Raw genomic sequence first — 72,089 nt, forward strand, 5'->3', positions numbered from 1 at the left:
GTGTTAGGTCTCGTTCTACAAAAATGCAATGGTAAATATAAATTATAAATAAAATAAAAATATACAATTATTAATAATACATACATACAAAGTTTAAGTAATTAATGATTAATTCTACTATCAATAGAATAAAATTATTATCAGTTATTAAAATTGATAAAAATTATCGGCTCATTAATCTGTGTTCAAAACGAACGTTTTTGGTATAGATCAGTCTTAGATCTTCTAAGACCGTGGTATAGATCATGATTTAAGATAATATTTATTATCATGGTACAGATCCAAAAACGTTTGTTTTGAACACAGATATCTGATCACACTCCATACACTCTGTCCAGACACTACACTGGTTAGTGTAAATTTTTTTGTTAAAACTAACAAATTTAATATCACATTCAATTTATTTTTTATGATGTTGTCATAGATGTATACAATAATATTGTATAAATATGTGGACGTAATAATCTGACATTTATGATGATATCAAGAACGCAATGAAAATATGAAACGCATCGGTACAAAACGGTGATAATTATTATCTATTATAGTCGCGACTGCATGATAATTGCTATTTTACCACGAGCATGGTAAGTGTTGGACTATAGCATACCGACCCGGTGGTTTGGTGCTGCCAACTTAAGCATTACCCGGTCCACAACTGCACCACGCGTCTTTACCGTGGAAACCTACTGCTAACTGCTGTACTACGATTACGTAAACGTGTCTAATGAACGAGAAGACTTTCGGTGTAAAATCGTACGACTTCATTGAAGTCGTATAGGGCTGCGACGAACTTACGTGTGGCGTATCGGTTTTCGTTACATAAGGAAAAAATTAAATTAACGAAAAGGACAGAAAAACGATGAAAAAAATGTTAATGATGACGGTGTTAGATTTCGGTTTGATGGGGGGAAAAAAAAGTTGTTCTCAGACGGATCCAGTGTGTCGTTGGCAACATTGGTCCGATTTTGGAAGGGATAAGGGGAGAATAAATGCGCCGATCGGTTGTTTTCTCGTTTGTCACCGCGAATGTTTTCGTATTATAAATCTTCCGTGTCTACCGATCAAAACTAAAAGAAGCGCGAAGTTGAGTTCTTACGCACGCCGACCGCAACGTTTTAAGTTCGCTTGACGATCATCCGTCCACTTTGGCCGCCGACAGCTGTACCGTTTATTTACTTCGTTCAGTGCACACGGTTTCCGACATGTCGGCGTGAATTAATAATCATTATCAGGCGGTATTAAAAATAAGAATAAATAATAATTCTTTCAAAACACGTTTTATTCGATCGGTTTTTTGTTGTTGGTTTGTACATCAATGTACATCTACGTACAATAAAACAAAGTAAATAATAAGTCTATTAAAAAATTTTTTATAAAATTATTTTATCTATAAAATATACAGAACGACCTAAAAGTAAGTCGGGGTGGTTTAATGACACTAATTTACGTACAGTATTTTGCCCCTATGCAATTTTTCAATAGTTATTTTATCCCTAAGTTATTATCAAATGCCTAACCTTTGTGTCTATCGCTTGTACATTGTACATGATGTTCTTGTTCGTTTCCTCCCTGCTGTGAAACTAATACAGCCGTTAGATGTTTGATTTTGTTTGCTTTTTATCATTGTTATTATTTTGCATGTTGCCAATTCAAATATTTTCTTTATTATTTGGTGCATAATATGCTACAGTTCCTAATACTAACTATTACATACAACTAATTCATGTGTAATCTTGGCTATAAATTGCACTAGTTCAAAATTATATAATTGCATTGATATTGGTGAATTAATTATACATATAATTTTATTAATTGGGTTCAACTAATTTTATTTTTAATACTTACTTTCATTAATGAAACTTGCTATTTAATATATTTAATAGATATTGTATTTAAAACCATTATCCTAGATTTTTTTAATAATATTTAAATATTCATTTCATATTAATACATAGTTTACAGGTATTATTTTTTATCGTTTAAATCATTATCAAACAGTCAAAATATGGATACTTAAACGTATTAATGTTTTTTAATTTAATTAGGTATTAGTTATTAACTTATTGTTATAATTTTTTGGTGTTTCTTAAAAATATTTTGTTTAGTCTTAATTTTAATTACTTATTAATTAAGTATTAGTTATCCACTATTGAAACTATTTTGTATTAATATAACTTTAATAATCCTACTTTAAAGAAAATTTTCTTTTTATCCATCAAAATTCTTAATTCTGAAAATTATTATATCCAATATTAATATTCACCACAAAATATAATGTTTAGTCTAATCTTTCAAAGAAATAATAAGAGATACATTTTAATTTTTTATACATATCTTGTTTTTAAACATTTAATTTAGAAAAAAAAAATTCCAAGCCATTATTAAATTCTCAAATAAAACAGCTATTTTAAATTTTATTTGATTAATTTGTTATGTATTAAACTACTGTAATGTTCTTACGATATGTTTTTAATACTTCTAAAGCTTTGTAGAATAAAACAAAAATTCTAGAACTTATTTTATCAGCATAACAGATTTCAGATTTAATGCAATTTAAAAAATATTAATTAATTCATTAAAGATTACATATTTGAATTATATTAAAAAATCTATTTATATATGTCTTTTTTTTTGTTTCATGGCTCTATGTTTTGTGCTTTGTATTTTTATGAATTATGTTTATGAACTGATTTAATTTATCTACTTTCATATTTTTGGAAGTGTATGGTTATTTAAATGAACATTTGATGAAAATCTCAATATAAATTAAAATTAAATTGAAATTTTATTACTTAATATTTTTATATATTTTTTTTTCTTTATATTGGTTTAGATATTACACTACTGTTAATTATTCTTTTCAATTAGTTGTTCCTTTTGATATTTTCTTGAGCTTAATATTATACCATCCTCCTGCAGATTGAATAAAAATAAAAGTTTGTCTCTATTATCCCGACTGGTCGTTCAGCTAATGTTACTGAAATAAACGCATGAATCCGCAATCTGGTACATGGCCACAAAAATCGATGAGAACCCGATTAAACGGTACAAACCTTCCAGTCCGACACCTCACTTGAGATAGTAAGTTGTAAATAACCTAAATTTATTGTTAAAATTTTACTAAGTCGTTAGGTACAGTAGGTATACTTTTGGTTTTGGGCTTGTATGCTTAATAAAAATATGTACTGGATTGGTATAACATGCCTGTATCTAGTATTTTTTGATTGTATTTTATACCAAAAATAATATATCATTTGTTTCTTGTTGCATTTTTTTTTCACCAATAATTATTCTAAACATTTAAATGTTTTAATAATACTTTTTTATCGATATAGGTATATTTAAAAAAATATATCTGATTAATTTTTTTAATTTTATTTATAACCATCTATTTTAATATTTAATAGGATTCTGTTTTTGAATACATTTTTAATTAATTTCATTTACCTTTTGTGTTTTTCTGCAGCCAAGAGAACGGAAATAGTTTAATAATGGATTCAGATATGGAAGTTTCAATTGAAAACAATTTTACAAGTGAAAAAATTGTCATTTTGGATGCAGGTGCTCAGTATGGCAAGGTTATTGACCGTAAAATTAGAGAATTAAATGTTGAAAGTGATATGTTGCCATTAAATACTTCAGCAATAACAATAAAAGAAAAAGGATACAAGTGAGTTTAGTTTGTAACATTTAATGTATTATTAAAAATTGTTTAATAAAACCTTATTTTAGGGCTATTATAATTTCTGGAGGTCCTAATTCAGTTAATGCTGTAGATGCACCAATTTATGACTCTGACATATTTAGAATAGGATTACCAATTTTAGGTAAGACATGGAGTTTTATTTTGATATATTTTTTTTAAATTAATGTTTTTGTTTTATTTTAGGAATTTGTTATGGCATGCAAATGATGAATAAAGAATTTGGTGGTCAAGTTGCTGCTACTGTTGGTCGTGAGGACGGTATTTATAATATTGATATAGACTCCCAATGTTTACTATTTAAGTGAGTTCATTATAACAACTAAATGTTTAATAGTGTTATTCTATTTATTTTTATTCATCTTTAAAATTTAGATCATTAAGTAAGACACAAAGTGTTCTTCTTACACATGGAGATCACATTGTCAAAGTTGCTGATACTTTTAAAACAATAGCTTCATCTAATAATATGATTGCTGCTATTGGTAATGACACTAAAAAAATGTATGGTCTTCAGTTTCATCCTGAGGTTAGTACTTATGGAAATATATTAAAAAAGTCTTATTTTCACAATAAAACTGAAAGAATTGTTTTTATGTTAGGTGAATTTAACTGAAAATGGTACTCAAATGCTTAAATCATTTCTTTATGATGTTGCTGGTTTAGCAGGAACTTATACAGTTAAAAGTCGTGAACTAGAATGTATTAAATATATTAGAAATCACGTTGGTCAAAGTAAAGTTTTAGTATTGTTAAGTGGTGGGGTTGATTCTACTGTTTGTGCAGCACTTTTACATCGGGCATTAGATCGAGAACAACTGATTGCTGTACATATTGATAATGGTTTCATGCGTTTGGGTGAAAGTGAACAAGTAATGCAATCGTTAAATGCTCTTGGGTTAGATGTTAAAGGTATGTTAAAAAAAAATAATTTAAATTATGAGATTGATATTTGATTTTAAATTTGTTCTATTAGCTGTAAATGCCACATTTGATTTTAAATATGGTACAACTATTTTGCCTGATTTACATGTGTCTAATCGAACTAGAATTTCTTCTCCTTTGTGTCAAACTAGTATTCCAGAAGAAAAAAGAAAAATAATTGGAGATGTTTTTGTCAAGGTAGTCCCTTTATATATATGTAATTATTTAAATTAATATTGATTTATTGATAGACTGCTGATAAGTTCCTGAAATTATTAAATTTATCATCTGAAGAAGTGTTCTTGGCTCAAGGAACTTTAAGACCAGATTTAATTGAATCTGCTTCAAGATTAGCTAGTAGTAATGCAGATACTATAAAAACCCATCATAATGATAGCAAGCTTATACGTGAATTACGAGATAAAGGACGTGTCATTGAACCTTTAAAAGAATTTCATAAAGATGAAGTATGAAATTACGCTAAATTTTATTTAGTTTAGATTAATACATTTATATTAATGTATTTTATAGGTTAGAAGGTTAGGAATGGATTTGGGACTGAGTGAAAGTATTGTGTACAGACATCCATTTCCTGGTCCAGGTTTAGCAATTCGAATATTATGTGGAGATGAACCTTTTATTGATAAAGACTTTTCTGAAACTCAAGTTGTAGTTAAAATTGTTGTTGAATACAATGATATGGTTTTAAAGGTAAGTTAATTTTATACATTATCCATTTAATAATATCCTTATAATCATTTATGTTATTTTAGAGCCATGCACTTTTAAATAGAATAGAAAATGCAACATCTGAAAAGGAACGAAAGTTGTTACGAGAAATATCATCTAAACAGAAAATGTCTGCTACACTATTACCAATAAAGAGTGTTGGAGTTCAAGTATATATTACTTATATATTGTACATATATTTATGTATTATAATACAGTTTGTATAGAAAGTAACTTTTTTTTTAGGGTGATAAACGATCTTATAGTTATGTAGTAGGAATTTCTTGTACCGAACCTGAACCTATATGGGAAGACTTATTTTATATGGCCAGAATAATACCTAGAGTTTGCCATAATGTTAATAGGGTATGTTATATTGCTGGTCCACCAGTTGTATACCAAGTTTTAGATATAACGCAAACATATCTAAATGTTCAAGTGATAGATTTGCTAAAACAAGCCGATTATGTTATTAATAAGGTAAGAAATTATGTTCTAAAACATTTTTTGTTATTAAAAGTCTTTATGGTTGGTTTTAGGTTTTAACAGAATGTCCTGTTAGTATGCGCAAAGTAAGTCAGATGCCAGTAATTCTCATACCTGTTCATTTTGATCGAGATGTAGCATATCGTTATCCATCTTGTCAACGGTCAGTTGTTATTAGGCCATTTATTACAGAAGATTTTATGACTGGTATCCCTGCATTGCCTGGAAAGCATATACCTGCTGCTGTTAGTAGATAAAATTTTAGTTGTTATTTAATATTGTATGATTCATCATGTAATACTATTTTTAGCTTGTACAAAAAATGATGGCTGCTGCTCAAGAAATACCTGGTATATCTAGAGTATTATATGATCTTACACCAAAACCTCCTGGTACTACAGAATGGGAATAGAATATATTACAATTCTGTTTTAATATTTTGAAAATATACTTAAGGAATGAAGTTTTGCTATCCTATTGAGTAAATAAGAATATTAAAAACAATTGCTCATTGGTGATCATCAGCAGTTAAAACCAAAAGAACCCTGTTATTTTTACTAATTTTTTTTCTAAAATAGTTTTCAATTGATTATTGTTTTTTAACTATATTTATATATAACTCCTTTGAGCTATGTTTATTTTTTGACAAGGCAGTGAGTCTTGATTGTTGTTTATGTACTGAGTGATTATCAACATAAAATAAATCCTTTAAATATTATTTTTATTGCCAACGATAACTTTATCGTACTGTTCATTAATATGAAAATAGCAAGAGCCTTTTGTACAAAATTAAATTCTCAGTTCTAATAATATTTTACTGTTGTACCAACATCTGATTAGTTAATGTATGTTGTGCTAATTACATTAAAAAATATATAATATAATTATTGTATTTATATATATATATTTTTATTTACTATTACCAATACAATGAAGGATTTTAATCAGTTCTATCTTTTTTTTTTTTGTTAATGTTTTAAAATTGTAATTATAATTAAAAAATTCTTTTAAAAAATATTTGCTTTAATTTTTTACCATTCTGTTTCTTTAAATATTTTGTTTTGCTTTATAATTAAGTCAATTATATTACACGTATGTACTTAGCAAGATATGAAAACTCGAAAGTGAGTCTTACTAAAATTTACATTTAATATAATGTAGATTAACATGTTATGTCATATGTTATTATGCTATATATAAATTTATAGTTTCTGTTTCATTTATAATTTAAAGAACCTATTATGTTATTGTTGTAACAAAAATATTTATAAAAGTAAATACCTAAGACATTTAATTTCATAAAAAAATATTAGTGGGAGATTAATATAAATAAATGTTCACTCTAAAAATATTAAAAGTTTAATTATTGAAATTTCTTGCATAGATTCAAAAATAAATTCCATGTAAATTTATACATTTTATAGACTTTTTATAAATTTGAAATTTCATGCTTAGTTTTGCATTTATTTTAATTATTTTCTTGTTAAAATAATTTATCTAAATAAACATTAGAAAACTTTCTAAAGTAATGTTGATTTTGATAGCAATTTATTAAAATGTGCTTTCTACTTTCATTTTTGCATTATACAAATTTAACATAATTTCTTGAACATTTTTCAAAATATCAAAGTAACTTTGTTTCCAAGCCAAATGATTCTTAGTTTTTATTAATCTGGAAAATATAAATTATAAATTATTTATTAAATAAATGATAGTTTATTTTATAATTTACTGGTAAAGTTTTCTTATGATTTCATAAGCATCTTCTGTTTTGGTATCTTTTACTAAATTGCACAAGTACTTTGAAACCATTATATTATCACACATCTTAGGTTCATTTTCAGTAATCACCCATTCTTCAATAAATTCTTTCATTTTATCAACATGAACATGTTGATATAACTTAGAACTTTCTTCAGTCATTGTCAACTCCATTGATTCACTTTCATTTTCTAATGTTACAGAGTTATAAAATTCATTATTTTTCAATTCATTTTCAATTTCTTTTCGCAGATCTGCAGGTAAAGCTTCTAGAAATGATGGATCTACTTGTGACATTTTAATATTAACAATTGATGGATGTGGGATATTTGATGAAGATTGTAAAGTAGTTGATTGTTGGGTATAACATGAATTTCCTTCTTTGGGTTTAAAATAATTTAAAACAGTTTTTGATTTATTACTATTTTCAACAGATATTATTTCTGCATTTACCGAAGAAGAATTCTTGATTTTAGATTCTCTTACTTTTGTTAATATAATTTTATTATCATTAGTATTTTTATTAAAAGATACTTGATTATTTTTTAGTTCGTATTTTGATTTCATATTTAATATAAAATTTTCAATATATCCAGCATTTCCTTTAACAGAACGATTTTCTAATTTATTTATTTGTATTCCTATACCACGTAATTCAGTTGGATCAATATCTAATTGAGTTATTATTTTATTGACAACTCTAAACAAAAATTAGTTAATAAGACAATAATTGTTATCTGTGTTATATGAAATTCTTACTGGAAAATTATTTTGGAACTTGATGTTGACTTAGTTAAAGAACTAGATTTGGTAATATGATCACAAAATCCATGACCTAAAAATTTTGCTGATTCTTTTGGTGCTTCTGAATTTCGAATCTTTATAAAAAATTATATTTGTAAATATATTAAAAATGAATTTTTAATTTGTCATTTTATAAATACCATTAATTTTAATGTAATGGTCTTGCCAATCATTTCAACATCATTTAATCGTTTTTCAACTTCGTCACATAATTGCTTAATAAAATTTTCTGATTCTTCTTTGTTCTCAAACCTAATGCCATAATTTACCTCTGCAGAAATTGACTTTGGTCTATAGTCAAAGTTTAGCTTTCGGTCATCCTCTCCACGACAATGTCTAAAATAAAAATGTTCATAAAAATTTTTTTTTTAAATCAAGTACATTGAGACTACTAAAAAAATATTATATTAGTTATACCATTGATTTTAAAATCAATGGTTATACCCAAAATTAATTAGTTATTATGAAAAAAAAAAAAAAAATTAGGTTTACTATATTCTTCAATTTATTTTTTATTTATTATTTGATTATTACTAAATCATTATATATATATATATATACATATATAAGTATAGAAATTTATTTTGGATTTTCAACTTATAAAAATCAGAGTAAACTTAGATACAATTTGATATCAGGCATAATTATTTTTTTAATAATCTAAACCCAATCATAATGTACAAATTTCAAGGTAATGTTTTTCTATATAATTTTTAGGTATGCTTTTGTTTTAAGTATTTTTAAGTTAATTTTCAATTTTTAGAAACTTACTTGAACAATGAAAGTCCGGTTTTGTTTCCAAATTCACTTTGTAGTGTTTGCAGAGAAAGCGTACTTAACTCCCCGCAAGTGCTAACACCAAGTGTTGACAGTTTATGCCCCAAGGTTTTTCCAATACCTTAATTTAAGTTACATATTTGTTCAGGTAAATGTAGAATAATTAATTGATAGCAAATATATTTTATTTTAAATTACCGGGAACATCAGAAACATTGATTTGTTTTATAAAGTCCATAGTAATACCAGGTTCCAAATAAAACTGACCATCCGGTTTAGCTTTTTTAGTAGCTAACCTGGCAAGCAAACAATTAGAACCAATACCAGTAGAACATGGGCATTGTGTTCTTTCCTTTACAACAATAATAATAGGATTTATATTTTTCTGTCATAAAAAATAAATATTCCATACCTTTATTTCTTTCCGTAGAAAAGTTGCTAATTCAAGTGGTGATGCTTTAGTAGTTTCCAGTATCTGCGTACAATCTAAGTATAATTCATCACAACTAACTGCTTCTACGTCTAATGTATAGCTACACAATTTAAAACAATATTAATTAATATTAAACACCTATTTAATTAGTGTAGTAAAAATACAATTTTAATATTGCATTTTTATAACAAATTCTTTAGTTCAAATCAAAAGTAAGTTATAAAGAAGTAAATATTTTAATAATAATTGGTTTTATCATTCTAAAAAATGTATAAAATAGATTCATAAACAGTAATGTAATAGTTGATACATTTGGAAAATAAAAATATTTTAAGAAAATTATTAAATATTCTAATAAAAACCACCTATGAACAATTTATATTATAAGCTTTTCAAACTTTTCAATTTAAAAAACTTATCAACTACTTTTTTTAAAATTTAAAATTTATATTTTCAAATCCATTTTAATTAATAATTTATATTACATAAATATTTTTTAAGCTTACAGCAATAGAAATTAGATTTTTAGAATATACTTTTGATTAGAGTCCAGATTTATATTCAAATTCATATTTTTACATATTTGAACAAAAATATACAACGATTGCATACTTCTAGATATTTATTATATATATATATATATATTCTTTAAAATAGTTCAAATTTATTCAAATTGAATTTAATTCATGATAGTTATTTGATAAATAGGCCATGCAATTTAGTAGTGGTAATAAAAAACTTTTTTTTTTGTTTATAGAAATACAAAATATGAAATATGAAAATTGGATTTTAAAGTACTTCAGAGCTCAGTTTTATCACACTCTTAGTATTATATGGAAATTATAAGATAACTAGAGAAATCAAATGTTATACTAAGATATATCATAAATTAATTATACAGATATATTAAAAATAATTAAATGATAGAAAGCTGAAGAATACATTATACTAGTTCTAAACTTATGAGTGAGCTGTCAAAAAATAGTGAATATTTTAAATTATTAAATAATTAAATAATTAATTAAATATTATTATAATAGTGATATAAATAAACACAACAAAAATAATGAATTGTTTGTTACAGTTTTTTTTTGTATATAAACTGGCCCTACATACGATATATAATTTCAATATAAGTGTTATAAATAAATGTAGCTGGTTAGTTTTAATTTTATAAGTTATTACTTACTCATTTAATATGTGTGTATATAAGATATTAGCAACGTTTTTATACTGCTCAAAGTTATATGGTATTAATTTCAAACCAGGACACATCTTTAATGCTTGGCCTACCAACATACCATTTTTAATACCAACTCTTCTAGCTTCATAACTACAACAAGCAATCTCAGCCATTGAATCTGTTTCATTAATTCCATCTCTTTTTGTTGATTTAGGTTGAACTTCTCGTACCATTTCTTTTTTTTCATTGTCATCATCATCACCTTTCCAGCGTTTAACATACAAACCAAATTCGGCTTCTCGATCTACACCTTTTCTTTTTAAATGTGAGTTACCTTTGGCATGTGTAACAGCTACAGGAAATCCTCGAAGTTCAGGTCTTTCAACTAAACTAACAGATACAAAAAAACAATCCATATCTATATGCATAACTATTTTTTCAGAATCAAGTTCCAAATCTTGAGATAACAAGTTTTTAGCTTTATTTTGTTGAATCCATTGCTTTAATCGTTGTCGTCCTGGATAATCAGTTTTAGTACACTTTCGGGTATTATTGACCAAATGTTTAAATGTTGTTGCCATAGTAGATATTAAGTGCAATCTAGAATTGTTGTAGAATTCTGATAAAAATGTAGGTTCTGATGCATTTTTTGCACGGACTGGAAAATCTATTTTTGGCTGATCAGGTTGATCAATAAAAAGTAAATAATCTCTGAAATTTAATAGTCTTCCTTCTTTTATACTATCAGATATCCATTCAGGTTTTACAACTTTGTATTGTTTTAATAGCTTTAATTTAGCAGTAGGTAAATTACTTGATATCACATGAGTAGTAATATTGGGTCTATGATAATGATGATAAACGCCTCCATTCTCCATCATAATAACTTTTAGATCATCAGCAGAAGGCACTAAAATGCAAATATATTTAAATAAGAGTATAATATAATTTTTTGTCAAATATTCATTATGGGAGAAAAATATTAATATTTATTACCAATGAATTCATAAAAATAATACATATGGCTATTGGTAGAGCAAAGATAATCAATTTTTGTAATTTGTTAAATTCATATAAGTTCAAGAATACCATTTGTTTTTAGTTTAAAATTGGTCATTAAAAATTAAAAATTGAATTATTATCATTTTTTGAGTTGTAACGAGGATAATAATCCATTAATCTTATCTTTAAATATTCATAAGTAATTAATTGCAAGTTGGATATTTAAATTGTGTATAATATTTTATGAAAATCTGCTCAAGCATAGAATATATAAATTTAGTGTTCACATTAAAGAAAACCATTAAAGAGAGACATTAAAAGAAAAATAATTTTATAAATTTTTAACAAGACAAAAATTATGTTTCTGAAGTATTAGTAAATTTACATAAGTACAACCACAAGTAAACTGTTTATATTTTCCATTTTTGGTACTTTAAAAGTTCTTTTAAAAATTAACTATGTATCAATCATAACATTGATTAATTCTTTGGTATTAATAAAAACATTAACTATTTGAAAAATTGATTAATTAGTTAATCAGAAAATAATATTATACTACAATAGTTGTTAATTTATTATAAGCATTCAGTTATTGCATTGTAATATTTGTTTTAAATTAATTTCTTCTGTGTCTCTACTTGTGGGTTATTAGATTCAATGTGAGATATTGCATTGGTAAATGTTTATGTTTATTTATTATTATACATACAAGTATATCCATTGACAAAGATTGAAATGCCTTTAAAAATTTGACTTTTAACACGATTTTCACTATCAGCCGCTTTGTCCATAAATTGCTGTTCAAGTTTTGATTTTTTGGCTTCCATGTAACCACCCTGAAAATAGTAATTTTTCAAATTACAGTTCTGAGCCGAGTACGTTGTTTTTTTGTGTTACGAACCCATTCTTCAAATCCATTTTCATTTCGATTTCGTTTCATAATTTAATGGCGCCACCCGAAGTTATGAGACGACGATTATACCAATAATAAATATTACTAAATACAAATCTTTGGAAAACAGACAAAGTATTATACGATGAAGTTTATAAATTATTTAATTTAGAGACTGAGGCTTCATGTTTGTTTGAAATCCGTACTATATTAGTTCCGTACCCATGTGCCGCAAGCTTAGATAATATGAGTTATATTATCTATAAACTTTACATGAGCCGTGCGCTCGATTATCATTTTATCACAGAATAGATGAAATTTCATCTATTTTTTGATTTTATTATCATCTGATTTGTTATCAATATTTTAACTTTTCAAGTCGGAGCATGTCGTAGTTTAAAAATAATGAACTGAATTAATTTATTTTTGTTTGAACATTTATAACTGTCGTCAAACAATGTTTGCTAAGTACCATTCGTTAAAAATTGGCGTATGTAAACAATGGGAAATTGCTTCAGGTAAATGTAATTTATTTTTCAACTTGCTAAATTTGAATAATGATTACCTATGAGTAAAAAGTAACTGTTGGACTGTATTAAATAACCGAATTATGGTGTTATTGAATTAATGCACGTTGTTTGCGTAATCCTTTGCGTTTAGAACATGATATAACCATAAGTTTTTTAGCACTCCTAACCATTAAGTACTCTGTTGTCTGAATTAAATTATGTTTATTATCTTTATGTTCTATTTTGAATTCGAAATTGGTCTTTTTAAATTTATATGGCTAATATCAAGTTCTCAGTGTAAACCATTGTTACATTTATTACTTCCAAATTTTTTTATTTTAATTAAAAAATAATGTATAAATAAATACTTATTTTTAAATTTATTATAAATATTTTTCATCACAGATATTATGCATATATTTATTTATTTAATTTATTTATTTCAGCAAAATCAATTATAAATAAATAAATAATTATGTGATAGAAAATTAATTAATATTTGATTTTTTTATTTCCCACGATTTCCTATTAAATTATTTGAAAAGTATTAATTTGTGTACATAACTTATAAGGTGTTGTATGAATGAACTACAGAATAATGTATTGGAAAATTTTCTATATATGTATTTAAAAATATTAGATTTCACTATTTTTACATATTTTAAACCAACTATTTGTTATTGTTGCTGTTCCAGTTTACAAATCACTATATTATGCATGTTGAACTGCTACATATTTTAAAAAGGTACAATAGTGCTAATTATTTTGTAGGTATAATTTTTATGTTGTTGGTACAATAAGCTCTTGTACATTCTTTACCCTAATTAAGCTAATGTGTTTTGTGATATGTAAATATTTTTTATTATTTTTTAATATTAAATTTTAACCCCTGAAAATAACATTTATTAATGTATAGAATAAAATATTTTATTAATATACCTAAATATGATCACGAAGCACTTTCTTGTTAAAACTTGTATGATTTAAAATGATTAGATTAATGATTTATTCAGCGTCCAGAATGGTTTTAAATTTTTTTAGTGATTTGAGTATTTAGTGATGTGCTGGTAGATTCATTTTTCATGAATTATTGATCTTAGTGTTAATACATACAGTATTAACTTAGGTGCAGGTATATTTTGATTATCATGTCACTATGCACCTGACTTAAGTTAATTTACATTATTATGTGATTGCTTTTATTTTCCCTCATTACAATTTATGAATTTGTTTTATCCTATCTATAATTGGTCTCATATCATAATCAATATTGTAAAAGGGGTAGTCCCGTTAAATTATACATAAATAAATAAATATCTTTTACATTTTAAATCATGGCATGCTTAGATTTTTATGTTATTGAAATTGAGTATAATTTATTTTGAGTTGTTCTGCATAGGTACATAGTATTAAAACAATTTCAATTCAATTACAGAAAGAGAAAATTTTAAATTTGAGAAATATTGACTTATTATTTATTTTTAGTGAAATGAAGATACGTCCTAAATTGCTTAGTTTTCCATAACCTTTCAAATTGAATCTGTATAGCTATAATGCATTAACATATAGCAATTAGTAATAACATTAATAACATAATTGTAACATTATATATTTTTTTCCACTAATAAAATTAGTTAATAATAAAAGTGAATGATCTGATGAATAATTGTTTAATATTCTGTGATTTCAGATAAAAAGAATAACAATTTCGGAAAAAAAGTAGTATCTTTTATCTTGTATTACAGTAAAACTTCATTACTATAGGTTTGAGTGAATATATGTGTATATATTTCACGTGTAAAAAAAATGTCAACCGAAAAAATGTATACACAGGGTGAAGAATTTTGTAAATCGTTTACACTGAAAACTGGATGGGAACTACCAAATCATAATGATATGTTTACAAAACCTCAATGGAAATTAGAGGATTATCAAAATTTAAAAACTGTCTTAAATAGTACCAAACAAAAACTGAATTTTTTTGATTTAGATCAATGGCATTCACATACGACTAAAATGAATCCAGCAGGCCTAGTCATAAAGCATATTAGACATCACATACGTCCTGATTTTTTGACTCAGGCGTGGTGTAAATTTTATGAAATCGCCTATGGTTCGAATTTGATTCCACACAATATAAACGATAGAAATATCGTTTCTACCGTGCATCTGTGCGAAGCTCCTGGAGCTTTTGTGTCTTCGTTGAACCATTACATGGCAATAAATCATGAATGTTTGCGGTTAGAATGGTTAGCGATGACGTTGAATCCCTATCATGAGTCCAACGGACATCCCGACATTGTCAGTGACGACCGATTAATACTGAATACGTTGGAAAATTGGGAGTTCGGGCCGGACTACACGGGCGATATATTCCAATCGGGATATTCTGAACATTTGTTCTGCACGGTGCTGAAGAAATTCGATAGAAACGCATGTTTGGTGACTGCGGACGGAAGCATAGACTGCTCGGACGATCCTGGTGAACAGGAGAACGTGGTGATGCGCCTACACAACTACGAGACTATGGTAGCGCTCAATGTCTTGCGGGAGGGCGGTTCACTGGTGCTGAAAATGTTTACTGTGTTCGAGTGCAACACAATATGTAGAATGTATTTGCTATGTTGCTTGTTTAAATCGGTTGTTGTTAAGAAACCGATAACTAGCAAGCCTGGTAACTCAGAAGTTTATGTGGTGTGCACGGGATATTTGGGCAGAACGTTAGCTTTACCGTTCATACGGATGTTCTTCTCGAATGTTCAGCAGAAAAACGCTATGTTCATTCTGTCCCAAATCCCATGCGAATTCCAAGTAGGTTTGCTCGAATGTTCTACATATTTTTCAAATTTGCAAATTCAAGCCATCGAAAGCAATATCGACGCCTTGTTGTTCAAGGAAGAACGTTATTGCGAAATGGAATCTTTGCAGTGGTACGTGTGTAGAGAGTTTATTATCCGGTATGGATTACGGCCAATCCGGTATAATCAAGAGCTAATGACGAGGTGTTTTAAGTCCAAAGTCCGGATCAATGGTATAAGACGTGGTATATCGTATGCTGAAAAAATACGTCTCCGTCACTTGGACTTGGAACAGGAAGCAGATGCGTTGTATCGAGATATTGTGAAATGTGATGAATGGAAAATGCCGTGTTTCCGTGGGGGCAATAGTAAACAATATATAATCTGGGGCAATAGTAAACAACTGAGCGTGCGTGCTTCGGACATATATTTTCGCCTAGGAAAACCGGTAACTGTCGTTAAGGGATCTAAATTTTGCAGCGAGTCACTGTTACATTATAGATTACGTGTTCTATCAAAATTTCCTCAAGTCGAGAACACGATCGATATGGATTCTCGGAGTTTTTATTACAGGTTTAAGCTCGAGCGTCCTGACCTGACCGTTTGCGATTTGACTGAAATATGTGCCCAATATCGAATGGACAACGTCGATCAACAATATTATTGTTTGAAAGCAATGCTTTTGGCGTTGCAGCAGGTTAAAAAAGACTTCCTGCTAATCGGTTTTCCATTGTACACTCAAATGTCCGTCGCTTGTTTCTTTGCGGTGGCTAGTATGTTTGAAACATATGGTCTGCTGAAACCTGACCATCAGTATGGTCACGCCTTTGTGTTTCTAAAGTATAAAAAGCACGAAGGTTGGTTCAATGCGTTAAGCAAAGCAAATGATTTCTTGTTACCTGCAGCTAATAAAGATTTAGCCTTAGTTTCGTGGGTACCAATTAGGGTACTATTAGAACAAAAAATTTATGCAGATATAGTGACCATCAATAACTTGTGTATTATACATGAGATTGAACCTATTTTATCTTCATTTTTAAATTCTGTTTCCTAGTACTATATGTTTATTTGTAATGAAGCTATATTTATAACATCAAAAATGTTATTTATTTATATGTTCTGAAAATTATTTTGTACAAAAATATAAATATTTCTGTAATTTATTATTGTTATATTAATGTTAATTTTTTTTGTCTAATATTTAAAATTTTTGTGTTCCAATGCTAATGCATTCAGAATATGTTATAAATTCTACCATAACTTATGAGTAGGACAGTAGATTTATTGAAGTTTAATTATTTATTTATTTATTTTGTATGTAGCCCGGGTTTTTATTATTAAATAACCCAAAACTCTTTATAAAATATATGTCTTACAGTTAAAATTATTTTACATATAAGTTAAACTATGTAAATAGTTAGAATATATATCTAAGATTCAGGAAAATATTAGTTGAATATGAAAGGAATAGCAAATTTAGAGTTTTTAAACTTATCAACTTTTTTAAACTTTTTTAATGAACTATTAAGACTGTTTTATAAATATATACTAGGTATCAAAATTATTATTAATTCATTTTGGTTATAAAAATTATTTTTTACTAGATTTAAATTTGTAGTTCTATAAAATAAAGAAATGTTAAATTTTTCTGTAACACCAATTCATATTAAAGTACGCAAAATAAATGTTGGTTTGAATCTATTCAATATATGAAATATATTTTTATACTGGTTTTATTTTTGGTTCATTCATGCAGCTGCAGTTTCTGTTGTTTCTGAGCCCTATTTATAGTGGTTTAATTTATAATGGGTATTTTGCTTTATTTCAAATATTTTTTTATGAATCAATCATAGTTTAACAAAAATATTATTATATTATTGTTATGTCTAATAAATAGAGGGAGCTAAACATTATGCAATAGATAATGATGATAATTAATAGATTGATAATTTTTTTGATTTCTATGAAAAATGTAATTTTGTATAATAAAAGACTACAAAAATAAAATAAAATACCGAAAAGACTGAATACACTACAACCTAAATCACTTAAAAAAATTGGCATATTTTGAAATTGTTTGATGTTAATATATAGTTGTATGTATACTGTGCGAAAGGATAATACCATAAAAGATTTTATAATATATTTTATAAAACATTAAATAATGCTTTTCTTAGTATATTTTTATAGTTAAAATAAAAATTATATTTAACTGTGTTTAAGATGTGAAATTTAACTTATTTACAAGTTAAATTTTAATATTTTGTTAAAATAAAATATAAGGAGTACCATCATTCTTATAAACTTTAGGGCTATATAGGCTATAGATATTTTGCTTTATTTAGTCTTTCTCTGAAAATTATCATGATAGTATAAATATTGAATTGTAAAGTGTAATGATTAAGTTTAGGTTATATAGTTTTATAAATTATAAGATAATAATTTGCCACGTACTTGGAGAAATGCAAATTAAAATTTTTGACATGCAAAATTGAGTTCTATTGTAATATTAACAAGACATTTTTTATTTTTTTTTGTTAGTTTGTTAATCATAAAATCTATTAAGCTTTAATATAATATTGAATTGTATATTTGTTTATACAATGTGCATTGTATTTTTAGGTTACATGAAAAATATTAATTTAAGGATATTTTATTTATAATTGTTATTATTATTATTATTATTATTATTAATATTATTATACTAGATATACTAATATAATGTTGCTTAATTACCTCTATGTTAAATTTAAATTTAATTTATCTTAATATGTAGAACAAAATTACTGTTGTTTGTCTTGTAGGTTATTAGAAAATAAATTCTCATAGGTTAAATAATTAAATTTCTTTTATGTATGTCTTTAAAATTTTTTTTTTTAAAAAAAATTGAAGCAATGTTTGCTGTTTAATTTGTAAACAATAATACAAATTTATTGATTTATTAAACATATTAAATTTGATAATAATATTATATGTTTGACATAAAGAGAAAAACATTTAATTAATCTAGAGTGAGAAAAATGCTTAAATATGCATTACAAAATTTGATACATGTGAATTTGGTTTAAAATGACATTTCAAATCTTTCTAGTCCCTTGTAGAAACATAGATAGATGTATATTATTTATGTGATCTCGGGATCTACGCCTCAGTATTTTTATTAAGTCATAGTAATTTATAAATTATAAATTTAACTTTTTCAATATAGGTATGTTTTAGTTATGTATTAATATTTACGATACGAAATTTATTATGTAGAAATTTGAAATTCAAATTGTTAAGGAAATTGTATACCTAACTAAAAAAACTCGTAGATCTGTTGTTTGATATAAAATTAGGACGTTAGATCTTATGGTGAATACTAAATTTTGGTTTTATCATTTCATTCACCAACCTTAAATAATAAATATTTATTTTTCCATACATTGTAGTTACAAATTGCGTTCTATACAGATTACCAAATTATTCTGCCATCGAATGTATGCAAGAAATGTGTTACGATGTGAAATACGTAGACTGATATGAATATAAAATGCTAAGCGACGAGGTAAACTTGAAAATTGTCAGAGGTGAACATTTTATTAAATTTTTTAATTTTTTATCTACACATGCTCAGCCACTCATTAGGTAATTTATTATTTATTTATTTTAATCCAGTTTTAATAAATGTATTGATATTTCTTATCAATATAACTATGTTATTAACACCTAGAAACAAATAAGGACCCACAATCCACTCATCAACCTTCTCTTGAAAAACTCTTCGAATATTTTTGAAATTTCTGTTACAGCTTAAAAATTAATTTATACTTGTCAGAAAAATAGTTTTAACATGTTTTATGTGTTTTATTTATTTTATTTTACTGTATATTTTCATTTAGTAATTATTGAAATTATACTTAAAATCAAGCGAAACTTTTTTTAATTTCCTTATGATCAACATCAGATCGGTATTTGTATACTGAATAACCTCTACCTCCTAAAGTATTTTTTGTATACTTCGTTGATGGCTTCCAAAATAATGGAATTATGGGTTTAGAAATGTATGTAACTAACCACCTTAAATATTATTTCAGGTAGCGCTTATTCTGCCAAATGCCTTTGGATATATTTAATGTATGTAGGTATGTAATCATATTTTAAGTGTATATTTCATTTACAAATGGTATATATTAATATATAATTAATTTTGCTATTATGATATATTCAAATATTCAAAGATTACGTATTATACATTGCATAATATTTAATTTTTATGAGATTATTGACTCCTTATACCCTCCATTACTTATTAATTGTAATATCTGGATTATGTTATATTCAATTGAGGTGTACGAACTACCTGCAAGCTACAGAATTTTGTTTTATGATAATAGCAGTGACGCTAATTGGAATGTATTTAGAAAAAATGATTTATATATATTTTTTAAGTAAAATATAGATTATAGGCCAAGTTTTCAATACTGAATATATCCTTAATTTTATTATGTCAAATCTCTATGTTCTTAGTCAATTTTACTGTATTATTGCACCGAAAATATTTAATTTGTGTTAGTATAAGTATTTGTAAAGTTTACAAAGTTAACAATTGATTCGAAACAAAAATATATAATCTTATATATATATATATATATATATATATATAAAAATGGAGTAAAAAATGTATAACATTTCATCAATTGAGAACAGCTGGGCCGATTTGGTTCAATTTTTTTTAAATTGTTCATAATTGCCAGGGGAAGGTTTCTACGAAAAAAAATGTTTGAAAAGTGCTATTTTTCAATAAATCATAGTTTAATTTAATAATTTTTGACCCGGTAGATAACTGCGCAATTGAAAATGAATTATTAAATAAAACTATTAAAAAACTATTAATTTTATTTTTGGTATTAAATTACGGGTATTGCATAAATATTAAACAACAAGATCCCGCAACAGGTGCCAAAACAAATAAGAATGTTAGTTCGAAGAATTATTATGTAATCGATTGATGATTAGACGCGATCAGGACTAAGTTATTCTACGATGTCATGAGCTTTGTCAACAATTTATGGTAAAAATGTATGTAAAGATAGAGAGCGAACGATTTCGATACTTGCGATTCAATCAAAAAAAGCTGCGTGCGGAAGATTCTCAAAACAATTGTTAGATATTGGAGATAGGAAAGTTACTACAGATGAAATGGGATGTATAAAATTACCGACCGATTTCTGCACAATCATTTATTCGCAAGATGCTCTCATTGACCAGATATTTCCCAATGTACACAGTCAATACACAAATCATGAGTGGCAGGCAGAAAGAGCAATTTTAGTAGCAAAAAATGTATAATGTGGACGTCAACGAATTGAATTTCAAGATACTACAATTGTTACCAGGAGACTTGGTGTCATATAAATCTATTGATACAGTTTACGATGCTACTGAAGCTGTAAATTATCCAACAGAGTTTTTAAACTCATTGGATTTACCAGCATAGGCATGCGCAGACTTTATTCGCAGGTTATGCAATAAGAAATATAAGGCCCCTCACAAATAAATTTTCTAATCTTCCCTTAATGTATTTGCATTTTTTTTTAACGCATATAAGATTCAAGTCACAATCTAAGTTTTTGCATATATACTACTTAGCTTCTTTACTTCCCTTAGAATCTAAAATCACACATAGTTTTACAGTAGAATATTAAACAATGCACTGTAGAAATAAGTAGTTTGAAATTTGATTTATATTTATTAAAAAAAAATTTATTATTTATTTAAGATCAAGTATGTACTATATTGAATGCTTTTGAATAATTTTAACATATTTGTAATGTTGTTATTTTATGGAGAGTACTTAAAATCTAAAGTTCAAGTCTTCTTTTTATCGGCACACATGCTTTGAATTCATCTATTACATCTTCAATATTCATTTCTGATGCCATCTTTTGCTCGATAAATATTAACATCAGTGAATCAAGACGTTCTTGTAACATAGTGTTTCTAAATTTAGACTTTACAATAGACAATTTGGAAATGTCCCTCTCACACGAGCAGCTTGTCACAGATATTGTTGCAAATTGTGTTAAAGCTTTATTGAAGTTTGAAAATATTGTTTTCCGGTCGTTTTCTGATAACCAATTCAGCCATACTACAATTATTTTAGTTGATGACCCTCTAATAGAAGTTCTATCAGACATATTTGTAATGAGCTTAATTTCAGACTCAAATGTAGTATTCAAATTAAATTTTTCCTTCAACATTGAAATATCATTACTATCAAGCTTTAATTGATTTAAATTTCCTGTGGCGGTAATTAAATTAAAGTTTCTTAACGTAATAATAAATATGGGCCCCTCACATGAAGCCGCAGACTATGCAGCGGCATACCCTGCATACCCCGTGTGCACGCCTATGTTTACCAGGCATGCCACTGCATAATTTACAATTGAAAGCTTGATTTCCAGTTATTTTGATTCGTAATTTGACCCACCACGGTTGTACAACGGCACGCGATAAGTCGTTAAAAAATTAATGAAATATGTTATCGAAGCCATCATTTTAAATAGCAAATTCTGAGGTGAAAATATATTATTACTGAGAATCCCTATTATACCCATAGATGTGCCAATACAATTTAAATGCCTTCAATTTCCAATTAGATTGTCATTTGCAATGACTATCAATAAGTCTCAAGGCCAAACAATGTCTGTCTGTGGCTTAGATTTGAGCACATCATATTTTTCACACGGACAATTATACGTGACGTGCTCTCGAACCATCCAGTTTGTGTTGGTAAAAGATGGGATAGCAAAAAATATTGTACACTCTGTTGCATTAAGGGATACATATTGTTTTTTACTAATATTGTCATAATTAGTGATGTATATAATTTTAATGGATTAATTTGAATAAATTATTAAAAAAATAAATGTTTGATGTTTTTCATTTTTATATTTCGTCACCGTTTACAGTACTCCATACCTCTTCCTTACATCCTTATCCTTATCCACATCCTTACATGCCTATATTAAATTGGTTATTTTTTTATAGCAAAATATTCTTTAGAAATAATTGAAATAATTTATATGATAAAACAACGTTAGTTGGGTTAATTAGTTTAACTATAAATAATTACTAATGAAGATTATTATTCTTGACATGGTAGACTGTACCAGACAGAGTATTAATAATCAATGGTGATTTTGTGACTTATTTTTGAGGAGTGATATGAAGTATCAATAAATGATGTTGGATAAATTTTACCATAAAAGTAGGAGTAAAATATAAATACAATATCGAATTGAACAAATTTCATTACAAGAATAAATATATAATAATAGTCAATAACATACAAGATAATAAGTTCTGGCAATGGATTCTATTACTTTTTTTATATCCCTTCAATACAATCTTGGTAAAATAGTTGTAGATGTATTATTATAGAGGAATATTTACAAAGTAAATGAATTTAGTGTACACTTCAAAACACTACATTTTCGAGACATTAAACTCTCTCTTTCTCTCGAGAAAATAATTGTTCAATACTTACAGTTATAAAGGAAGTCAGTAAGTTATGTATTAATGTTGCTAATGTACAACGTGGAGGTTAGGATGGTCGATCATATAATGTTGCATAGAGCGTGAGACGCACGTGGTGTATATCAATATGTAAAAAAAATTGCGTTTCAAATATTGTTTGCGAGGACTAGGATGCAGTATAGTCACGGAGAAGGGAGACAGCAGAATAGATACATACTCAAATGTTAGATAGTTATATAAATAATCTAAGCGGAATAATACAGAGAGTTGATTAAATACGAGTATATTTGTTATTCAAATCCGAATAAAGTGAAAAAAAAAAAAATGTTCAAAAATTACATGGATGAACAGGAGCTCAGATCCGGTTCGTTTGTGTTGGCCCATTGTGTTATACATTGTGCAAAGGCATATTGGAAATTTTTATTTTGGCACAAATTATGTAATGTATTAACAATCTGGAATATACATAGTCATTGTTTGCAAGATACCATCGATCAGCCATCGTTTTTTTTTCTTTTGACACTCAACTTATGCGGACCCTTTGTGTGTACAGCAAAACAAAACAAGTACCTACTTATATTGAAAATAAAAAACAAATTTGCTTGTGTATAATTTATGTAGCAACATTTTTTTTTTCATTTAACCGATCGAGGACAACCTTCGAACTTGACATTTATATGGGTACGTAATTCAACGTTAGATTTTCATCTCTGTGCACGCAGTATACATTTTACGTTTTACGTTTCTTCCATATGCTCGTATATATAAGTAACGTTAATTTCATCAATTGCACATTCCCCATTTTTTTCCATTACATTTTTTTTCATTGAACGAGTAGGTAACGCGGTATTTTTTTTTTTTTTAGGAGGGGGAGGGGTCATTGAAACTAACAGCAATGGGATTGATGGAATTTTGGTTCGTTTCGTCTCGTTTGATTCAGTACGTACCTAATTTAGAGCACTATTGTACTCATTTACACCTGCAATGCGATAATAATATACTGTTGAAAGTTTTTTGGATAATCATTTGTTATTTTATTGTCGAATGCTATGAAAACCTATATATCATTTTATTTATTTTATCTAACATAGTAACTATTTCGTGATAGGTACACGCACATTATAAGTTCTGCACTAAGTCTCTTCAACAGTTTTTGAAAATGTATTGTTGATAAAATACTATATATGTGCGAAAACCAGTCTTTCTTTCACATTATTATGGCGTTGAATTTTACTTTCATGGTATCGTTTTAAAAATACACTACAATACATAAATATCATTCAATTTGAAATCTTAAAATATTTACTATTTACCCAATATAGTAAATTTAGGTAGTTTCTAGTCTTATAAAGTCTTGTTTAACAACATCATATTTATTTTACAATTTATTTCCATCAGACTGTCAAAAATTACACATAATGTGAAATAACTATTGACATTTATTTTTATTTAATTTATTTACATTATATGATAAATATTATAAGTGGTAAACAAATTCTATTAGTTTATTGAGTATCTAATGATTCGTATATGTCCTTTAATAATCATATGTTATACACAACTTAACGCTCAATTTTATTATGAAAATTATTATTATCAAAAATATTAACGACATTTAGAAATAGAAATATTTATCATTTTTATTTAGGGTTATTGTATTAATTTTGATTAAAATATAATCAAACAGTTAAAATAAATATTCACAAATAATTAAATAACATAGGTAAGTTAAAAAAATACAATTATCGAAATTAGAAATCAATAAATTCAATATAAGTAGAGCTTGAAAATATTTTTATAGTGTAGTATGTATATAGAGTATAGTATATTTGAATATCTGAAAAACGTATACGAAATTACAGGAAAATACAACAAGCTACAGGCTAATAATAGTATCCCGACTCGACGTTGGAAAAATAAAATATCCTATTATTAGGTACCTACGACTTTTCATTTCCTACAGATAAAAATGATACAGAACTTGATTTTGGTTTGATAATATTATAATTTGTTATAATCACGATTAAAAATAAGATCTTTAATATTTTATCTTTAATCGTGGTTATAATCATACACCGTAAAATGTACATCTAGCTTAAAAGTATTGTTAGTATTGTTCGAATCATCCCTGTGTCCGAACTTATTCGTATATATCAGTCACAATGAGCGAGAATGTATCATTCATCTTGAGTGAAAAAGGCAAACAACTGTTAGTTTTAAATAATTTTAAATTTTACCTTTTACTGCCCCGTGTAGGAATTAACATACGTACCTGGTTTTTACTGTATAGGAACTTATATATGTACCTTTTTCTATCGTGTAGGAACTAACGTGTGTATTTTTTGTATTTGCTACTTTCGTGTAGGAACTTATATTCGCCCTAAAAAAAAAAAAAAAAAAATCCTGAAAGTACATTTATTGACATTGCATAAATTAATATACTGTTCTTTATATAATAATTGAAGGTAGAAAATTTTTCCAACCATAATCAAATGACATAGGGGTGATGTAACTGAATTACTAATTTTTTAAAGTGATTATTTAGTGTTTTTCCAAAAAAAAAAAAAAATGTAGAAAGTTAACGAATTAAATTATTAGGAAGAAATAATTAATATTGAAACATTACATCATAGTCACGAATCGATACCTATGAAAATATTTCAATTTTCTACATGATGAGCGAGGAAAAATACTACTAATTTCCAAATGTAACATTACGTTGCCTTTTTTTTGTATGTATTAATGTGTAGAATTTTTTGTGCAAAATTTAATATACAATATACATATTATATTATATTCGCTCAGGAATTCTATCATTTTTAGCCGTCGTTGTCGTTTCATGTTAATTAGATCATTCGAATTCCACTTAAATCGAGTACTGGAACGAGCATCAACTATTTTTTAATTATAAATTTGCATTTTCGTGTATTCAAAAATATTGTGAGATACTTATATTCATTAATTTCATGTTTCGAAATACAATATTTTTCTGTAAATGTCAATAAATGAAAATTCAGCGTAGGAATCTTTCTTTTTTCTTTGAAAGTATGCAAGTTCACATTTGCATAAAAAATATTTTAAAATACTGTAATAGATATCATATGTGGAAATTTTAAATGTGGTATCATCATTTGAACTATGCAGACGAGTTATGTGTTAGAACTTTATTAGTCTTTGGGACTGGTAAGAAAAAACTACTGAAAAGCGGTCAATTCTCGGAGGGTAATAAATTACTTAAGCTTGACCTTTCAACTTATTTCAACTCCAAGTTACTCAGGCTAGGATCTAGAACTCGAATTAGGGAGGGGAGGTCATTTTTTCGAAAGTACAACAAGATAATACACAATTACAAAACAATAAAAGTAAATTATCAATTCAAATTAGAATGTTATGAATATATGAAATTGTTAATTTTTAAAATTAAATAACAAAGTTTAATCTTCTTTGTTTTATTTTTCCAAATTTAGAAATAATATTATCAACATTTATGTGTATATTCTTGTGAATATTGAAGAAAACGTTCCTTTCCCATGTTTAAACGAAGCCATAATCCTTAAAACGCCTGAGAGTAGAGAATGATCGCATGTATAGTATTTTTTAACAAGTTATAAGAACCTAAATTAGCGATTAGCGGTGCCATAGCAAGTATATGGTATAATATTATATAAACATACAGGTAACGGATTGAAAGTAACCGAATTGGTTCCCGTTTGAAAAAGGTATTTTATTAGGTATAGCCGAATTGGTTCCCGTTTGTGTACAGGTTAGGTGACAAGATAGAGTATAGAAATATAATAGATTTAATATTGATTACTAGATACTAGCAAATTACTAGCAAACAGGAAATAAATAACAAATACTTGGCAAATTGTACGACTGAGTACATTAATGAGAAGATTACGAGAATTTAATATATAAAGAAAGTTAGCTTCAAATTTGCAAATCAGTGGTTTTAAAATGTATTTATTATATTTTATTATTTGTATTTCGTACACCTAAGTGATGACTAGTTGACTTCCAAATCAAGGATTTAAAATTTTACATTTTTATCATTTTTTTTTTAACATACATTAACGCATATTAACCAAGCCTACTTTAAAGTTGACAATCTTAAGCCTGTAAAATTGAAAAGGAAAATATGCGTAGTTAAACGGAAACCAATTCGATACCAGCCAACGAATTGACAGTAATCTTATCTAAGATAAGTTACCTTTCCGTCGAAGGTAGGACATTCAAAAATTTCCGCAGATTTACTATAATATTTATATTTCTTTGCCAACAATATTATAGTCTATCAATAAGTTTATAATCACTATTAATATTCTTAGAAGTTGGATGGAAATTATGATTTTATGAACAAGTGGTGATGTAGTTTAAATGTATATAAATATATGTTGTATAATATTTTTATTGCAAGAAAAAATCTAATTGAAAAAAATTAAAAACGCATTTTATGCATATTTTGATTTTTAAATAAACACAAAGGATCTAATCTTGATGTTTTTCTGGGGGGGGTTGTGACCTCCATGACCCTCCCCCTGGATCCGCGCCTGAAGTTACTGTAGGTGTTAAAAGATCACACATATTAGCATTAATGATTTTTAATGTTTTATTATTCATTATTCTTGTTTTTGTGTTAGGCTTGGACGAATTTATGAAAAAACTAATTAACATCGAATTATTTTCAACATTTCAACAATCTTGCGTACCATAATTGTTAATAGTGCAGTGGTTAGTTGTGTTTATCTTTATGTATGTCTTTTTAACGTTTCCATGGTATAGGAAATATTAAAAAAATGGTGAGTTGATAAGTTTGAGATGAGGTCTCGTTTAGTTGGGTGGATAGTGATGGGTGGAAATAACAATCTTCTTCTCCTTCGCCTTTCACCTAAATATTTGGTTTCGGCCACCGTTGTCCAAAACCTCCACTCGTCATGACATTCTACATCCCCTATGCATACACCTTTGGCTCTCATATCATTCTCAATCGTTCCCAACCATTTCTTTTTTGGTCTTCCTTTTGATCTTTTCCTTTCAACGTTAATTTTCATAACTCTTACTGCATTGTTTCCTCTCGTCTTATGTTAACATGCCCAAACCATCTCAGTCTATTTTCTCTCATTTTGTCCACTATAGACGCTTCACCAATACTATCTCTCACATATTCGTTCCTTATTCCATCTTTTCTTGTTACTTCACTCATCCATCTAATCATTTTCATTTCCTCATGACTCATATTCTGTTATATTCTCCCATCAAGAGCCTAACACTCTGAACCTAATAGCATAGTTGGTTTCACTAAACTCCTGTAAAATATACCTTTCAGTTTCATTGGAATTCTATTATTGCATAAAATGCCCAACGCTTCTCTCAATTTCGTTAAACGCACTTAATCCTATGTTTTACAACCATGCCAAAACTCCCGTCCTTCAGTACAAATTATCCTAAATATTTAAAGTTCTTGACTTCACCTATAACATTACCACTTATTATCAATGGTCTCCTTATACCCTCAAATTCTTGATATTTTCCTCCAAAGTTATACTCTATATACTCTATTTTATTTCTACTAATTCTCAATATAAATATATATAATATATAATAATTCTTTCCTTCAAGGGTTAATCTCCACTTATCCGATCTATTATTAAAAGTACCTAACCGGGCGATCAGGTGATGACATTCCATAATGACTAAGTGGCAAATTTGAAATTAAAATACATAAATCTTCGATCAACACTAATGCTTCACTATACATCTCTGGTGTGAAATCTAAATTTGGACATTGATTTGTTCGTCTAATTCGATGCAGTATGTCTTCAGTCATATAATTCTTATATTTTTCCCACAGAGTCGATGATTGTGTTGGAAAACATGTTGTCAAAATTATTGCAAATAGTTGACGAATATTATTCGGTGTAGATGTCAATGCTGCATCAGCAAGTATCAAGTCTCAATGATTATCTGCGTCCAGTAGTTGCAACTCACAACAAGCATCTTGATATGTATTGAACACTCGATCGTTCACTGTTCGCAAATATTCGAAAGATGTTGGTCCGGGAATATTCACCAGCAATAAACGCAAAAAGAAGCATTCACGTTGTTTAGAATGTACAGTGTAAAGTCGTCCCAATGTCTTAACTTTAAATATGCCTGGGATCGATGGATGTGATTTTCCTTGCTTACGGGACTCCCACTTTTCCCCTATTTTATTCCATGTAAAATAGCGTGGAACATCGGTATATAATAATGTTTTTGTAAATTGGTCGAATACATCAGATTTTTGACATAATGTAAAGAATTCAGTTAGTGTCGTTTTCGGTGTCTCAAATGCTCTTTGGAAAATATTTTCTTCGGTAAAATATACTCGTTGACTGTTTTCAAAATGTACTGCAAGATGCTGGACAGAAGGTTCTCTTTCATGTATGGGAAAACTGAAAATACGCCAGATAGCTTCGCTGCTGCTTATATATCTACCCATTTAATATCTTGCTATTTCGTCATTTTTGTTTATATCTTGTATTTCAAATACGGCCAAATCACTACCTTTGTTAACATATTTACAAATGTACTTAATGGATTTGACGGAACTGCAAAACTCGACATTAATATGAGCCTTATACGCTTTTGACAGCAATGGCGAGTACGGAACTACCCACCGATTATCAATTTCAACTTCATTTATAGAATTCGGCTTTCGCATTGTAAATGTGTGACCACCATGCTCAGGGTCTCTGCGGCGATACAATGGATAACCATTGATATCCGTAATAGTATCATTGGTAAAGGGTTTCGGGAAACGTTTTTTTCAAAATTGAAATAAAAACTATCCTATCTTTTAAGTTGGACCAAATTACACACGGTGTAAAAAATTTCATCAAAATCGGTCCAGTAGTTTCGGAGATTATCGCGAACATACATCGTGACACGAAATTTTTATATATACAGATATATATATATATATAATAATATTTTATATTTTACTCGTATAGTAAGTAGTTATATAAATGTTATTCGTGTATACACTGTATTAAGGAAAAATGTAATATTTGTTTTCCGTAAATAAAATTAGGTCCTTTTAGACTATAATGAAACAAGTCCGATTGCCGACTGGTGTTTTCGTTGGGGGGGGGGGGGGAGACATTCCCCCAAAACCCCCTTTTGGAACGGCCCTGCCCCTGATGCACACCAACTCCTACGTTAAAATCTTTTGTTATTTCACACAAACTCTTTACACAAGTTTTTGAACCTTCACATATATCTTGAATCAAATATATATTCATATTTTTCGGACTTCATTTCTCATTAATGCTAAATTTAAAATTCTCTCGGAACTCTGTCATACGTCTTTTATAAATCTCTGTGGGTGGAAACTACAATATTTTCAGTTAACATATTAGAAACATATTTTTAAATTGGCGAGTAAATTATTTATACAAGGATGAGCATTGTCATTGAGCGAGAAGAAATGAACATTAACTTTAATAAAAATTTGGAAAATTCTTGCACGTCACTATTTCGTTTAAGCCCATAGACGTAGCCAAGGGGGCCGCAGGATATGCAACTGCATACCCTGAATGCCTACGGAAATAAAAATTTATATTCTAATTTTTTGAAAACTGCTATTTTGCTTTATAAATTCACTTTTGTACATAGCTTGTTTCTTGCATACCTTGAACACGAAGTTTGGCTACGCCTATGTTTAAGTCACATTTTGTTGTATACATCCAATTGGTCATTGTTTCTTAAACGTAGAAAGTGTTTAACATAAAAAATAAACTTATATCATTGCTTTTAGCAATAGAATATATTTTTATTTGTAGGCGAACACTTAAAAAAAAAGTAAATGTATTGCTCTGATCATATAAACTTTAAATAAAATACATATATAATATACAACTATTGGTATTGGATACTTGATATTTTTACACCGTTATTTTAATCTAGTGAATCATGAAACGAGTATAAAGAATTAAAGAATTCCATCAAAAAGAGATAATGTTTATATTTTTATGTTTATCATTGTCTACATTAAATAGAATTCCGAATAAATATGAATAAAATAAATCATAGTAATATTCTCTTAGATAATTGTTACCGCGAACAAATTTGAACAGAAATAGTTGGTAATAACAATCATTTTGATATCAAGATAAATAAAATCATTATTACATTACAAAATTTCTGTTATATTATAATGGTTGTGATATCGTTATATTATGATCTTCAACATAATAATTAGATAATTTGATTTCTATAAAACTGTACGAAATATAAATTTATTCCTGTTGAAGAAATATGTAATGACTATATTTGTATATGTTCGGGTGCGGTCCTAACAAGGGGAAGGCTATGGGGGCTAAAATTAGGTAGAACCATATCGGACGTTGGTACTTAAAATATTTTAAAAATTGGACATAAGAAAGACTTTGTACAAATCGACATGCGCAACAAACTATGGCAGTAACTTACTTTACTAGCCCCCCTTTTTTAATTTCTAGATTCGTTACTGTGTATGTTCATAATAAAACCTCGTTAATACGATATTTACATTTTTACACACATTACTGCATAATACGCTCATTGGTTTTGGCCTACAGCAAATGTGTTGAACAACTAAAATTAGGTTGCAGCATAATTTATTTTTATTGCTTGGGATACTTTATTTATAATTAATACACATTTCTCGTCGGTTTCAAAACCGTGTACGAACGAGAGGTGTAACTTCACTTCTAGATTCCGAGCATAGCAAGAAATGTATTGATTTTATATAATAATGTTTTTTTTCTACACTTTTTCCGGTTGTAAATCAACACAAAAAGTTTTGTATTGTTGTTCATTGAAGCGATATGGTTTTTTTTTTTTTTTTAGATACGTCTAAGAGTTACGTCTCGTCTCGTAGTTCCGATTTTCTCAAAGAATTTATTATAATCACGAAACAAATCACGAAATATTATTAAGTTTTATCCATAGGTATTTACAAAGCCGTATTTAAGGGAGGGAAGGTTCAGGAAGGTAATAGCCCTTCTGAATATTTAAACGGGTGAAAAAAATATACAGTGATTTTAAATAAAAAACAAATCAATTTTTCCGCATTTTCAATGGAAAATTATTTTTGAATGATAAATAAATAAAATTATATGAAAAATGATTTATGTTACGAGTATTTAGTAGCGTATAAAATGTGTATCTAGAGTATTTTATTTTACATGGTATTTTATTGAGGTATAAGTACTAATTTAATTTTGATTTGTATGGGGATGGGATATTCAGACTGAAGGGTACCACAAATCAGTCTTATAAAAGACAATTTTTATAACTTTATTTAATTGATTGAAACTCAGTTAATAATTAGTTTATTATTATATATTAATTACAAATATTGTGTAATAGTATACTGAAATGGAGAAAATTAATTGCTAGCGACTTTTTAATGAATATTTGAAGAAACTTTTTTTCAGTTTTGCACTTTAGGAAAAGTGAGTGGCAAAATAGTGTTGCCTCAGGGGGTCAACATTTGAAATACAGCCCTGAGTACTTAACATTTATAATTATTTTGATAAAATAAATCGTTCTGAATTTTTGCAGATTGATATATTAGACTAAACGTGTGGCTAATCTTAAGTTAAGAACCATTTCAAAAATCTCACATCTGTTATAGATCGTAAGATATTTTTTTTGCATAAATATTTTACACTTCAAAAACTAACAATTACCTAATTTAACTCATTTAGTATTTTGTAATTTATTTATACTAAATTACTCTGATATTACACTAGAGCGCAACGTTGACTTTACGAGGACATTTTCTATACTAAGCGTATGATTGACTTATATATTACATATAATTATTAAGTATTATATTGGGTTAATTTGATAGAAATACAATAGATAAACTGAAACAGGTGTTAGTGAGTTGAACAAAAATTAATCATTTCAATAACTTTATAAAATAATATTTTATTATTAGTTATTGAAGGAGTTAGTGTATGATTTAAAATTTGTTACATCTTGCACTACCAGCGAAAAAGATCTGTACAATAGACTTCCATACCAATTATGATACATATATTTATATATATATATATGCTCATGACAGTTTACAATGAGAAATAATGCCAGAAAAAATATTATTGATTCTTTGTCTACATGAAACTGATAGTTATATTATGATAGTGTTAATGTGCTTCAAATTTAAAAAGTCCCTGATAAAAAAATAATGATAACTAACACTTGAATACATAATTTATCAGTAGATAAATCAAATAAAATTTGATTAATTAACTTAAAAAATATATCAGTTACTAAATATCTTGCTATACAGTTTCCGCGTGATGGAAAAACTAACGATTTGTTAAATTGTGAGTGGTTCACTATTATTTAATTAAGTATATTTAAATTACACCAATATATAACCTAATAAGATTCAATTTTGGACCATGTGAATTTCTCTGGTCAGATCGAATATGAAAAACATGTATATACAACATGTAGTATGAAAATCTCTCCAATGTTTAATTATGTGTATATTTATTATTATAACAAAAAAACACTTAATATTATTCAGATATCTAGACCATACTGTGTTCTGAAATTTGAGTAGATATTTTATTATTTTGCTTTATTTGTTTTTTAAAAAGTTTAAAAAATAGTACTTTATACTATTTATATACTATAACGGTTAAAAAATTCTTCATTCAAGTTTGTAAAATGTATATATTGAATTTTAGACATAAATAGTTTAATTTTAATTTTTTTCAGACAAGAATTTAATGGCTTAGTGGAAGTTTATTTTCGCATAATATAACATTTTATGTTACAATATTTTCGCATTTTTGATACAATACTAGTTGGTCTCATTATGAAACTTTACGGTATTATATTTTATCATCATAATCATTGTTTTCACTGATTTGATTAAATTCTGATGATATTTGTGTTCAATAGCTATTTGATCAACTATTATACACAACTGTTACTCTTATGATTATCATATTGACTATGAATATTGGCTTGTGTCAGTGAAAATGTTTTTAATTAGTAATTAATCTTTTAGCTGTTAATAGTGTCTATTGTGGAATAGAAACCATTTTTAATTCCTTCTATTTACATTAGCTCAAAAGGACAGTATAACGTATATTCATAGCTGATAAAATTAAATAATTTACTTTCAATAATGGTCTACCATTACGTTCATTCAATATAATTTAACAAATTCTATTTTTTTCATCAGAGCCGTTATATACAGCTTCCTGAAAAAACAGGACTACTGATTGTAATCATATAAAATAAAACTGTTGTAACAAAAACGGAAAAGTATGTTAACACAGTTTTATTGACAAACCTGAATTCGGTACTTTCATATAACTACCTCGAATGCACCGTTTTTACTTATTTAAACCTGAAGACAAAAAAAAAAAATGTTTGATTTGCATCCTCTACTGTCAATAAAAGCAGATTGAATATTTGAATAAAAAATTATTCTTCATTGATTTATTCTTAATTTTATTATTGATTTTTATTTACTATATTTTATTCATTATTCGTTATTCGTTATTAAATATGAATCTGAAGATAGTAAATAATTAAATATTTCTGATTGAGTTTACACTTTAAAGACAATTATGTAAAAAATTGTAAAATTATCAATGTTATTCGGTAGATTAGATTTTACTTTTAAAAATTTTAAGTCATTATCGTTTTATGTTTTATATTTTTCTATATATTAAAATTTACCAGACTATGATTTGATTTAGATTGAAATTATAGAAAGGTTATTTCCGCGTGCAATATGTTTATGGTGCATTTTTAAATATTACAAATTATTTTTTTACACTTATTTTTACTAGAATTTGTGATTTTGGTTTTGTAAGACTAAGAGCATACTAAAGAGATTGTTATTTCAGTCATCATGGTCTATTTAATTTTTGTATTTCACCAATAATCTATTATCAGTCGAAATTTATTTTAGTTTTTTAATTGATAATAGCTATAAGATTTTGTGTTTTAAAAAACGTCATTCTCACTCATGGTTGCTCATACTATACTTAAAACAAAGTAGAAAGATAGATGCTGTAGACATTTTTAAAATACATTCAGTATCAATCTTTTATATTTTTTAATTTGTATTTATTGTATTAGATTTTATAGTAATATACACAGTGTCGTAGAGTAATTGTACCGGTTTAATAATAGGCAGATTTTTATGCAAAAATAAGTAATAATTATGAATTTCATTAAATATTTTTCGAATTAGATACTTAAAGTTAGTTTTTGTTAAAAAAAGAGGTCGATTGGATTAAAATTATCCGGCTAACTGAACTTACAATAGCCAATAACATATTAAAGTATAGTGTATTGACTTTTATTGAATTGGTACATCGTGTACGATTATGAAAGGATTAATTACAGTATGGCTAATTATTATAAATGGAATTTGGTTCGATTTGAGATAGAGAACCGATCTCGTATTTGTTATTTGTATGTATAGGTATCTGCGAAATTCGTCAAAATGATATTGACGTCTAAAACATATCTTATCGATTTACAATGTAAACATTTTAAAAATATGGCTTTTTATCGATATTGGATGACATTTTCCTGGTGTTGTTGCATACAAATTATACATCATTAAACAATTTAATCGTAATTTCATGAGCATGGAAATTAACGATTTGTCTGTAGAATGTTTTTATTATAATTTATTATTATTTTTTGTGCAAATTAAATATAAGTGAACTAATGGTATGTCAATAACATTAAAGTTAATAATGATTTACATAAAGCAATTATATATTACCATGCATTATTTGTAATAATATATGACGTAATATACATTATAAACAGAATGACTAATACTAAAATTTATATTTGAATATAAGTATGTATAGCGTAATAGTTCTAAAAACGATATTTTATTAAAGTTTCGTACACGTTAGTATAAACTTTACTACGTTACATTAATTTCTATGTAAATATTTTTGTTGTAATTTCAGAATGTATAAGTAAAGCTAGAAATGAATTGATTTTACAATTTTATTATTGGTAATTATTATTATTATTACTATATATTATTTTATATAATTAATAATATATTTATTTATTTTTCAATAGTTTCTTGTTGTAGCAAAACCTTACTAAAAGTCATTACGTATAGTATCTCAATAGATAACATATAAAGTGAACACGTATGGTATCTACATTATAGCCAGATACATTTTGGAGTTTCTCTGTTTATTTATTCAGTACAAAGGAAAATAAATTGATCAAATTATTCAAAAAATAGTATTCAATTGTATCCAGTAGGCGTTTATTTTAAGTATTCCGTTTTTGCAGGTTGATAATTGTACGAATAATTGATAAAATTCCTAAAAATCACACACATATGGCTTTAATTAGAACATAAATAATATTATGATGTTTAATTAAAAATATCTCATAATATATAGCGTATACTATGTATTCTCTATATAATAGTTTTAATACAATACTACATATTATAGTTTTTATTAAATTTATAAAATAATTATAATGGTAAAAATATTCAAATATTTCTTATAAGAATCTTATTAACGACAATCTCATAGTAACTTAATTGTTTTGCGTTTGATCTAGTCAAATTATTTTGTTCTGTGTTTTATCGAGATAAATTTGTAAATCAGTCACCTGAGCCATTATATTATCAAGTTGATAGATCGATCTAGATAATTGTTAACAATTTTATATTTACATTAGTATATTATATGATTTTATATGATAACTTATAGACTATTTTTGAATAATGTTAATGAAATTAATTTAAAAAAATCTTGAAAATGTAGTATAAAGTTGCTCATACAAGAGCATTATTTTTAATTGTATATAAAAAAAAAATTGAAAATGCTGTCTTCAATTTTATACTCATGATTAAGCGTTTTAATTTTAAATTTTGATAAAATTTGACAATATTACCAAGAACTGAAACATCTTTATAGTTAATAATATATATTATTTTCAACTTTAAAACTTAAGGCTAGAAAATTGAGTTAAGGGTTCCATTTTAGTTTTTTTTTTTTTCAAGTACGTGCAAACAATTAAAGAGGCCAGTTTTTTCTCACCAAATTTTTAAATTGTCCAATCGTTAAAAAAACGTTTAGTGTATTTTCACTATAAAATTTCGCTATCTAAAATGTACATAAATCTTTTAAAATATGGTTGTGTTTATATGCAGGTACGGTACATACGCATAAATCGTTATATGCAGGTACGGTACCTACGTATAAAACGTTATATGCAGGTACTGCGTCAAAATCATTCAGACATGAAAATCATTAAATTTTTTTTAAGGTATATTACGTCATATTATTTATTACAATATTACATATTTTATTACATGAATAAAATGCGTCAAATAGAATATATATATATATATCAAACAATTTGATATGCTGTCACTTATTATAAGTTATTACCTGTATTATAAGGTATTACCTTCATCACTTTTTTTGTTTTTTTGAGGGTGGCTCACTGCTATGTTTTTTTTTAGTGGCTCTATCAACACTTGTTTTATTGAAGGAGCAAAGTTGTTTTAATGCGCGTTTGGGTCTACCTCTAACTTTTAATTTATCCTTAAACTTCAGTAGTAATCGTCCAGATAGATCAGCATGCTTGCTTCGTCTTCAAGTGTGGTTGATGTTCCTTCGCTATTGTCCTCTTCGTTCAATGTTTGTTGTACTGGAGGCTCGAATTCGATTGCGAGTGTTGACTTTGGTTTAGTTTCTATAGATGCACAAGCGCTCGCTGCAAGTAATGAACAATTTTCAATTTCAGAACCAGATCGTATGATACGTTCAATTTCTTTCATACCCTTAAGGTAAGCTTTAAATTGGTCTGTTCCATGGCAAGCAGATAGGCTAGCGATGCTGAGGGCGATAGGCAACATCATATTGTATTTTTGACGGTAACTCAATACCGGAACTTCTTCCTCATCTAGACGTACTCTATTTTCTATCTCATCTAGTTGTACTTGATCTTCTATTTCATCTAAATTACGCGTAGCTGTATAATTAAGCTCTACATTTCTTCGTTGATGATAACGACTATGAAACAGAGACAATTCGAAAACGGCTGAGAGTGACACGGCTTGAAACAGGTAATTTTAGCTTTGCACCCAATGTAATTGTAGTGTAGTTTAGTTCGTTTACCTGTACTATTTGAAGGCCGGTTGTAACCATGTCGGCAAAGAATTGTAACTTGACGCTTATTGTTGTTGGTAACAATTAACGGTTGGTAATTCTCATCACAAAACGTTTTAAAAGTTTCAAAAAATTGTTCATAACTGTTGAATATTTGGCCCACTTTAATATCATTCTTAATATCATCATGATAATGAAAGAACTCAAAAAATCACGCTTCACACAAAAAAAACGCAAAAAACCGAACAAATAACTCTGCATAGAACACAAAATTAAACACAGAAAGGACCACGGAGAATCACGGAGCATAGAATAAAATGCAGACAAGTGTCTGCGAGCAACTGGTTTCATGTAATATACTTTTGTACTTTAACTTTACTGTTTTTACAATGTGGTAATATTGCGATGAGTACAATTCAAGACTGATTATCGGTGTGGTGGAAAATCCTCACGTCACCTTATCGAGACAGTGATAATCTTAATGTGATGAAATAATCTGCCAATTACTCTTATTAAGTTTTATACCAAGCGTGCCTAACCTTTTCAACTTGTGGGTACATTCGAAATTTATATTTATACTACGGGTCGTATACACTTCACGGTTTTTTTTTGTTCATTGTGATAAAATGTACATAACAATAGACATGATATTATCTTTTTTCACTTATCGAATTGATCACTCTAATCGTGTATGTTCAAACTGTATGTACTTCAAGTACCTATTGTATACAATATCCATGATTACCGAGCAAAGAACGATTGACTGTTTTTTTTCAGTTTTATATTTTATTTTCGATACGAATGTACAGTACCTGCATACAACATTTTATGCGTAGGTACCGTACCTGCATTTAACGTTTTATGTATAGGTACCGTACCTGCATATAACGATTTATGCGTAGGTACCGTACCTGCATATAAACACAACCTTAAAATATATTACTTATCATAGAAAAAATGTTATCTCATAGTGGAAAGAATCATTTACCACTAAGCAATAATATTATTAATTTTATTTGAGATGAATAAAAATTACATATTAGTACAGATATTTTATTGTTTCAGAAATCAAATATTTAAAGCTGAAAGCCAAAACCAAAGTATCAATTAACTATAAATGCCTAGGAAAATTGTAAATAAATATGTGTCAGGGTTTGCGGATGCATATCCTGACACCCCCAAATGCTACCCCTGAATTGAGTACAAGATTTTTCATATTTTTTTTTGCCCAATAATATTAAATTAATTTTACCATAAAAAATTAACCATATGGATTGCAAAATACAAATTTTTATGCATACATGATAGTAAATTAGTAAGTACATATTATTTATTGTAAAACACATATGCACATACAGAAAACTAAATAAATAAATTTAAATCTGTGTACAGCGACGTAAAATATAATAGTTGTAATACTATATGTAAAAGAAAATAACCTGCAACCACCTATTCAACAATAAAACAACTGGAATAACTGTCCTAAAACAACATTCTTGTGCATTATTCTTTATATTATATTGAGTATTTGCCGGGAAAAATAAATAACTTGAAAAGTAGTTAATAATATATAAAAATATTATGCTATTAAATAAGATGTTTTTGTTAAACAATTTACAACAAAGCGTATCCATTTTTTTTTTTTTAGAAAGCCATGAAATTACATTTACACTCAGAATTGCAATAGTTAATAACATAGCAATTATTACACTCCTATTTAGATTTCTTTTATTAACATATAGAGATTATCTAAGGTGTTTTGAATATCATATTGATGCACATCTGCTATGTTTTACTTAAAATAGAGAAGTTGTGTAAATTTAATTATTTTTAAGTTAACAGGTGTACGTAGGTCTACCTGAAGCAAGGAGTAATGAAAAATAAAATTGTTTTGTTCATTTTTACGATGTTAGGCTTTATTATATATATAATATACAACATGATCAGTAAACAAATTGTTTTGTTTTACCCTGAGAGATTATTTACGAGACGGTAAGGGGCATAACAATACATAAATATCTGTTTTAATTTGATTTTGAATTGGCTGGAAAAGAAAGTGAACTGAAATTGGTTTCAGCCTTCATGTAGAATTCATATGTATGTATAGGACTTGTTTATCGTTGAAAAATCATTAATATAAAGTATGCATTTTTCCGTACGTGCAGTTTACGAGTGAAATAATAGTAACAGTAATAATAATATTGAAAAGCTTTGGTGTAAGATAAGTGACGAGTATGATGGTGTGACTAAGAGGCAGCAACAAGATCCCATCGTCAATAGCAAAGCCATGGTATGTATCATGTAGAAACCATAAATTTTCGAAGATCTGAAACGGTAACGTTTTAAAATAAGTCTTGTTGGGAGCTCATGACTTGCTTCTAATAATTTATTGCTGTTAACATTTTGCATTCAATTTTTCGAGGGCATCCAACTTGCTTTTCTTGGAACAATGCCTTTAGTCACATTTATGTGTTGTTTTTTATCATTATTATATATTATTTAATGCGAAGTACTTGTTCAATCAGTCTGGTTATGGTCGTTGGCCATTTTTTATTTTTATTTTTTTTTCAATTTGCCGCTGTAACAAGATCATAGATAGAGCATGCACACAAACAAACACACATACACACTCTACATACATCTCTACATACATTTCTTTCTTACATACGCATACACGTACATACATAAGCACGTATACTTACACACGCTTACTTACAGTAATACATACACGATCAATGGTAACATCTTGCACTAGTGCAAGGACAGGTTACATTTCGGTTAACACAGACCTTCGAATACTTTTATTCTTATTCTTGTTGCTGTAATGGGCGCCATCAATCTAACAACTAGACTTGATGAACGTTATTTTTCATCATTATCAGTAAATTATACTCACAAGATGCATATTTTTCTTCGCAAAATGTTATATATATGTTATATATATTACTATGCTATACTATGGTGATGCAAGCATATTATAGAAAGGTCAGATGATCTGAAATAGGTAATTGGTGTACAAAAATATCTGAAATTGCAAAAAAATAAAAAATAAATAAAAATATTAACCTATTGGATGAGTTTCTGATGAATTAAACTCATGGGGAGCTCAGGGTTTTCATGACATTTACGTTAGTTGCTCAAAATTATTAAAGTCGACTAAAATCATAATATATTAATTTGTTTTGATTCATTATCGATGACTCAGTTTCAATAAAAGAAAGCTATAAGTAGTAGTTTTTAAAGGTGTCAGAAAGGAGTAATCCTTGGGGTCATAATTTGGGTTCCGACATATTTTCGGATAATGGCTGTTTGCATAAAGTGATGTAATAGTTTTGTATTAGATAATATTAAATGTAACCGTAAGATTGAAAAAAGTGAAGGTACGCCCAAAATTATCTGGAAATATTAAAGAAGTAATTTTTATTTTGAAAATATAGTGTATAATTAAACTTTATAAGTATCTAGTTTATGGAGAAAAAAAGCATTTTGGATATAACTACTAAATTGTTAAAAAATTGATGCCATTGTGGACAGTAAGATTATGTTCCTATTACATTTGATACTTCAGACAATAATATGACTTCTACAAGTTTTAGATAAAGAGTTTTTTTTTTTTAATATCTTGAGTATCAATTGACCTAATAAATGTATTGTTAAAATATATTGTTTTTATTTCAAAGTCTATTTTATACGAAAATAGTTGTATTTTATCGTATTAAAATGACAAATTTCAAATGATGTAGTTTCACATACAATAATACATAAGTACATACGCCTCTATAATACAATGTATTTGTCAATGTTTTGCAGACTGCAGACAGATGACCGGTTTTGCTTTCGTTCGACCCGATTTTTTTTAATTTTTAGATGGCAGTTAAAGATTAGGATTTAGCATATTAAAAGAGTTAATTATTTTGTTTCTTATTCTCCAGACAGGCTACTAAAAACAAATGTGCTTTTATGAGTATAGAATATTTCCTTGTAATTAAATAATTGTTTTAAGTATTAATGTAAAGTACATCGTAATAATTACAGCGAATCTTTCAATGAGAACATTATCGTAAAAATATATCCTATCGTATGCATTAAAATGTAAAATGATTTTCATAATACGTTTGATTTACGTTATAGTTAATTTCGGTAGAGAAATTGGAAAAAGTAATCAATAGTTAAAAAAAAAAAACGCTTTACGTGATCAAAGTTATTAATTTCTTACATATTAAAAAATGTTAGTAATAATTATTTATATATTCTGTACCAACTACAAATATTTTTAACTACACTATACGATATTCGTAAATTGATATCCATTTAAATTTTACTAGTAATTTCGAGTTCAAAATCATATATTTATATAAATTAATCTTTGATAATATTTCGAAATTTTTACCTGTGGGGCTTAAAAGACGTAACATAATATATTATGTTAAGCAGAAAAAATGGGAGCAATTGAATTGGCTCTCAATCATTTACTATTGAATCGGCTCCCTACATTTTTTTTTCAAAAATACATTGGTTACCAAAATATTAATAATTTTTAGTCATACGTTATTTCCTGGAATAGTTAACATCAGTTACATTCAATAATAAGTTTATTTTGATTCTTAATTTTAACACAAGGTTTTCAGTGTTACATTCATATATTTAACTAGTTACATAGAGAGTTGTACATTTTAATACATCTTTTTTTTTCAATCAAAATATTTTACAATTCTAATACAAAAACCTTACAATAATGTAGAAGAAATAATAATAATTAAATAATTAAAATAATAAAATATCGACAATTATTAAGTTAAACGCGTCGTTATATTATATATATATTATAAGTATAAAAATAGTATATTATTAAATTATTCGTCACGATTTATATTTATTGACTAATATTCTTATATATTGAAATATTGAAATTGCACCTGTGTCATATTTTTGAATTTCGTTTTATAAAAATTGTATTTTGTTTCTAATTTCTTTCCGATATGGTTTTAATTTTATTGGAACTTCTTAAAATAATTTTAGTATCAACTTGAATATTATATAATATATTTAAAAAATTAAATATATTAGAATCTGGCGAATAAAATTGTGAATTAAATTTCAAATGGAAAGATTCACACGAGTTGGTTGTACAATAGTGTTGCTTTTTTCTAACCATATTTCTGATGAAAATATTGAATTAATGTGGATATAATTTTATATTAAATAATGGGTACATTTTGTTTGTTTTTCATTCCTAGGTTGTATTTTAGTTAACCCTACTGATTGTGAATGTAGAAATAGCAATCCAAATACATACATACGTTATATATTTGCTTATTTCTGTATTTTGCATGTACTCTGATGAAAGACTTAACTTTTTATTGTTCTACAACGGTTAGATAATTTCCAGCAGTTATTCGGCACCGTGACGCTAAAAATATTAAAGTCGCGTACTATTTTGATTTTTATATTTTGAGAACCACTTGTTGAAAATTATATTGGGAGTCTATTCAATATTGCGTCTTTTGGGAGCCAATGCAATGTTTGATAGAGTAGGTACTTAACCTAATATTGGGAGCCAATTCAGTGGCCACCGAAAAAATATCTACGTCTTCTAAAACAAATAGGTATTACATGTTAAAAAAAATACGTTTTATAGTAGGTAAGTTAGTATTAAATTAAATGCATATTTTTATTTAATTCAATATTACACACACACATATATATATGTATATATATATATATATATATACATCTTAGAAGATATATATTTTTCTTTTATTCAAATATTTCAATTTTTTATACGAATTAGATTACAAATTAAAAATATCATTCCAATTACAAATATTTTACATAGAAAATATATGACATTTTAAAGTATACGAATAGTTACGCTACAGTGAATCACAGCTACTTAATCTATTAAATTCTAATAAATCGTTATTTATATATGTGCTACAATATGGGTATTTAATTAATATAAATAAAACCATTGGACATATAAAAAACTTTTTTTTTCAGAACTTATTAATTGTATAATACCTATATAATAATTTTAAGTAATTATAAAATGAAAAATAATTATAAGTTTTTATTGTTTATTTTATTTGAACCATTATTCATATAATTTTAATATATAGAAACATTTCAGTAAATAATTTAGGGTTATTGAAAATATTTCATACCATTTATTGTTTTATTTTTATAACAGACAGTTTATCAAGAGTTAGAAGCCGACCAAAAAACAAAAAAATAAAAATAAAAGTTTCAATATTTTCTTAAGTTTTTTATAATCCACGTATCTTTCATACAGATATATCTTACAATGATTTATGCACTTCTGCACTATCTTTACTTATTTTAATGATTTGGAAATAAACAAAAAGTAAAAATAACTGTTTAATGATAAATGATTTTAAACAAGTATATATTTTTAGCATAGCTCACTGACAATTAATACAAATTATTCTTTAAATCAACTGGACGTCTAGTAATATCAATAATTAAAAGAAAAAAAATGTATTCATTTTGAACTAATTGTTAAAACCACTGTAAAAACAAAATAATTTGTTGAAACAATTAATTTAATAAAAAAAAAAAAATAATAATAATAATAATAAAAATATTTTATGTACGCAGTTATGAGTAATATATTCGTTATAATTTAAAAAATGTGCTGATTTAAATTTTACAGGTTTTCTCCATTGTCATGATTAGGATTCGGAGATTATGTGCATTAAAAAACTAAAATATATATATTTATATTAAATATAGTAAAATAATTTATAAAAAAAGTACAATTTATACAATTTAGAATTATTTTGGATCTAGACTGTAATAAAAAATCAAATACATAAATACATTTTCAAAATAAAATGCTCTATAATTTGGTCTCCACACAAATTTATGCTGACTGCAAAAACGTTCGACTTCAACAGGTATAATTTGGGCAAATTTCATATTTGCAATATCTAAAAGAGTGAGTTTACTCTGCAGTTAAGTCTCTTTTATTCCGTAATGGATAGCTCTAAGTAATTTCAGGCAATTTAAACCAGGATTCTTACAAACACACGACACGCTTGTTTAGCTAGTAGTCCTGCTGTCAGTACTCCTCAAACGCGGATTACGACAAATTAAAAAAAATTATCACTGTCGTGAATATATTATTGATAATCATTTGTCTGGATCATAAAACGTGATAACTTAACATTTTGTCCATAATTTACATTTAACGACTGACATTATTTTGTATTCGTACTTTTAGAAACACTAAATTACTAGAAGATTATACAATTGACAAAATATAAAATTGTATTTATAAAAATTGTGTTAATGTGCAAAAAAAAATGGAATGAGTAAGAAACATGTAAAAATATGTAATATCAAGTATGGCTTATTTTATTACAAATCTTTGGAAACAAATTTATCTCTTGTCTAAATTAAATTATCTAGTCACAGTAAAAATATGTATTCAAATATAAATCCATGGCTTAGTGATAAATACTTTAGGAGTCAAGAAAGAATACTAGAAAAGTTTATCTTTTGCTTACCTTTCAAAATTAATTATTACTTGAAAATCATAAAAAAATCCTTGGATTTTTCCAAATAATTTTACAGTTTTGCTTTTAAGAGCATTGCTAGATCCATATCCTAGAATTATTTAAATTGCTTTGAAATTATTAAAATTAATTTTTATATTTTTTTGCATTCTCAATTTTGCATATTCAATCAATTATATTAGCAACAAAAATTCTATTATATTACAATGATAGAATTTTTGTTGCTAATAATGTTAATCAGAACTTGTTTTGTCTTATGATCTAAAGACTAAGATAGAATAAGTATCGAAGTAATTACAATTTAAGTTAATCGCATAATCGGGGAGAAATAAGACCACACTAGTATTAACATTTTCAACTTAAAATCAAACAATTCAACTTAAATAATAAATAACACAATACTGGTGTGTAATTCAATCGTTAGTTTGAGTTTTAATTCGTATACATGGAAGTGACGGTGGATTCCAAACGGCTCCCTTCTATTTTAGGCTTATTCCCAGACGGCTCCTATCAAAAAAGGTTTTACGAACAGGTAAATTCCCAGTGGCAAAAGGTTTTACAAACATGTATATTTCTAAACGGCTGACGGTAATACCGAAAATATCTGATGTTTTGATAATATTGAAATTAATTATTTATTATACGTACCTACTTGTGTACTCAGCAAACATCACATGCTTGTACGTACGTAGTAGGATCAAAAAGTTCCCGGAATTTATTTATAGGAAAAAAACTATTTTCTTATCAAATATTTGATTATTGGAATTAAAAGTAGACAATATTAGCTATCAGTAGGTTAATTACATTAGTCTCATGTGAGCCGTAATCTTGTACATACGAAACTGAGTTTACGTATTTTTTCAAAATGTCACAATTTGAACAACGCCACTCGCCTTTTGCAGTTTAACAATTTTTGACGGATAAAAAAATTTCTATAGTTCCATAACCCCTGTATTCACCAGATATTGTTCCATGTGACTTCTGGCTGTTTCCAAACCTAAAACTTGGACTCAAAGGTGAACGTTTTGCGACGATTGAAGACATTAAACTTAATGCGATAGCGAATCTCAGGGTCATTCCAATAGAGGGATATCAAATATGTTTCCATCAGTTAAAAAGTCGTTGAAGTAAGAAGTGTGTTTGTGCTAAAGGACGATATTTTGAAGGAGATTAAGTAAATTTATATTTAAATTGTATATATAAAAAATAAAATGAAATTCCGGGAACTTTTTGATCCTACGTATTATGTCAGATCTATACTGACTCGTATATCATGGATATCTATCGGTAGTGTGTGTAACGTGTGTTAATGGATAATTGGCATTATTAACAATAGTAAGTGATTTAAATAGGTTAGGTTAGGTACATATAGGTCTAGATTATAGTGAGTAAAAATTTACCTAATGTATGGTTTTTTTTTGTATTTTTACATATACATACATTTTTTTTCTATTTTATAATACTAAAATTTAATATCATTTTAATAAAATTTAATTTACAATAATAAATTATTTTTATATATTTTTATAATAACTTAGTGTACATCAACACATTTTTAACCACACCTCTTTTGAGACAGTCCTTAGAGTGTATGAAGTGGGAAGGAATTTGTATTGTAAAAAACCGGATTCGTTTGAGAGTTTACCTGTTCGTATAACCTTTTTCGACGTGAGTCGTTTGGGAATTTACCTGTTAGTAAAACCTTTTTCAATAGGAGCCGTTTGGGAATTTACCTTTATGTAAAACGGTAGCCGAATGGGCTACATATGGAAGTACAGATACAGCTTAGTGCATTTGTAAAGGGAGATGGGGAAGAGTACGATTATCGTTAAAAGCATTATAATAGATACATTTTTAACCGCCAACAAATCATTTGAACATTTCGTATCGTGCTTACAATTTATAGTAAACTTCAAGATATGAACACATTATGATACAAAATAATACACAATAACCTAATTGTAAGTGTTAATAGGTAATAGAGCAAACGAACGAACATTATACGGTTTAATTGTTATTCATTAGGTATAAACGAAGAGAATAATAATGCATCAATAGACATTTGATTGATAAATTAAGTAGAACGTTTTTATTTCAGATTTTATTTGTAATTTTTAGGATATTTCATATTAGTAATCATATAAAATATTATCTTATGAGAATATAATGTAAATGAAATTATTACTAGTTGAAGTATAAAACGTTTCAATTATCTTCTATATTGTAAAAAAAAAAAAATAAAAATATTTCAACTATATTAATATTTAATTAAATAATTTTCTAAACACGGTTAACCAAAATTATTTTATGAGAAAAGTAGTAGTTACTTTTCCACTAGGATAGTTTTTACACTCTTAAATGTGTAGTATTACATTTCAATTAGTATACCTGTTGTTTATATACAGTATATCAATATAGTTTTTTTTTTGTTATTGTTAGAATTTTAGAAAAAAGGGTAAAAATTATTATTAAATTTACATTATTTTGAATCAATCATAATACTATTTTCAAATGTGTAATTAATGTGTATTAATTATCATTTGATAAATATTCTCATTTACTCGTACGTGTAGAATATAGTTTTTTAAGAATACATTTTTCGTGGTGGTTATAAATCTTATGTTCCAACACTTTAACAGAAGTGTAGAAGAGTATAAAAGTAGTGGCGTAGTGTATTAACGTTTAAAATAAAAATCATTTGTATGTACGGTGTTGTATGGATTGCCGACTTGTAATCAAATGGTTATTAATAATTAGCCAAGACTCACCGTCAATTATTTTATTTTATTTACGAAATAGTGGTTGAATACGTTAAATTTGATAGATAGTTTAATTAAATATAATTAAAAACTGAAATTTGTTTAGATCATTTTTGACAACTTAAGAGTATTATTAATTATTTTTTATTCTTTTTATTTTCTTATTGTATTTAATACTCCAATAATGACTAAACATGGAATTATTGATTGGGAGATATATTTTTACAGTTTAACTAAGTAACATTTTAAAATGTGTAATTGTTATACATTGTTTTACATAATATTTTGCTATAATATTATATATTATTTTATAGACAATAAAATAATATAAATATGTACTATTTCGATTCATTTTGATTTTTTTCGACAAGTACAGATAGATTTAATGAGATTTTAATGAAAAATACTTTAAAAAAAGGGTTTAAAATTGCATTAAAAAAAGTATGTCATAATATATTTTAGAACAGGGGTCTCCAAACTACGGCCCGCGAACAAGTTTTAACCGGCCCGTGGCCCGCATAAGACGCATAGGTAAATATAGATATATAAATATCAGTAAATATAAGACATATTAGTAAAAGCATTTAGGCAAAAACTTATTTTATTTGAAACACAAATCTCAAAAAATTGTTTTACTCATTTTTTTACTTGCAATAAATATAATAAACAATGTAAATTATAATTTCCAATCGACTTCGCTCAAAAAATAATTTCTAAACTTAAAATTAAATTTAAACAACGTTTTTCTGACCTTGACGTAAAATCTAAAGACATAAATATTTTTCAAAATCCGTTTGGTTGTATTTTTTATTAATATATATATATATACAGTGAAACCTCCCTTAACGGACACCTCTAAATACCGGACCCCTCCAAATAGTGGACGTGTTTATGGGAACGAGGATATTTTCATTATTTTAATATAGGAAAACCTTTAAATACCGGACAGGCCCATTAAGAACATTTGATTTTTTTTTTGTGGCCCTTGAATAAAAAAGTTTGGAGATCCCTGTTTTAGAATATTATTGTACATTTATGAACTACTCGTGTAATTACTTGTAGATTTCCTTCATCCAATCAGAACCATATTTTGGTACTTTAATTATTAAGTATTTTAAATCTGTAAGAATTTTAATGAATATTTTTAATATCAAATTCTAATCCATTTTCATCCATTGACGACCAAATTTGGGTGTTCATTTATACAGTATTTTATTCATTAGATTAACCTTTATAATATTGATAGAAGATAAAATATATTAAATACAACATATGAGTATATTGAATAAATTGCATATAATTGCATATTAATAAGTGTATTAATATTTATACAAGAAATATTTGGGTCTTTTTTTTAAAAATATAATTTTATGGGATTCACAAACCTTTAATTAAGTTTCAAATATGTGTTTGGAAAATAAATTTCTGTTTCAGGTAAAAATGTGGATTCTTGATTGTTGTCCAAGTATTTTCTTTGTTAATGGAAATGCAGTAAAATAATTTAAAAAAAAAATTACTCCAATTAAGACTCATTTATTTACCTAGGTCTTACATAATGTATTTACTTGTTTAAAATGTTGAAAAAGTGTTATCATTAAGTTAGTAATAAGTTTATTACAGTATTGCTCAATTATTTATTATAATATAATAATTACGCAGTAATAACATAATAACATACAGCAGGTTATTGGATAATACATGGTAGGTTTTATTAGCATAAATCTATTAAATCGGTAATAAACTTAAATGACTGTGATTAAAACAATTATTTCAATTTTATGATATCAATGTTTTAATAAGTCGTAATAAAAATTTAGAATTTCATATTAAAACAGTGTAATTGTCCACGTATTGAATCTAATAATGAGTTAAAAATGAAGTAATTACATTTAAAATTACATTTAACAAATACTATAGTGATGTATAGTAATACATTTTTATTTTTATTAAGTAATATGTATGTTCGATTTATTTGACTTATTTGTCAGTGTGTCATTGTATACCAAACGTATGTAAAAAAATAAAATAAAAAACGTTTGCATAAAGAAAAAAAAATGACGAATAATAAAAATTATATCGCAGTTAAATTTATTCAGTTTGCAAATGGTCTATAATATTATGCGTTCTTTATGTTATCCCATCGATCATAAAGGCACTCAAACAGATAAAATCCTGAATGCATGTAATAATACAATATCTATGCAAGAAACGTGTACATTACTAAATACGTCAAACGATTGGTGTGTGAGTGTGTCCCCACCTAGCTGTCGGTTTTTTCCCTTCTATTTTCTCTTCTATCCTATGTTTTTTATTTTTATTTTATATTTTTTCATTATTGTTACTAATATGTTTTTTTTTTCACTTTTTCTACCTGTAATCCTGAAGGGTAAAAAAAAGTGAGAAAAAACACCGCTTGTTCTCGGTGGAAGGGACGGTGATCGGTTCGGGTTTAAAGAGAGTGGGAGCGTTTGGTGGAGTTTTTATTTTGACAGTGACAGTAACCACAGACTGACCGACCAACCGGAGATTTTTGTTTCACCTTCGAGTACAACCCCCCGAACTCAGAAATTTCAACACGGGTTTGCGTTAAATTGTATAATTTGTAATATATCAGTTCGTCCTATACCGTACAGGTGGTCAAGTTTGATCTTGGATACCTTCTCGCAATTGCAATTTTAACCGTAAGTATTTTTTGTGTTTATTAATATCCATAGTACAGTAGTGATTTTGCCATTATGCTTTGTTTTATAGGGTCGTATTTTATTTCTGCTATATTTTATTTTGAAACAGTAGTTGAATTTGAAAATAAACTATCAGTTTGCGTGAAAAAATAATAGTATCAAGTATTTGTCATCCAAATAATAAACATAAGTGTAACTTCCTGAATAATTTTATTATACATAGTGAAATGAAAATTGATCTGGTCTCTTTTATAAGAAAAAATTTAAAAGGCATAAATTAAAAACATAAACTAGGTACATACATTTTATCATACGGAAATTTTATTTTTATCAGTCATGTATTATTACTTATTCGAATAAAAGTACACTTCAACTTGAGAAAGATTTTATTGACCGCTAAATTATTGTAGTTAAACATCTCATATGAATTAATTTATTCAAAATAATTGTTCAATAATTTATCACAAAAAAATTTAATTAATTTACATTTATTTGTAATAAAAAGACGAACGTAAAATAATTTTTTATAAGTTCTTAGTAATATTACAATGAAGTCGGATTTTTAAGCGGTTGGTACAATAAAAAAACTGGTTTATGCTCGATTTTGCACTGCAATAACCCTCGCAATAGTATAAAAGAAAAAACTATTAAAAACCCTTGTTTAGGTCCGTGCCGAATGTTTTTGGCATTTGGTTTAAGTGAATTTTGTGCGGACCGGCGGTGGCCCGCGGCGGCGTTATCATGCGTGTATCTATTGCGAAAGGTCAAAACGGCTGGATCGACCGAATCATATCCAACCTATGATCGTTCCCCCCTTTAAGTATATTACCAATGGCTACAGGGGGCCACCAGCGACGTTATCCGTGAGGGGCACGTTCGCTCCTGAGATCTAAAGTAACGTACGTGATAGGCAGGTAGTGCAAAAATCCACAACAATGACGTGTACCAGATGTTTTTCTTTAGATAATGCCTGTAGGTAGTAGGTAGGCCGTGAGAGTAAGAGAGAGAGTGAGAGTGATATAGAAAGAGAGAAATAAAAAAAAAAATCCGGACGTAGGTATATATCTAACACAATATAATAACAATAATAATACCGTTCAAGTTTCTTCATTGTAGCAATGAAATTTTGATGAACTGCCAAAATGAAAAAAACCCAGGTGAAAGATAAAAATAAAAATAAAATAAAAATAAGAAGAAAAGATTCAAAAGTGGTATTAGGATGAGAGCGATTAAATGTAATATCCCTAAAATAGTGGTTGTCGTGTGCCACCAAGATAAAAAAAAAATAAATAAATAATCTTAGGGCGAATAATCATTTTGATAAAACGGTATTTCGCTATCACAACACTGTAGTCATTAGTTTAACCGTCATATATACTTTTTTTTGTTTAGGGGTTGTGTAATATGGATTTCAAAAGAAATTACCCTTGTATTATTTCGCAGGCTTTGACTAAAGGGATACAAAATAATGTTTTTAGACATCAAGTTGAGTTGATATGGATATATAGCATCATAGGGTGTCTTATATCATACTGAAAGATCTAAAATGAGAATGCGAGGTATTTTATGAAACATCGTTTTTAATCGCAACTGAATTTTTTCTGAGATACTTAACATGTAGTGAGATCATACTGATATTTCGTTTTTATAAAAATGATAGTTGATGATCACTTTAAATAAAATATATAGGCAATCGATCATTAATAAATAATTAAGGTAATTTACGCCAATACATTAACGTTTCTTGATGGTGAAACTAAATACTTTATACAAAAAAATGTATTTTATAAATAATTCTTCATAATGTTTGGAAAAAATTTAAATTTTAAGTCAAGAACTTCAATATATATAAAATTGTTTGTTAATCATCATACAATAATTTACTTTATTTCGAAATTGCGATTTAAACATATTTGTTTTTTTTTTTTTACGTAAAGTCAGTACAAAATTATTGTTAACGTAGTATTTATTTATTGAATGCTATAGCTTTTTTTCAATCGAAATTGTTTGTTCATTTTATTCATTCTGAATACGGTGTTAAATAAGATTACCAACCGTGAATTTCATGAGATGGTTTTAACTATGTATAGCTAGTACAGAATATGTAAATAATTACATAGATGCTACATATTAATTAGTGTTTGAGGTTTGAAGATTAAAAGTATAATTGTTATTTTCGTTCAATGATATTTTAGTTGTTAAATAATTTTGATTGTTTAATGTAAACTCTGAATCAAACATCAGTTCAAAAAGTATATCACTTTTCAAATACAAAAACAATTACTAATTTCTTATCTCATGTATATTTTTAGATTCTATCTTTTTACATGGTAAAATAATATGATATAATAAATATTGGAATTGTATAATAATTTTGTATTAGATGTATGTTAAGTTGCGTTTGTTATATATATGTAAACTATGAAATGTATGCTTAATAATACATACGAGGAATAGAAATTATGATTGATTATAGTAAAAGTAAATTGAATACGAAACTACATAAAGTACATTTAATCAAAGAAAATCGCATATTTGTTCATTTACAGAAGATGTAAATATATGTATTTAGTTATTCACTATTATGAAACTCGTCATAATCCTAATAACATGTTTTAGTAATATAATTTATATAATTCTGAAAAACATAATATAGGTTTATAATAATGGTTCATTATAATGAAATATATAAGTAAATAAATTTTTATTATTTTGTACTAATGCACAATTATGTAGGTATGAAGTATCAGTATATTTATAATCGTATGTGAAAATTGTAATGTGTAAATCGTTTAAATTTAATTTCTTCTATAAAAAAAAAAGAAACCATTTCAACGAATAGCATTTTCATTTAAAGTCAATAATAGATTTTAATTTTCAAATTTAATCTACAATGAAATCAGTTTGTTAAATTAACATTTTGATACAAATGAAACGATTTTTACAAAATCGCTGTACAATATATTTAATAAACGTTAAAGACTACCTACTAGAATAATATATGATTAACGTATATTATGCAAATTAAACGGGACATCTAGAAACGAGGTCATTGCTCTTGTTTTGTTCTGTTTCATAGGTTAACGGTAACTCAGTAACTAATCATTTATGAATTTTAGTTTTATAACATTTAATTCTATAGTATAATATTAATATGACGCATTTACTTACTTTTCCATAATAATAAGTGAAACTCAAATAATTATCGGGGTAAATTTTTTTATACCCATATAAAATGTCATAATGTAAAAAGTAACTTCTGTATACGTAAAAATATTTTATAAAACTAATTTATTTATATTAAAAAGATTCAAATTAAAACGATGAATAATGGATATTCATATAATTTTATTTCTTACATAGATGCTTAAATTCAATAAGTTAAAACTAAATATTTTTAAAACGTTTAATATTTATAGATCTTTATCACTGTATATAGGTATGTTCATTATTGTTACGAAGCAGATGCAATTTGTCGTGGTTAAGTTAGCCAATTTTTCAAAACCGTATGTGTTAAGTAAAATGTCTGGTTCTCATTATTAATACTTCTATTTCCTGCTTATTCTATGTAATTTTTTGACAAAACCAAGTATATATATATATATATATATATATATATAATAAAGTATATTAAGCTAGACCTTATTATAAAGATAAAATATAATTATTTCAAAATCGTTTCCGCTTTTAGGAATTTAGAGTCTTATAAACCTGGTAATCGTATTTTTTTGTTATCTTATTAACTATTATTATTGACTTAAATTTTTAGCAATACATTCTTCCATGTAATGTAGATGTCACATATTATACTATCCCAACAATAAATAATTTATTAAAATGAAATATTTGTTTTTAGTTTGTTAATTAAATATTATAATATAACGCAATATGCATATATTTTGTTTAAATATTTCCAACGATTATTTTTGGTTTAAAAAAAAAATACCCGGGGGGAGGTGGTAACTTCGAAATTTGACCTCTTCAATGGTGTATGACATGGGGATAGGTGGTATTAAAGAGTTGTGTGAATTAATTTCGCGTGTTCGAGGTCAACGACTAGCCAAACTGTTAAGCACGTGCAAAAAATATAACGACAACTATAGAGTAAGAGAGAGGGTGATCAAAGAGTAGGAGTAAAACTGTATTATTGTAATATTATGGAACCCAGTGTCTATTGCTCTTAAGCCATTCATATACTTATAGATCATTGAGTACATCTTGTGTAAGTAATAATAGATTAGGATATCATTTAAATAAATACGAATTGATTTTAAACTAATAATATAGTCACGGCAACGTTTATAGAAAAGTTAATTAACACAATGGTTTGAATTACAAGTTTTTTTTTGCACTCCCACTGATGCACTATCTAGTAATAATCGTGTTATAAATGGAACTTATATTTTTTTATACCGTTATGATTTTGGAGCTAATAACAGTTTAAAATGTATTAAGTGAAAAATATTTTGATCAATATTTAATGATTATTAAAAAAATAAAAATAAAAATAAAAATTAATATTCAAACAATAAACACAATACAAAACATAATTGCATGTGAAGTAACGTAATATATAATGACTTAGTGAAGTAAATACAATGAAAAATATCCTCGATAATAATGTGTTATAATCGATTGGATTTGATAGCTATTATGTAACACGAAGGAAAAGAAAAATGACTATACTATATTTCCAGAAGATAATAATGCCCTTTGAACGTTATTAAATTGGTTACGTGTTGGAGCACATCTGGTCACGGTTAATGGGCAGATGTATGAGGTTTCGGGTTTCTAAATTTTGAAAAGATTTGGCATGTTTTAAATACTACGTTCCTTGGGAAAGTATCCATTAATAAGCGGTGTTTGGTGAACACTCGCATACCAGATCCGACAAGGACGACAAGAGACGACAGAAGGGTATTAAAAATTGGCACATAAATAATATTGCTTTGTACATATACGTTTTTAACCGAAGTAACCAACCGTGTAATTTACGATATTTCGACAAGTATATAAGCAGTGTTTATTATTGGTCGCTCTGTTAATAATTCATGCATATGAGACATTAGAGTTATGCTTTTACTTAGTATTGCTATTATTAGACATTATTAACTACAGTGCAAATATTATAACAGTTTGATGTTGGTTGGTCAGAACAGCTGACACATTAAACTGCAAATAAGCATTATTTTTGTTATGTATGAATATTATATATAATATATGCTTAGAATTAAGAGCAACTATGTTGGAAATTTTTAATCTTTAATTTCTGTGTGCAAAAAAAAACATACATTAGATTTATATTTCGCTGGATGGTATCTCTTAGGAGTATTTTTTATTTCTCGTTAGTATAATTTTATCTAATTTGTTTATTGTGCATACCTATATAGCATAGATCGTATAATTTTTTCCTTTTTTTTTTCGAAAAAATGTTATTGGAAATAAATGTATTGTGATAAAAAAAAAAAAATGTTTTTTTTTTTTTTAAATCTTAAAATTATTTATTAATTATATAACGTTTACTAGAATATGTCCTATGCTGTTAGTTATCTCACTTGCGAATTATATAAATAATTATTTCATCATTGTGTGGCCTCATGACTATAATAGTAATAAATATTACCATATAAAATAAATATTATAGTATATTTATTTGATAAAATATACATTTTATCAAAAAAATTAACCAAAATGCGGTTGAATAATTTCGCTGGTTAATGTATGAATACATGATATTACAATATTTGGATAGTTATTGATAGCCTTATATTAAAATAAATATTAGTATACACAGTAGATTTTACTCACAAAGTTCCGATAAAAAAGAAAAGAAATTAAACAACTGTTTACTTTATATTGTTTAAATGCATTTATAAATGTAATCTTTTATCAATATATATTTATATATATATATTTTATAATATATTAACTTTTAATCTTATATATTATTCTGAAAATTCTAAAAATTAAAAATATTAATACATGAATCAAATTTTATATAAGTAATATCTGCAGGTTGATTATATAGACAAGTATGATAAAATTTAAACAATAAATAGATTTATTAAAAAAAAACAATAAATTAAATAAGATAGTATGCAATTAAGTATAAAATATTCATAATCAAATAAAAAAAACCCGTTTAGAATATGATATAAAATAATTTTATACAATTATTGTGTTAATAGAAAATATAATTAAGAACCAGAAATTCTTTGAGGGTGGGTTGTTTATTGTACTTAAGCGGAAAATTGAAGCGAGAGCATTACAAGTGTGTTTTCACATTGAATTTGAAAGCAGTAATTATCACGTATTAAAAAAAATTAAGTTGAGTTATTTTAGTTATTTTTCAATTGAAATGTATAAAACAATTAGTCTATAGTTTTTGTTTTATTAAATTATAAGACTGTGTGAACGACTATCATATGTTATTAATGTGATACTCAAAATTATTTAATGTAATTTAAAAATTAATAACTTTTATATTTTCCATTTATTACGAACCTTTTTAAATTGTTTTTACTTATTACTTAAAATTGTTGTGTGCGAGTGTGAATATCAGTTTTTAACAACTAATGTAGGTTAGCTGTAGTAAGGTACCTTCCTTATACTTTGTTTCTATTTATGATTTTTAATAATTTTTTATATTCGTATGGTAATTAGACGTTAATGTATTAGACATGTGCTTAGATAACCTGCCTTACCTAATCATATATATTATTGGAATCATGATACGCAGCTTCAAATTCTGAAGAATGCGATTCTTGGTAAATTACGATTGGGTAGGGTTAGGAATTATTGTTTCATATTGAAATATTTATTTTTTTTTATTGCAATCATTTATTTGTGTTTAAACATAAGTTAAATATAGTTATAATATTATTTATTCTGTGGTTTCAGTAAAAATGTTGCTTTAATACTTTATACAAATCGTTTTAGATCAAGTTGAACGAAGATTTTGATATTTTCTTTGTTTTTGCAAAATATTTGAAATATCAATTGGATTTATTTATTTTCTTTGCAAAAAGTTTATTATATGTATAACTTCATATACATTTTTATAGCAATATATTTTGTAAAAAACTCCGTACCTCGAGATATAGCTTACAATACTTAATAATACCTAATACAACAATTTGTTTATTTTTCAACGGTTTTGTTACATTATCCCATATCTGATAAAATTTTAGGTACGGAAATCGATCTTGGAAATATGTTTATTTTGTTTTCTGAAAATGTTATATTTTTTGTAAAAATGTATTAACTGTTCGTTTGTTTTAGATATCAGTTGTATAAAAACACCCTTAAGAAGTTTATATAACTAAAGATTATTTTTTCATTACTTCATGTAATAAATAATTTTTCAATATTATTGAATAATAAAATAATAAAAAATGAAATATAAAAATAGTTAATAGCTAACACTCGTATATTAATATATAAATAAATAAACGAATAATTTATACATAGAAATAAATAAATAAATAAATAAACAAATGCTTAGTCTGCAGTAATATTATATTTATAAAGTACGACTGGTTTTGAATTGAAAATTCATCATCAAGTATATTATATAAAGTAAATAAAATTGCGATTATAATAGTTATGATTTTATTGACTTTGAGCCTGATGATGAGTTTTCAATTGGATACCGGTTGTACTTTACAAATATATAATAATACTTCAGGTGAAGCATTTATTTATTAATTGATTTATTTCTATATAAAAATTATTTTTGTATTAAAACGATTAGTTAAAATTTTTTGACCATTAATATTCTGTTTATATCTAGTGTTAAAAGGAAAAATAGCATTTGGCTTTCTCTATTGCCTAATATTCGTATATAATATTAGAGTTATTTGAATTATTTTTAAAATAACTATTACTACTTAAGCTTTTTAAGTATATATATTAAAACTTTTTTCACATTAAATACAGTAATAATGTTATTTTTTTTAGATAGTGGTCGAGTTGTAAATTTGTAATAATGTAAAGTTCTAGCTTTTTATAATAACTAAATGTTAATATTTATTTACAGTAATAATTACGTTAAATTATATTCTTTTGTATTCTTTTGAAAAATGTAAATACTAATAACAGGTATTAACTTGAATTAAATATTATAAAATATTTAATATAAACTTATTTATTTTTTAATTTTCTCACCAAAATTGCATTGAAATTGCGCTAAGTTATTTAATGTATGTATTTTTTTTTAAATAAAAATTCAATCGTACTATTTAATATTAGATAATAAAATAATATTTGTATAATTTAATTTTTCTTAAATATCAATATAAATTATATTTTAGAAAAAATTAAAATAAATTATAAGAATAATACATTTTCCATTTTATTTTTTAACACAATTTATGTATCAAATTTTGAACATTTATCTGTATAATATAAATTTTAATGCGAGTTTGAAATGTAGTTTTAGAATTAATTTGTTTATTACTCATATTCGTTTATTCTATATGCCAACAAATAAATTTGATGTCAAACTAATTATACCATTTGTATGGATGAATTTTTCTCGATTTATTTTCAAGCCAAATATTAGATCAATGAATGATGTATATTTTTTATCAGATATTTTTATTATAAGTTAATTAACTGGTATTTCATATAAAATTGATCAGTTCCTTTTTTCTTAATAATATTCTTAACAAAAACCTTAAGCACTTATCTATCATTAGGGTGTTCTTTATACTAGTTTTTCGTTATTCCATGCCACATAATTATGTTTTTTCACTTATTCATTTCCATTAATGTGGTATTACACAACCAACGAATGTGCTACAAATAGTGACAGTTGAAATCAAAATCGTGTGTGTTCAAACGTCACGTACTGTGGTAAGTCTTAGACTTTGTATATTTGTAATTGTCTATCGTTGAAATAAATCTATAATACCTAGTGAATATCAATAATATAACAATTTTTTTTAAAAAATTTTTTTGTACTTTCCCCTACTCTTGTAGTCCCTCACGCACGTTCTGTTCATCATGTTTATAGCTAGGATTTTGGAACACATAAAATGTATTATGTTTCGATCAAATGAACTACCATGTATCTTCTCGTTCACAAGTTTTTCAATTGATTCGGTGTCGACATACGTAATATCTAACTATCTAACTTATATGTATATATAAATATATATTTGAAACGTGTGTGTCATTGATGTGAACTAAAATAACTTTTATAATTTTTTCTTTTTATTATTTTTATTAAAAACGTCTTGTTTAAAATTACGAGTGGAAAAAAACAAAGGTATGTAGTAAATAGGGGTTAAAAACTATCTGTAGTTAAATTGAGCTCCTTAAGTTTTACTAATGGGATTTTATTATCAAGCGGAAACGCTAACTTGCATGTACGGGAAAGTATTTACGCAGTCATTTTTTATACAACAAATTGTATTATTTTATGTATGTGAAGATGTGGCAAGCTTAAACAATATGAAACAGTGTATCTTACTTAAAGAAACTATAACATAAATACAATATAGACGTGTAGTTATATTATAACTAAATATTTTGATGTTATGTATACGAAATTATGAATGATAATTCAATAAAGTTAAATAATACTCATATATATATATATAGTCGTAATATACATATAAGTATGAATATATTTAAAAATTAACTATTATTAACTTAATAATTAATATCTATTGGTTATTTTTATTGTTTTATTGTTTATTTGATGGTATATTAAGTATAATTAAAATATATGCGTACTTTTTAATTTTTAGATTTAAATTTAAAGACGGAAACTTTGTAATTTTGTATTTTTAAATGTTGAATTAGTACTTACCAGAAATTTGTATCACAATACGAAGTGTAATATCGACTTAAATTATAATAATATAATTTAAGATAGTTAATTCTAAATATCAGGTTTTAATTATTGGTTGCATATTAAATTGGAAAAATAAATGACATATGTAATGTATAACGTAAATATTAAACAAATAAGTGGAAAGTATTTATTTTTTATTATACAGTTATTAAATGTATGGGCTAAGGCTATACAGTATGTGAACTCGAATAATTATATGAGAACAGTATATTACTGAAATAAAATGTTAGGTATAGGTTCGCTGAGGTACGGTTTCCCTGTAGCATCTCAATCCATAGTCACTAGTAGTGGCGGATTAATGGACAGGCTAAATAGGCTATAGCCTACGGCGATGTACACAATTTGAAGAGAAGGGTTCAGACCAAATATTCTATTTTATAGTAGTGTCAAGAGGGGGGGGGGAAGGCACTAGAGTGACTAATCCATGGATGCCAAAAGACTAAATCTGTCTATGGTCACTAGGTAATTGTATTTTATATATGTTTCAATTTCAGTACATAAAAAAAGTTATTGTTACTAATGATCTGTTTTAGATTTTTGAATTATAATTTAATTAAGTTATAAAAATGTTTTTGTTGGATATATATTTAAAAAAAAAAAATTCGTAAAATTGGGAAAGTATACTTACTGGGAATTTTAAAATGCCCTTATACATTTTGTATAATGTATTTAGAATTTTGTGATGCATTGAAAACTAACAACTTGGATAATTACTTTCATAGAGAACAATTAGTAACTGAAATATAAATTTCAATTTTTTTTTTTTTTTTGAATGGATATCATTCGTATTCATTATGCTTTAATAAAATATTAATAAAATAAAAATTTAAATTTTGAAATTCGTGAAATTTGTTAAGCAATATATTGTTTATATTTTTAAAAAACATATTTATGAACATAACAAATAATTAAAACTAAATACTTAAACATTATTTTTAAAACCTAATAAAACATGTTTATTAATTTATACCAATTATAAAAAAAAACCGATTTTAATTATTTATTGTAACACGTGATACTTCGTACTTCGAAATATTAGTGGATGCTTGAGATATCCTGTTTACACACACACACACACATATATATATATAAACGATAATATGATAAATCTGTACCTATCTCTTGATACATTATATATTAGTATACTTACCACCGATAAAAATATATAGTAATATGAATAAGTAGGTATTTGATTAATGTCATTTTTTACAAAGAAATAACATCAACATGTATTTTAGTACCACATGAATCACAAGCACATAGCAGAATATTCCTTATTAGGAACTTGTAGTACATACAATTGATTTAACCTGTTACTAATACTTTTTATTAAAGTATATTATTGTTTTGTTTTCTCTGATGTACATTGTTAAGGTAACTCGTTTCATACGTGATTGGTAAATAAATAATACCAAAAATACATTTTCCAAAATGCATTTATCACCATAAAAGGCAAATGATGAGTATAAACTTTTTTATTTATACATTTATGGTGTAATAATAGATAGCTTTCAATTTTATATCGTCTTTTTAAATTATCAAGTTACACTCAGTAGAATATTTTTCAAAATTTGAAATTTGAACACAATAAAATTCAGTCCCTAGTATAAATTCTTAACAAAATTCAAATAAATTAGACTCGAATATCTTTCAGTTTTCTTAGAGGAATGGTTTATTCGTCGATTCCTAAATTATATATATTAGTTTGTGATTGATAATGTGATAACTTATAAATGTGTGTTAACAATTTAATTAAATAAAAAATAAAAATATTTATCGGAAAATATAACAGTAAATATATCGGAATGATATATAAGTTCGTAGATAACAATTCGAAACAATTAATAACTAAACGTATTGCTTATAAACATAATTCAAAAATATTTTTAAAAAGTTTATAAATCGATATAGTGGAATCTTATAGTAGATTTATCGAACTATTCGAATCATTCAACATTTCATGGTTAGTTGAAAAAATAAATATTATTATGAATGAGATTAAATCTATCATTGAAAAAAAGTTTAAAATTATAATAATTCAAATACGTCAAAATATTTCAGAAAAAAATATTTATAAATTATTCACATCCTGATTCGACATACTATCTAAAATTCTCTAGAGTTATTTCAGTAACCTCTAGAGGTATATTTTAAAATGTTATTGAATGTTTAAATAATAGGTAAATTCAATTCTTGTCTTGCAATGTATAATATAATACTTATCAAGTTATCTTATCAATAATAAGGCCTATTTAATTAAATGTAATGAAATTAATATAAATTATAAGCTCAAATCATTTTTATGTTTTAATAATGTTACATTTTATCGATTCATTAATGTGATCAGCTATTTTTTCTACATTAAAAAAACTTAAAATAATTTTAAATGTCAACGACATTATGATTGTTTACAAGTTATGATTAATCACTTGAGTTCAACAAATTGCCGATTTCATTTAGCTTTTGAGTAAAAATATTCATGAATTAATAATTCGTCTTTATAGCAAGTTTTTAATTTAACCAACACTTGATCTTGGTTTTTTTAATAAATGAACAGTTATTTAGTTGATACTGTTGAAAAAGTATTTTTAAAAAAAAACATTTAGTTTTAGTTATAACTAGAGCTCGGAAGTTGATGCACTTTGAACATTTTTTTTTTAACTTTTTAGATGATGCTCACTTGGCCACAAATGTGTTTCATTAGTATGTGGATCCGAATAACAAATTTTTATTTTGTATTTTTTGGTGTTTGTTATTTTAAAGTCATTTTTTTTCAATTTTTAGGTCTTTTTCCCACATTTTTAGTAATTTTTACTGATTTCACACTAGTTCACTTCTTATCGTTTCTTATCGACCATTATGCAGATAACTTAAGACTTGTCCGATTTTATCTTGCCGACTACGTTCGTCGTTGTCGTGTTGTAGTGAATATTATAATGCTTACATTTTATTATTTTTTCTTATTATTCGATTAGTATCCGATTTTATCTTGTTAATTATAGTCATCGTATCATTTTTATGTTATAGTGAATAATACCTATTAATTTAAATTTTATTATTTTTCGTAATATTTTTGAAATGGCGAAAATTAAAATGTCGGTTAGTGCTCGTCTGCGTTTCCCAATCACTTCAGCGGACGTGGAGAGAAGTTTTTCCAAATATAAATATATATAAATATAAAAATATAAATATAAATATAAAATATTTATAACCAGATAATCGTCATTATTTTACTTTTGATAACATAAAATACGCTCTAATTGTACAATGCAATGATTTTGATTTTTGAGTAATTTGTAAGCTTTGATAAATTTATAAAACAAATGTTTGTTATTTTTTTATTTCATATTTTAAGGAAACTTTTTGTAATTTTTATGCCATATTTTGAGTAATTTGTAAGTTTTGATAAATATATATAGAATTTTATAGTAAAATAGAGTAAAATATTTAAAAAAATGTTTGTAATTTTTTTAAGTAATTTTTATGGATATTTTTTTATCATTTTTATGTCATATTTATATATTTTTTTTAGGTAATTTTTTAATGTTTTTAAGGTCATAAACTTCCGAGCCCTAGTTATAACTATCTCAAAGTATAATATTTACGATTAACTTGTATCGTAATGCATTTTTTGTTCGGAGCACGCAGAGATGAATACATCCCCAATTTATTTCTTTACCGTTCATATTACCATTATGTATATTATACGTGCTAACTTGGTTCAATCTTTCAAACAATTTGACGAGAAACCACTAATTGTAGTACAATGTTTCAAAGTTATAGAATACTGAGGGTTTTTTCTAATTGTATTTAGAACAATAATATATTTATATTGCTTCCCGAGGGTTTAAAAAGTTTGATAATATGAGATTTCAGAATGTGAATATTGTCTTTATAAACAACCCAAATTGCAGTCAATTTAAAATTAATTTATAAATATAAATCTGGTTACTATATTTATAGTAGCAATGAATTTCGTCTATTGGACATAAGTTATAACCAGGAAAAATAAATGTGTAATTATGTAATTTAGAAAAAAAAAAGTTTCTGTTTTGCATTCAGGAAATGCAATTATACATACGTACCTCGTACTCATATGCATGATAACCCTATGCTTGATCAGACGAACATTGTAGTGAACCTATTACGGAATTACAATACAGAATTATGTGTGACGGTTTAACTTTATTTTTTTTATCTAAAAGAGTTTTATTATACGATGAATATATCGTTTCTGGTTTTATAACATTGAAGATTGCTGATTTCCGATCTCAAAATATACATTTTATAAACATGCATATTGATTCCGTAATGGTTATCTTCGTTGGCGCTACGTCGTTCAACTCATAACATAATGATGACTCGTACGCGTCGATTACATAAAATATCTACATAATGCATGCTTTAGTATTCTACACTATTGACCCGTACCTAAGTTATATGTGTAGTTTGCATGTTATACGTAGTCGATGGCGACGGAAAAATAATTGTCATAGTATAAATTTTGTTTAGTAATAAAGTGTGAATAGGAAGTATAAGAGGGTGCGGAGAGACGCCCATACGTTAGAGGAGGAAACGCACAATGACCATGTTACATTTTTTTTTCTTTTTTTGTATGTAAATTTTCACTATGCAATTTTTTCTACACACCATCGGGGCGTAAAACACGCGTTGTTTGGTCCGTGCAAAATTCACATAGAGTAAAAAAATTAAAAAAGACCTGAATACATGAGTGACGATAGTATGACAATAATAATAGTGTACACACTAGAGCTGAAAGCAGATACCGTTACGATATACAAAACACTCACACTACGGATCATTTAGCTATAATATTTTCTCACCATTGTCGTGTCCAATATTAATTTATTTTTAAACACAATAAATTTTATATTCTTATAAATAGTTACGTATAAAGTATTTAAATTTAAAAATGTGACATAATATTATGATTTTCCCAATTGATTTATGCTGTTAAATCAATAGTACAATCGAGAATCATTATGACTCGATCAGAGATGAGCAATTAATAGTTAACAGTAGATTAATCTATATAATTTATAACTTGTCGTTTTTAAGATACAGTTTACAATAAATTAATAATATTAATATTAACGTTGAGGTTCACGTGTTTCAGTTTCTGTTGAATTATCTGCGAGTAACATTTTAATTATTATAATCTTATACTGCTGTCTCAGCAACTATTGGACTTGGATGGTTTATTGACTTACCGGGAAAATTATGACAATACACTAATTTTACCTACTATAAACTATAAATTCTTGTAAGGCACAGCTTATGATTTATACTTATACTTTTTATGAATACCTTTTGGTTTATTTTAAATCTAGAAGCTTACATATAATTAAAAAAAAATATATATATATATAAGTGATCAACATTTAACAAAACTTACTATAGATCTTAATTTTAAAATTCACATCAAAATTAAAACAATTAATTATTACAGTTTTCCACAAGATTAACGTTCAAATTAAGAATGCGTGACCGACGAAACTCGGAAATTTAACTAAGAATCGACTAAAAATTGTATGTTTACATAGTTATTCGATTTACAATTGACCTTTTATGCATGTTTTGATGTATACATTTATAAGTAAATGCTAATTAAATTTTTCCGAAAATGTCGTCTTGTGATTTTTATTAAATATAATAAACATGTTTGTTGGTTTTTTTTTCATAGATATTTTTCCATTAGACTTTCGGTATTATTTTTTAAAAGGTAATATAGTGTGTATGTATATATATGAAATCTGTATCATTAATCGAGTGCAGTTTTCAGTTGCCTGTCTATAAAATATACAATTGTAGACCATGTAAACTTCTTGCTTCGTTCGAAGCCTGAAATCATTAACTTGATAATTTTGTTTGATGCTTTTGATCGGGCTGAGAGAGCATCAGATTTAGCATGAGAATGCGTTGTCTCGGGTGACCTAAGGCACAACCTAACTGAATGAGAAAAAAAATATGCAAATATTGATTAGCCGGTTCGTTACTATTAAAAACGTTTGTCGTTAATCATCAATACACGGTTAATTTAACAGGACGTATAACTTATATAAATATGCAAGCGCTTATTGTCTAACACGTGTGTAGAACATCAAATTAATTTTAGTTTCGCACTCCGACCAAAGCGAATGTAACGTATCGTCTCCTCGGCTTGTAAACGCGAGTGCCCGGTACGCCAACAAATTCCAGTAGGATTTTTTTTTAATCATCGCGTTACCAGCCCAAGAGCTGGTTGGGTTAGACGAGGTTAGGTTAGGTCGTTAACCGATAATCGTTAACGAAAACGATGGGAATCCGTTGCCCGATGTCCGTCGCCCTAGAAGGCCCGGGCACCGGTGGCGTGGGCCGGGATGAAATCACCGGCCCCGGGGAGTTGAGCGAACGTATCGGAACGTGCAGATGCGATTCGGGACGGTGCACCGATCGAGTGCGCGCGTGTCCAGACAACAGCGTGTCCGCAATGCAACGGCAGCGCTCTACGCACGTACACGTAACACGTACGCGACACGTAAGTGTGCGTGAACGCGTATCGCGCGCGGTGACGAGACGGCGGCCGACGGTGGACGGACGGGAGAACACCAGTAACGGTCCGCCGGCCGCCGTGCGAACGTTCCCGGCCTTACGGTATTACGTACGTACGCGCGCGTGTGAGCGTGTACGCGCGTACCACCACTGCGGTCGCGCCGCGGCATGAACGCGCGTCGGCTATCGCTGCGGCCGCCGCGCACCACTCGGCTAACGAGCGTAGAACTTTCGAGACCGATCGGCCGGCAAATCGTAACACGACGCGTTTCCGGACCCGCACACGCAGACACACACGTGCGCGCGCACACACACACGCACACACACACGCGCGCGCGCGCGCTCGTACATTGAACATCACGTACGGGATATGGTCGCGGATGGATAAATGATAACGATTCGCGTACGTGAAATCTGCACGCGCTGGCGGTGCGACGGCTTCAATAGTGTCACATCCGTACGAACATCGCACACGTGTACGTATATGTATGTGGGTATGTTTGCGAGGGGCTTACGGGCGCGAGTCGCATTCGTTTCGCCGGGACGCTTTTCTACCGCACCTCGTCGAACACCCCTCTGCGTACCAGCCGGTACTCGCCGTACAAATATGTCCGTACGAAAGCCGCTGCGCGGTACACGTTCACACGAAACGTACCGACTCGGATGGCGTACGCTGTCTCGACGTAAGAACATGTGTGTGTAATCGAAATTGTTGCGTGTTTCAGGACGTGCGGTAAGATTTTGGTCAAAAACGGCGGACGGAACGGCATTAGTAGCGCCAAGAATTTTGATGCGTTGGAAGATGCCGAACGTGGCGGTCGTCGCTGTCGCCACCGCCGCCGCCCTGTTCCTCGTCACCGCCGAGACGGTGCTGGACGCCGGCGGCGGTAGCGTCGGCAACCGTTTCGGCGGAGGTGGCGGTGGTGGCGGCGGCGGTGGCGGTGAACGACAACGCGGCGCGGCCACCGCCGCCGCGAACCGTCACCAAGACATCGTCGACAGCGAGGACGAGGCCACGCAGCAGACACCGGCCGTCGTCCAGTGCGGTGCGAGTTGCTCGAACCACCAGGAGATCAAGTCGCTGAGCATCGAGCTGATCAAAGCTTCGATACTGAACAAGCTGGGCATGCGGAACCCGCCCGAGTTCGGCGACCGCGTGCCACCGAAGGTGCCCACCGACCTGCCGCCGCTTCAAGAACTGATAGACAAGTACAAAAACGAGCGCGGTGGCTCGGACGGCGGCTCGGTTGTCGTGATTCCACACATTCGGCACAAGTCGCATCACAACGACGCGTCCGGCGACGGCTACGATATGCAAAGCGACGAGGCGACCGTTACGGGTTACGTGCCGGCAATGAACGCGAACAACAAAAACGGCGGCGGCGGTAACGACAACGACTACGATGTTGACGACGACGACGACGAAGACGACTATCACGTCAGAACGCACAAGCTCATAGCATTCGCTCAACCGCGTACGTATAAAGCTGTACAATTCCAAATGACTATATTTCATTATTATTATTTATTTAAATCATCGCGTCATGCCGACGCAGAAGGTTAAGTTAGCATAGCTTTCGTACCGAGAATAATGTCGATTTACGCGTGGGGCATATTGCGTGGGTGGTCTCTAAGACGTACACCCTCCCACGCGCGTGCACGAAAGTCGACTGCGTTCGGAACAGAAATCAGTACCTGATACCACTATACAATTTGGCTAATCGTGCTCCATTCCATTCCGACCGTTGTGATTGGATATCTAAAATTTTTCCTTTAAATTAAATATTTCATGTAACTAAACATTTCAGAAAGTTTTTGTGTTGTAAATTCAACGGGGAACAAATAAGGTCGTGTTTAAGAAAGATCTTTTATTAAATCTGTCGTCCTAGCTTGGTTCTTTCAGTGTCGATTTTTTTCGATTGCATAGATCTTACGATTTTCTTGCACACGGCCTATTTGAAATAGAGATTTTTATAGGTATCTAATCGATTTAAATAAAAATTACGATAGTTTAGTTTTTATCTTATTCATATGCTACAGCTTGGCTTTAGTTCTTACTATAAGTATCTATAATTCGAGCGCAATTTACTAACTCCTAAAAAAAAAAAAACATTGCATCCCTTGACATAGATGACTTTGTGCTAACCAGTGTACTACTACACCGACTATAATACCATACTAAATTAATGTTGTTGCGGTATACTACGCTCGCGCATACACACACATATAACCATTCAGTTGTGTACTTAGTGTACTTGAACACGTTGTCTGACAGCGGGTATGTCGATTGTTGCGCTAGCTCGGCGTTCCCACCAGTCGTACTTATCAATATTCGCAAGCAGATTTATTTTTTCCCAACCGCCTTCGTAGAGCAAAGTAGTCTGGTCGAGTCATATAAGGGTAATGAAAGAGTGGTGGGTATAAATCACCGAGAAAATCTACAGTTGTTTAACTACAAAATCCCGTTATGTTTACTTTGTATTTTATTTATCTACCTTTACAGTCATTATTTATTTACGTTAATGGCATTTTTTTTCTAACAAATCGAAATATATTTATTGCCGATCTCCATTTTTTGAAACACATTGTATATCATTCGATCTCTTATGATAGATTATGTAAGATATGTAAGATCCACAAAATTATTTAATACCCGTATTGTTAAAAATTATTAGTTACATTTTATAAAAATGTATTTTAATTAATTAATGGAACATTGATATCAATTTGATCATCGTTTTTTTAGCTCATATTAATTGTTTCAGATTGTGTAAGCGATGTAAAGATTGAGGAATAGCTTGGTTGTACAATGTTCTATTTTGTCTTTGTAATATTTTGTTTTTTTTTTTTTTCGAAAATTCGCTTGAAGAAATGTTTCGAAAGTTTTATTCAAACACGCATCAATCGATTAGAAGTATAATTAAAATGTTATTTTAAAATATTAATTCGCAATTATAATTAATATCTATTATACTAATCAAAAATCAATAAAATTAGTAAAATATACAGTTTCAATTATTTTGTAATAATTTGGAAAATATTAATCCTAGAGTAATACAAATATTCTATAGGTCATCATTTATTTCATCATTTATTTTAGTTGTTATTAGAAATTTATGAGATCTGATTTTCAAAACTTATTTTATTTTTTAAACTGAAATGTTTAAATTTTTTTTTATAACACGGAAAATAATTATATTGTTTACATACATAATTATCATATTATTAGTAATGTTATCATTTGATATTTAAATTAATATGCATTAATAATTCTATTATTGTTCGTTTTATTATGATACATTATATTTTTGTTACATATTTTAAGAATTATTAACTCATTGTTGTTGCATATAATTAAGTACATATTTTAATATGTATTTATGCATATATTTCATTATATTAAAGTACAGAATTTCCCTTGTCCATTACATTCAGTTAACATTTATAAGCGTTATTTTAAGCAGAATATTAGTTTAACAGTTACATATTTGAATAATTAAACATAATATGGTAATTACGTGTCTACGTGTAGCTTAATTATTAAGGTGGTAATGATGAATTATCATTTTTTTTTTTTCATATAAGACTGAATATATCTTAAATTTGATGTAATCATGTAACATATAATTACTAAAATTGCATTTAAAAGAAGTATTAATAGTCTGCGGGTTAACTATAATCCTCTGATATAATGAAAATATGTCTCGCATACAGTGATAGTAAAAATTACACAATAAAAGTACTTTGTATAATTTCTTACTCGGAGAAAATAAAAATTCAATTTCGCGATAAAATTGTCTTTAGCTTGCGGTTGGGTTAGAATATATAATATTACAATCATGGATCATTATATAAATTTATTATCTACGTGATTTCATACCTTATAATGCACGCACAGTAATTTACTACATTTTTAACTCTTTTTAAGAAATGTCACTGTATGTGCAATAAATGCATGTGTAATAGCTGTTTTTAGACAGGTTAAATATAACAAGAGAA

The 72,089-nt window shown here is 27.3% G+C and overlaps 5 protein-coding genes and 1 long non-coding RNA gene across 14 annotated transcripts in view; 3 read left to right on the forward strand and 3 right to left on the reverse strand.

Moving 5' to 3' along the window:
* The first annotated feature begins 978 nt into the window (after positions 1-978).
* LOC112689632 (GMP synthase [glutamine-hydrolyzing]) lies at positions 979-6,563 on the forward strand. Of its 5 annotated transcripts, none has more exons than XM_025563429.1 (14): positions 979-1,345; positions 2,923-3,084; positions 3,470-3,673; positions 3,736-3,830; positions 3,893-4,010; positions 4,082-4,235; positions 4,309-4,618; positions 4,683-4,828; positions 4,882-5,097; positions 5,162-5,341; positions 5,404-5,529; positions 5,606-5,839; positions 5,899-6,090; positions 6,156-6,563. In XM_025563429.1, the coding sequence occupies exons 2-14, from the start codon at positions 3,014-3,016 to the stop codon at positions 6,255-6,257; spliced, it is 2,148 nt and encodes a 715-aa protein (XP_025419214.1). In that variant the 5' UTR covers positions 979-1,345; positions 2,923-3,013; the 3' UTR covers positions 6,258-6,563. The 5 variants fall into 5 exon arrangements, with proteins under 5 accessions (XP_025419214.1, XP_025419215.1, XP_025419217.1 ...); XM_025563430.1 differs by having other exon boundaries at positions 979-1,238; XM_025563431.1 differs by lacking the exon at positions 979-1,345 and adding an exon at positions 1,378-1,417.
* An 808-nt stretch (positions 6,564-7,371) lies between these two features.
* On the reverse strand, positions 7,372-12,985 carry LOC112689605 (DNA repair protein REV1). The gene is made up of 10 exons (XM_025563387.1): positions 12,707-12,985; positions 12,515-12,641; positions 10,810-11,713; positions 9,600-9,720; positions 9,386-9,539; positions 9,182-9,308; positions 8,551-8,746; positions 8,366-8,484; positions 7,578-8,306; positions 7,372-7,517 (listed from the first exon to the last, which is right to left on the reverse strand). Exons 1-10 carry the CDS (start codon positions 12,743-12,745, stop codon positions 7,397-7,399), a joined length of 2,637 nt encoding a protein of 878 aa, XP_025419172.1. The 5' UTR covers positions 12,746-12,985; the 3' UTR covers positions 7,372-7,396.
* Positions 12,986-13,073: 88 nt separating this feature from the next.
* On the forward strand, positions 13,074-17,123 carry LOC112689606 (cap-specific mRNA (nucleoside-2'-O-)-methyltransferase 2-like). 2 transcript variants are annotated; one of them, XM_025563389.1, is made up of 3 exons: positions 13,074-13,215; positions 13,902-13,951; positions 14,897-17,123. In XM_025563389.1, the coding sequence occupies exon 3, from the start codon at positions 15,013-15,015 to the stop codon at positions 17,056-17,058; it is 2,046 nt and encodes a 681-aa protein (XP_025419174.1). In that variant the 5' UTR covers positions 13,074-13,215; positions 13,902-13,951; positions 14,897-15,012; the 3' UTR covers positions 17,059-17,123. The 2 variants fall into 2 exon arrangements, with proteins under 2 accessions (XP_025419174.1, XP_025419173.1); XM_025563388.1 differs by lacking the exon at positions 13,902-13,951.
* A 12,355-nt stretch (positions 17,124-29,478) lies between these two features.
* On the reverse strand, positions 29,479-30,006 carry LOC112689599. Its single transcript, XM_025563382.1, has one exon. It carries the CDS (start codon positions 30,004-30,006, stop codon positions 29,479-29,481), a length of 528 nt encoding a protein of 175 aa, XP_025419167.1.
* A 21,471-nt stretch (positions 30,007-51,477) lies between these two features.
* LOC112689652 (growth/differentiation factor 8) overlaps positions 51,478-72,089 on the forward strand; it is a 33,327-nt gene continuing 12,715 nt past the window's right edge. For 2 of the 4 annotated variants that reach the window (XM_025563457.1, XM_025563458.1), the window contains exons 1-2: positions 68,573-68,680; positions 68,816-69,565. In XM_025563457.1, coding sequence (XP_025419242.1) covers positions 68,575-68,680; positions 68,816-69,565 — 856 coding nt within the window. In that variant the 5' untranslated portion in view covers positions 68,573-68,574. The other 2 variants (XM_025563459.1, XM_025563460.1) reach the window with 2 other exon arrangements.
* LOC112689653 overlaps positions 71,931-72,089 on the reverse strand; it is a 774-nt gene continuing 615 nt past the window's right edge. Inside the window, exon 2 of the long non-coding RNA XR_003149137.1 lies at positions 71,931-72,089. This exon is cut by the window's right edge and continues 123 nt beyond it. This is a non-coding gene — a long non-coding RNA (uncharacterized LOC112689653).

The sequence above is a fragment of the Sipha flava genome, unplaced genomic scaffold (genome assembly GCF_003268045.1).
Source record: "Sipha flava isolate LNK unplaced genomic scaffold, YSA_version1 45_pilon_pilon, whole genome shotgun sequence".
NCBI lineage: Eukaryota > Metazoa > Arthropoda > Insecta > Hemiptera > Aphididae > Sipha > Sipha flava.

Bases quoted from the DNA above. Each gene is read 5' to 3' on its own strand.
- LOC112689632 (XM_025563429.1), top strand. From the start codon at position 3,014: ATGGCCACAAAAATCGATGAGAACCCGATTAAACGGTACAAACCTTCC. The intron at 3,085-3,469 runs GTAAGTTGTAAA...GTTTTTCTGCAG, and splicing joins CCGACACCTCACTTGAGATA to CCAAGAGAACGGAAATAGTT. The intron at 3,831-3,892 runs GTAAGACATGGA...GTTTTATTTTAG, and splicing joins AATAGGATTACCAATTTTAG to GAATTTGTTATGGCATGCAA.
- LOC112689606 (XM_025563389.1), top strand. From the start codon at position 15,013: ATGTCAACCGAAAAAATGTATACACAGGGTGAAGAATTTTGTAAATCG.
- LOC112689605 (XM_025563387.1), bottom strand. From the start codon at position 12,745: ATGAAACGAAATCGAAATGAAAATGGATTTGAAGAATGG. The intron at 9,721-10,809 runs GTAAGTAATAAC...TAAATTGTGTAG, and splicing joins TATACACACATATTAAATGA to CTATACATTAGACGTAGAAG. The intron at 9,309-9,385 runs GTAATTTAAAAT...ACTTAAATTAAG, and splicing joins CAATGTTTCTGATGTTCCCG to GTATTGGAAAAACCTTGGGG.
- LOC112689599 (XM_025563382.1), bottom strand. From the start codon at position 30,006: ATGGGTAGATATATAAGCAGCAGCGAAGCTATCTGGCGTATTTTCAGT.